This window comes from Heterodontus francisci, chromosome 35 (assembly GCF_036365525.1).
Source record: "Heterodontus francisci isolate sHetFra1 chromosome 35, sHetFra1.hap1, whole genome shotgun sequence".
NCBI classification, from domain to species: domain Eukaryota; kingdom Metazoa; phylum Chordata; class Chondrichthyes; order Heterodontiformes; family Heterodontidae; genus Heterodontus; species Heterodontus francisci.
Window position 1 is genome coordinate 39,162,497 of NC_090405.1, and position 72,089 is coordinate 39,234,585.

Here is a 72,089-nt window from a genome sequence, read left to right on the forward strand (position 1 = left end):
CAGAAAAAATCGATAATATTTCAGACACAATTTGTCCTTTACAAATCCACGCTGGTTGTCTATAATTAATCTGCTCCTTCTAACTGAGCATTTGTACATTCTGGAGTTAAGTAGCAAACCCATTGGTGTTAGGCTGATAATGTAAACCAGTAAACAGTCTTTCCTGATTTTTAGTTTGCATTGGCTTCAATATCCCCCATTGTTGCAGTGGGTCTATCTGCAGGATGCACTGCACCAATTCACCAATGTTACCTTGACTTTCTCTCTCCAAAGGAAAAGACCTAACAGTAATATCAGAGAAATATCGTCACGTCCCTCCTCCTCGCTGCGTCAATACCATCAGCTCAATATCTGCGAAGGCTGTAGGAGAGGGACCACAGTTGAGGGCTAGTCCGGAAATATTGTCTAGTTTTCACCCACTACACACTGAGTAAGAAAATGTTATCTAGGTTACTCATTACTTACACACTCGCTGAGAATAGATAACGTGTCCACTTATCGAAACCCAGACACTGGAGTCGCCGTGGATTCTGTTCAGTCTGAAAGGGTTTTGCAGTTTAGATGCGCAATGGCTGTGATCGCCGCCTTTCTATTCCTGTTGCTGAGCTGCATTTCAGCCAAATCGTCACCCCGACTCAAACTGGATTTGAGAGGTAAGTGGAGCTCCAGTCTCGGAGGGTGGGGAGGGTCCTGAGTCCCAGTCTCGGGGATGGGGAGGGTCCTGAGCCCCAGTCTCCGGGAGGTGAGGAGGGTCCTGAGCCCCAGTCTCCAGGCTGTGGGGTTTAAGAGGTACGTATGTAGCTCTGAGCTGTCAATGAACAGGCGAGCAATGTTTAAATTACAAACACAGCTTTGCTGCAGCTTCTCCGATGTTTCTTTAATATTTTATCCGTATAATTTGTGGAGCGAAGGGGCAGGGAGTTGGGAGAGGGGGGGGGGGGTGTGGAATTGGGGGAGGGGGGGTCCAGGTTACAATTCAAACCATCAATCCACACTCTGTCAATCTCTATCTCTATTGATCTATATTTCTGTATTTATATTGTCATCTGTAGATCTACTGATGCATATCTCTCTCTCGGTGGTCGTGAAAGGCGCTGTATAAATCCTAGCCTACTTTTAGCTCTATATATTGATTTCTCTATCTCCTATCTGTCTCTATCTCTCAAGATCTTTATTCCTTTCTATCTCTCTGCCTCTATATATTAATTTATCTCTGTTCTTATTGATTTATCTGTCAATCTATCATTCTCTATCTGCATCTCTATCGATCTGTCTAAGAATCAATATCTTTATCATCTATATTTATCTCTGTATTGATTCATATCTCTCTATATATCTATTATCTATCAATCTATTGATCTATTTCTTTATCTATCTTAGTGTGGTCATTAATATCTTGGTAGCAAGTGATGTGCATACCGCAATATCCAACGAACAGCAATGAGATGAGCTGATTTTGGTAGTTCTTGAACTACCAGGACACTGGGATCGGAATAACATCATGGGATCTTTCACACAGTTAATGACTCTTGCTCAAATTGTTTTACGTAAAACAAATGCTTTCAATAAAGCATACCTGCCATTGACAAGCACATCCTGGGTACACTTGTTATATGAGCCGACAATTACATTTTGTACTTCTGTGTGTTGAAACACACAGACGTTTATCGTAAATTTCTATCTTGAGCTTTCACAACAGTTCCCAATCTCATTGCAACACAGCCTTACTATCATGTTATAACTATCAAGAAGCAGACTGGACTCTTTTCTCTGGAAAAGGGGCAACTGGTAGAGGTCTTTAAAATTATAAAGTGGTTTCATAGGGTAGACATAAAGAAAATGTTTCCACTTGTGGGGGAGATCAAAACTAATAAAAGTATTAAATTGCATTACAATAATAATGTATGTGCAAAATATTTAAGTGAACCTGGAAATGGCAAGGTGAGGGAAGGGTTGGGTCAGTGATCTAATGTGATACTAAGGTAACTGTCATTGTACCTGTTGGGCAACTCATAGCACTGACCTTAGATCACATTTTTATTGCTTCATGATTCAGTCATCTGGAGAAGCTGGGTCTGTTCTCCTTGGAGAAGAGAAGATTAAGAGATTGACAGAGGTGTTCAAAATCATGAGGGGTCTGGACAGAGTAGATAGAGAGAAACTGTTCCTATTGTTCGAAGGATCCAGAACCAGAGGACGCAGATTTAAGGTGATGGACAAAAGAAGCAACAGCGATTTGCGGAAAGACTTTTTTACGCAGCGAGTGGTTAGGATTTGGAAGGCACTGCCTGAGAGTGTGGTAGAGGCAAATTCAATTGAGGTGTTCAAAAGAGGACAGAATAATTATTTGAAAAAAAAAATTCATTGCTTAAGGGAATGGCAGGTGTGTGAGACTAGGTGAGTTGCTCTTGCAGAGTGCCGGCATGGATACGATGGACCGAATGGCAGCCTCCTGTGCTATATCCATTCTGTGATTCTATGATCATGGTGAAGGGGATGTTAAGAATAGTGGTATCACCACAATGTGTCAATTAAATCAAGGTGACTCTCTAAGCTCTGTATTCCCCTCAATCATACAAGAAAGTAAAAGTGCATCAACTGGCATGGAGACCATGGGGGTCAGTGGGTTTTTGTACTTGTCTATATGAGGACAATGGCAGTGAAGCTGAGGAGCCATTAAACAAAAAGGTTATAACGATCACAAAAGACTCAACAGGCTGGGACTCTTTTCTCCAGAAAAGAGAAAACTGAGGGCTGACCTGATAGAGGTCTTTAAAATTATGCAGGGATTTGATCGGGTAATTGTAGAGAAAATGTTTCCACTTGTTGGGCGAGTCCAGAACTAGGGATCATAAATATAAGACAGTCACTAATAAATCCAAAGGGAAATTCAGGAGAAATGTCTTTACCCAGAGGATGGTCACAATGTGGAACTCGCTACCGGAGGAAGTAATTGGGGCAAATGGCATTGATGCCTTTCGGGGGAAAGCTAGAATTAACACATGAGAGAGAAAGGGATACAAGAATATGCAGATAGTGTGAGACGACGGAGGGTGGGAAGTGGCTCGTCTGGAGCATAAACACCAGTATGGACCAGTTGGGTTGAATGGCCTGCTTCTGTGCTGTAAATTCTGTGTAGAAAGGACCAATGACAGGGCTGGATGGTCACTGTAAATATTAACAGAGCAGAGTGTTGTACAGGTTGCATATCTGCTTTTGTCAGGTGCGGTCCTATAACTCTTTTTGTGTGTTGTGGTATTGGGCAGAAAAAAACTTTTTAAAAAATCAGAAGATACTGGAATTGAACAGCAGGCCATGTCTGAATCAGCAAAGCAGAATGACAATGTAACATTTCAGATACACATCATCAGACCTGAAAGTTAAAAGCAAAAACGTGGAGTGAAAAAGGGAATGGAAGGGAAATGGATAATGTAATTTAGGATTGAAATTCATGGGTCAAATGAGCTGCAAACTGCAGAATAGAAAAGTTTTCCTACAAAATTCAGAACATTGTGGATGCTGGAAATCTAAAATAACTTCACCAGAGAAAGATATTGTGTGACCTGGTTACATAATGCCGAGATGGTGCAATGCAGCATCTGCAACTGGATTGAGATTCATTTTCAATGTCTAGACAAATACATCCAACCAGTTTTGCTGTCTCTATTTTTATCCAAATGCCCTTGAGTGCTCAGATTCTAAAATAATATCTTCACAACTTTATTAACCCACATAAATCAGAGTCATCAATTATTGTCTCAGATTGTATTTTCATTGATTTTAGTGCTAACGTGCAGTAAAATGATGTCAAGCCCTTTACCAGAATGAAATCAGGGATGAGGGCTTCAGTAATGGAGAGAGACTGGAGAAGCTGAGATTGTTGTGCTTAGAGCAGAGAAAGTTAGGAGATTTAATAGGGGTGTTCAAAATTATGAGAGATTTTGATAGAGCAAATGAGGAGAAACCGTTTCAGTTGGCAAAAGGGTCAGCAACCAGAAGGGATAACTTTGAACTTCGGTAAAAGAACCAGAGGGGAAACGAGGAGAAATGTTTTTACACAGTAAGTTATGATCTGGAATGCACTGCCTGGAAGGAAGTTGGAAGCAGATTCAACCGGAACTGTTAAAAGGGAATTCAATATATGCTTGCAAAGGAAAAGGTTTGTATCTGAGGGGGCCCAAGTCATAGTGAAAGAGGTTGGAGATAGTTGAGAATGGATGGGCTAAAAATTGATAAAGAGGTATTAAAAAAAGCTGGCTGTATTTAAAGTTGATAAATCACCAGAACTGCATCCGAGGAGACTGAGGGAAGTGAGGGTGGAAATTGTGGAGGCATTGGCCATAATCTTCCAATCCTCCTTAGATATGTCGGTAGTGCTAGAGGACTGGAGAATTGCAGATAGGACACCCTTGTTGAAAAAAGTGTGTATGGATAAGCCCAGTAACTCTTGGCTAATCAGTTTAACCTCGGTGGTGGGAAAGCTTTTAGAAATTGGACATTTCAGGCAGCTTTCATGGATGAGACACAAAGATGACAGAGATACTTTAGTTCAGGAACATTTATGAAGCATTAACATATCACAATAGTTAACAAACCAGGCAATAGTTTAACTGGTTGCAAGCAATATTTACTTCCCTTGCAGGCCATGGGCCCAGTCAAAGAACAAAGAACAGTACAGCACAGGAACAGGCCATTCGGCCCTCCAAGCCTGCGCCGATCTTGATGCCTGTCTAACCTAAAACCTTCTGCACTTCCGGGGACCGTATTCCCCTATTCCCATCCTATTCATGTATTTGTCAAGATGCCTCCTAAACGTTGCTATCGTAGCTGCTTCCACCACCTCCCCCGGCAGCAAGTTCCAGGCACTCACCACCCTCTGTGTAAAGAACTTGCCTTGCATATCCCCTCTAAACTTTGCCCCTCGCACCTTAAACCTATGTCCCCTAGTAACTGACTCTTCCACCCTGGGAAAAAGCTTCTGACTATCTACTCTGTCCATGCCACTCATAACTTTGTAAACCTCTATCATGTCGCCCCTCCACCTCCGTCGTTCCAGTGAAAACAATCCGAGTTTATCTAACCTCTCGTCATAGCTAATGCCCTCCAGACCAGGCAACATCCTGGTAAACCTCTTCTGTACCCTCTCCAAAGCCTCCATGTCCTGGTAGTGTGGCTACCAGAATTGCACGTAATATTCTAAGTGTGGCCTAACTAAAGTTCTGTACAGCTGCAGCATGACTTGCCAATTTTTATGCTCTGTGCCCCGACTGATGAAGGCAAGCATGCTGTATGCCTTCTTGACTACCTTATCCACCTGCGTTGCCACTTTCGGTGACCTGTGGACCTGTACGCCCAGATCTCTCTGCCTGTCAATACTCCTAAGGGTTCTGCCATTTACTGTATACTTCCCACCTGTATTAGATCTTCGAAAATGCATTACCTTATATTTGTCCGGATTAAACTCCATCTGCCATTTCTCCGCCCAAGTTTCCAACTAATCTATATCCTGCTGTATCCTCTGACAATCCTCATCACTATCCGAAACTCCACCAACCTTTGTGTCGTCCGCAAACTTACTAATCAGACCAGCTACATTTTCCTCCAAATCATTTATATATACTACAAACAGCAAAGGTCCCAGCACTGATCCCTGCGGAACACCACTAGTCACATCCCTCCATTCAGAAAAGCACTTTTCCACTGCTACCCTCTGTCTTCTATGACCGAGCCAGTTCTGTATCCCTCTTGGCAGCTGACCTCTGATCCTGTGTGACTTCACCTTTTGTACCAGTCTGCCATGAGGGACCTTGTCAAAGGCTTTACTGAAGTCCATATAGACACCATCCACTGCCCTTCCTTCATCAATCATCTTCGTCACTTCCTCAAAAAACTCAATCAAGTTAGTCAACTTCCTGTTCTTCCTCTTGCTTTGGTGTGGATCCTTCTCTTCTCTTCTCTGCTCTGCTGTGCCGGAGTCTTTCAAACCCTTTCCTTTTATCCACTTTCTGTGTCCTGTTTATATGGTCTCTTCATTAATTTAACCTGTTTTCCTGCGTCAGTAGTCCTGGGTATCCAAAGATAACATTTCAAGCAGAGTCCACATAGCTTCTTCATAATGCAATTAAGATCAGGAGTTAATAATGTTTGCAATCATACTTTGGCAATTTAGTCCAAACCAATGAGTTGTCCCTGAGTTCATTATACAGGCACGAAGAGTTTAAAACAGATAAAACTAATGGTCTCAGTAGTTACAAAATGGAATGTTAACATGGTTAAATGCTAATTATAATCGAACATAATCCCTTTAAATGTTAACACAATTAGTACAATTGAATACCAAGTATAATTCCCTTACAAAATGATAATGCAGGACAAAATTAACAGTCACTTGAACAAACATGGATTAATTAAGGAATGACAGTACAGATTTGTTAAGGGCAAATCGTGTTTAACTAACTTGATTGAGAAGGAGCAGAAAGTGCCATACACTGTTTCAGACTATATTTAGAAAAAATTCCTTCTCTTTACCTATTTAGGAAACAGTATGATGACAAAAAGGTTTCCATCTAACAGCAAGAGTTTCACACCCAAGGTCCATGTTCCCGGAAATAATAAAATGCTGAGTCAATAGTTTCAATGTTGTCACATTGTCTGTTAATGTCGGAGGTTCAGCAGCTTCAACACATGCCAGGGATTGATTCTATAACCTTGCATTGGCAATTTAAGCACTGGATAAATTACCTGAGCTATCCAGACAATCATAGTCTATGTTTAAGTGTAAGTGAATATTTGCAACTTGTTTTATTTGTAGGAGTGCATAACCAAGTTGAGGACAGTCCAGTAAATATTGGAATTGAATATTCCCAACAAATCATTGCTGTGCACCGCCTTGCCTTGTGGAAGTATTTCAATCAGGGCTTCTCAAGAAATAGTGAGCTGGTCTGCATTAGTCAGCAGTCGTTGACCCATCACCTGCTATGCCAGTAGAGAAATTATAATGGCCACACTCATGCAGAGAATAATCTTATCCTGTGCTTGCATATTGTGTTTACATAGTATCAGTCATGAGAAATTGGGCCATTTCAGTGGATCCAAGTCCTTGAGTTCCAATCACCGTGATTGGCATTTCTTTCAAATTACATTTTGTTCCTTTCCCTGACTTTGTGTTTATCATTAATCAGTAAAGCTATGCTCCTTTATATCTTTACAGGTGAAATTAAAGATCGAATCAAATTTGGCTCGAATGAGGACTACACAGTCACACTTCGTGAAGGAAGTACTGTTTATGTTGGTGGAAATGCAATTCTTTATCGCATAAAGTTTGGAGAACCTCGCCCAATAGAAAAGGTATAGAATCAGCCTGTTCCTGATATGTTAATAAGATGTAATATCTTGACTAGTGCCCATTATTTGTAAAATTACAGACAGACCATAAACAATCTGTGGAGGATCGTGCATTTTCCAGCCCTGTTTTGTCATGTTGAGTGTGGTAATTACCTAAGGACATTTGTTTTGTGATACACTGTTCTTGCTTACACATATTAGGGTCTGTTTTTAGGATAGTATTGCATGCCCAAGAATCTCAAGCAATGTGGGAAGGGAGTTCAAACGATGGATATTGATTTGGCCAGATTTATTTCAGAAACTCACAAATTAAGTGCTCTTGCATAGAGCTGTCATGGACGTGATGGGCTGATAGGCCTTCTTTTGTGCTGTAACCATCTATGATTCTGACAAAAATGATCTGCCCTTCCAGTGGCTCAGTGGGAGATGTACGGCAAGGGGTGATAGTGAACCTCGCCAGTCAGTTTTTTAGTTTAGTTTAGTTTTAGTTTAGATACAGCACTGAAACAGGCCCTTCGGCCCACCAAGTCTGTGCCGACCATCAACCACCCATTTATACTAATCCTCCACTGATCCCATATTCCTACCACATCCCCACCTGTCCCTGATATTTCCCCTACCACCTACCTATACTAGTGGCAATTTATAATGGCCAATTTACCTACCAACCTGCAAGTCTTTTGGCTTGTGGGAGGAAACCGGAGCACCCGGAGAAAACCCACGCAGACACAGGGAGAACTAGCAAACTCCACACAGGCAGTACCCAGAATTGAACCCAGGTCGCTGGAGCTGTGAGGCTGCAGTGCTAACCACTGCGCCACTGTTGCTAAACAGTTACACAATTTTAGGAGAGCTGACCTTAAGCAATGAAGGAAGTTTACGCAAATCAGTAGGGAATGAGAACTTGAGAAACTTCAGTTGACGGTAAATGGAATATATTTGAGGAGACAGTACTGATGGCAGCACCATTAGTACATAGCAAGGACCAACAGGCACAAATTCAAGAAACGTTCCCCATAGAGAAACAAACTCTGCACGCATGTAGAGAGAGAGGTGAGAGAATCCAGTGGGAAGAGTGCAGGAACTTGCAGATGTACATGCTGTAGGGAGGAACAATTAGGCTGATCCCTAGCATTAGAGGACTGAGGTCTGAGAAGTGGTTAGGAAAACTTGGATTCTCAAGCCTTGAAAGGAGGTGATTGAGAATGGGCCTATTGAGGTACATTAGCTACTAATGTGGCACAGTGGTTAGCACCGCAGCCTCACAGCTCTAGCGACCCGGGTTCAATTCTGGGTACTGCCTGTGTGGAGTTTGCAAGTTCTCCCTGCGTCTGCGTGGGTTTCCTCCGGGTGCTCCGGTTTCCTCCCACATGCCAAAAACTTGCAGGTTGATAGGTAAATTGGCCATTATAAATTGCCCCTAGTATAGGTAGGTGGTAGGGGAATATAGAGACAGGTGGGGATGTGGTAGGAATATGGAATTAGTGTAGGATTAGTATAAATGGGTGGTTGATGGTCGGCACAGACTCGGTGGGCCGAAGGGCCTGTTTCAGTGCTGTATCTCTAAACTAAACTAAACTAAGTAGAAGAGAGGAGGTTAATCCTAAGCACTATTTCAAGTTAAGGCATGACTGCAGGATAATTGGGGATTGCTATCAGAAAATTATGCCCACTCCAGGACTTGAGTGCAAAATGCAGGCTGACATTCTAGTGCCGTACTGAGAGAGTGCTGCACTTTTGGAGGTGCTGTGTCTTTTGGATGAGACGTTGAACCGAGGCCCTGACTGCCTTCTCAGATGGACTTTTTGGGGAAAATTTGAATATTAATCACATTTAGTCTCAGTGCTTTTGTTTTTAAACTTGTGCAAATACATTTTTCCTCAAGCCACAAACATTAATGGGAACTTTTCAAAAAAATTCTAACAAAGATGGTCAGAAAATCCCCAAAAATTACATCTGCCATCACCTCAAACTATTTTAAAGAAGAGCAGGGGAGTCATTCCTGGAATCCCAGTCAGTATTTATTGCTCAATCAACATTGCAAAGATCAAATTATCTGGTCATTACCAGATTGCTCTTTACGGGAGTTTGTTGTGTGCAAATTGGCTGCCGTCATTCCTAATTACAACTATGACTACACTTCAAAAAATATTCCATTGTCTGTAAAGTGCTTTCGGACATCTAGTGGCCAAGAAAGGTGCAAGTCTTTTGTTTTTATCATCTTCTATCTGGAAATAAAATATGTAACCAGTATATTCAATTGTCTGTATCGTTGATCAATCTGTTTTGCTTTGTTTGAGGTGATGGCAGATGTAATTGTTGGGGATTTTCTAACCATTTTTTAAAGAATTTTTTTGAAAAGTTCCTATTAATGTTTGTGGCTTGAGGAAAAATGTATTTACACCAGTTTAAAAACAAAAGCACTGAGACTAAATGTGATTAATATTCAAATTTTCCCCAAAACCTTTCAACAATAAACAATTCCTTAGCTAACAAAGTCTGTTGTGTTGGGAAGTCTCTGATCCTTAGCCAAGGTGGCCTTTGCAAAATTGGGTTCTGGCTGTAAACACAGTGAGATAAAAGGATACACCGTGTCATTGGCAATCACATTTTTAAAATGGAAAGCCATGTTTTGGCCTGATGTTTAGCTTGCGGTGAAGTTAAGTCAAAAGACCCACTGATGTTGGGAAGTATAGCATGTTCATAATTTTGCATTATTACGTGAGGACAATTGTACCGATTGAATTAAGTGAGCAGGAGCATAACCGTTGCTCTGTATGTTCATTTGCTGTGAAATGAAGCGGCTTAACGATTCTGTCAAATTTTGTTTGATAATGCTCCTGTGAAGCACCTTGGGACACTTTATTATGCTAAAGGTGCTATATAAATGCAAATTTTGGTTGTTTCTGGCCTCGATTTGACATGTTTTTTCAACAGAAATAACAATATATAGAATTTCTGAGTCTTTGCCTGTGGGTGAGGCACCATGTATGCCACAGGAACAATTCACCCGATGAGTTTGTGTTTAACCATAATCCACATCAGAATGGATGGTATTTTTAAACTAAACTATGCGTGTGTCACTCTGCACATGCATCCCCAATTTTATATCACTCTGCCACTGATTTTTTTTTTCCAAAATATACTTTATTCATAAAAATATGTGAAAAATACATCGCTAAACAGTTTCAAACAGCACCAGTTCAAAAATACAAACCGTGCAAAGGCGGTCCATTTCCTTCTGTACAATCATGAGTTGCCTCACAACCCTTTCATTTCATTTGTCATGCCATATACATTTTTACATTTTACAGCAAATGAAAATTTTTCCGATACAGTTCGAGGGATTTCCCATGGATCCAGCTCCTCCGTTCAGCTTGGTGGGGGGGACCTTACACAGTGGTCTTTCCCCATTGAGCCTTTGCTGCGGCTGCCCCAAGCTTTAGTGCGTCCCTCAGTACATAGTCCTGGACCTTGGAATGTGTCAGTCTGCAACATTCGGTCGTGGACAACTCTGCGCTGGAAGACCAGCAAGTTTCGGGCAGACCAAAGGACGTCTTTCACTGAGTTGATAGTCCTGCAGCAGCTGTTGATGTTTGTCTCGGTGTGTGTCCCTGGGAACAGTCCGTAGAGCACAGACTCCTGTGTTACAGAGCTGCTTGGGATGAACCTCGACAAAAACCACTGCATCTCTTTCCACACCTGTTTTGCAAAGACACATTCCAGGAGGGGGCGGGCAACCGTCTCTTTCCCACCACAGCCACCGCGGGGGCATTGCGCGGAAGGGGCGAGACTTCGGGCGTGCAGGAAGGATCTGACGGGGAGGGCTCTTCTCACCACCAGCCAATTGATAGGCATGTCTTTAGCTGCTAAGGTCCTAAGCTCTGGGATTCCCTGTCTAAACCTCTCCGCATCTCTACTTCTCTCTCCTTCTTTACGATGCTCCTTAAAACCTCCCTCTTTGACCTGTCCTGCTAATTTTTATATAAAAGCAAAATACTGCGGATGCTGGAAATCTGAAATAAAAACAAGAAATGCTGGAACCGCTCAGCAGGTCTGGCAGCATCTGTGAAAAGAGAAGCAGAGTTAACATTTCGGGTCACTTTTCACAGATGCTGCCAGACCTGCTGAGTGGTTCCAGCATTTCTTCTTTTTTACTGCTAATTTTTATTGTGGTTTCATGTCACATTTTATTTGATAATCATTCCTGTGCAGTCCCTTGGGAAGTTCTACTACATTAAAGGTGATATGCAAATACAAGTTGAAGTTGCACTGCAGCTCACTTCAGAGCATCCATCTGCTGGCTGCTGTTTGCATGCTTCAACTATTCACTAAGCCTGATGACAAACAGGGCAGATAGAGGGCCATTTCCTTCTCATCACTGAACAGCTGAGGTACAAGGGTATCACCAACTTTGCTTACAAACTAAACCAGCTCGTATTTGAAGATCAGCCCCATTAGAATGAGATAGCAGGGAGTAATGAGAAGCAGATACAATTGTCTCTTTGTTCACTATGTTGCATATTTTAATTATATTGCTTTGGAAGAGGCTGAGTCGAGCCCATCAGTCCTTCATCCACCCTCTAACCCCCTCCAGTGGAGTAAAGGTGGGAATATTGGAGATAGAGAGAGAGAGGGAGAGAGGGAAAGATCTGCAGCCACATTTGTAGTTAGCAGATAAAAGCAGCAGATTGCTTGTTCCTCAATCAAATTTGCTGTCGAAAGTGTGTTATCTGAGGAAGAGAAAAAGCTGAGAAAACTAGGGGACAAAATACCTACAAGCAGAAATAAGCATCCTCAGAAATCATGAGTGAAAAAGAAAGAACTTGCATTTATATATTGACTTTCATATCCTCAGGACCTCAGAACGTGCTTCACAGCCAAGGTAATTTTTTTGCACAAATGTGTTCAAAGTTGAAATCTGGAAATGAGTGGAATTTTCGAACTCCCAACATCATGGTGTATAATGTTAGGTTACAAGCTAGTTTGGAGAACCTAGAAACTGGAGAAAGGGAGCACGGGGTTCATTAGACATAGGGAGGACCAGTCAGGGTGTTTCACTGCAACAGAGAAAAAGACAAGAGGAAGCTGCTATCATTGTAGTAGGGAATGGGTGGGTGGTAATGAAGGGTGTCAGATCGGATAACACTGGAATGTAATCCATTGCAAGAACAGGCTGTTATAAAGGAGAAACCAGAAATGGAATTTAAATTAGCGGGAGTGTGGGATGAATGGAATGAAGGAATGTCTCCTATTTTGAGAGAATAGGTGTGTGAATCCTCAAAGCCATGTTTCACTTAAATTCAGGCTGTCTCAATTCTCCAAATGTTAGCTGTTGCTTATACAAAGGGATTAATGTTTTCAGCAATATTATATCCATGGGACATTGTTCATTTTATAGAAAATGTGAGCAAGATCTGGGAACAATGTAGTTCAGGCAAAGGGACTTAAAACTATACAGAATTATTTGGGGGTAGGAGGGGATGGGTTGTTATTTTATAGACTTCGATGAGCATTTAGAATTTGAACATTTTAATAGGAAAGTAAAGGAGAGAAGACCAGAATAGGACAACTGCAATACCTATAACTAACAGAGAATACAGATATTCAGGTTAGCCTTGGTGCATTGCTGCAGTGCATCTTGTAGATGGTCCACACTGCTACCACTGAGCGTCAGTGGTGGAGGGAGTGAATGTTTGTAGATGGGGTGCCAGTCAAGCGGGCTGCTTTGTCCTGGATGGTGTCGAGCTTCTTGAGTGCTGTTGGAGCTGCACACATGCAGGCAAGTGGAGAGTATTCCATCACACTCCTGACTTGTGCCTTGTAGGTGGTGGACAGGCTTAGGGGAATCAGGAAGCGAGTTACGCACCGTAGGATTCCGAGCCTCTGACCTGCTCTTATAGCCATGGTATTTATATGGCTACTCCAGTTCAGTTTCTGTTCAATAGTAACCCCCAGGATGTTGGTAGTGGGGGATTCAGCGATCGTAATGCCTTTGAATGTCAAGGGGAGATGGTTAGATTCTCTCTTGTTGGAGATAGTTATTGCCAGGCACTTGTGTGGCGCAAATGTAACTTGCCACTTATCAGTCCAAGCCTGGATATTGTCCAGGGCTTGCTGCATTTCTACACAGACTGCTTCAGTATCTGACGGACCACAACGGGTGTTGAACATTGTGTCATCATCAGCAAATGTCCCCACTTCTGACCTTGTGATTGAAGGAGGGTCATTGATGAAGTAGCTGGAGATAGTTGGGCCTAGGGCACTACCCAGAGGAACTCCTGCAGTGATGTCCTGGAGCTCAGATGATTGACCTTCAACAACCACAGCCATTTTCCTTTGCGCTAGGTATGACTCCAACCACAGTTTTCCCCCTGATTCCCATTGACTTCAGTTTTTCTCGCACTCCTTGATGCCATACTCAAGTCAAATGCTGCCTTCATGTCAAGGGCAGTCACTCTCACCTCACCTCTTGAGTTCAGCTCTTTTGCCCATGTTTGAACTAAGGCTGTAATGAGGTCAGGAGCTGAATGGCCCTGGCGGAACCCAAACTGAGTGTCACTGAGCAGGTTATTGCTAAGCAAGTGTCGCTTGATAGCACCGTCAATGACACCTTGCATCACTTTACTGATGATTGAGACGATGGAGTGGTAATTGGCGGGGTTGGATTTGCCCTGCTTTTTGTGTACAGGACATACCTAGGCAATTTTCCACATTGCTGGGTAGATGCCAGTGCTTTAGCTGTACTGGAACAGCTTGGCTAAGGGCACGACAAGTTCTGAAGCACAGGTTTTCAGTACAATTGCCGGAATGTTGTCAGGGCCCATAGCCTTTGCAGTATCCAGTGCCTTCAGTCATTTCTTGATATCACACGGAGTGAATCGGATTGGCTGAAGACTGGTATCTGTGATGCTGGGGACTTCAGGAGGAGGCAGAGATGGATCATCCACTTGGCACTTCTGGCTGAAGATTGTTGCAAATGCTTTAGCCTTATCTTTTGCACTGATGTGCTGGGCTCCCACATCAATGAGGATGGGGATATTTGTGGAGCCACCTCCTCCTGTTGTTTAATTATCCACCACCATTCACAACTGGTCATGGCAGGACTGCAGAGCTTAGATCTGATCCATTGATTGTGAGATCGCTTAGCTGTGTCTACCACATGCTGCTTACGCTGTTTGGCATGCAAGTGGTTCTGGGTTCTAGCTTCACCAGATTGATATTGATGCCTACTCAGAACAAAAGCAACGTCCTTCCTTCTGGGAACTGCTCTTCAGAACATATAATAGTACTTTATGTCAATCAACATTCATTGTATAAAGTACAAAGACATTCTAATCACTGGTGCATGTAATTAGAAGTCATACAATGTTCATTCAGTCATCACTTTTCACTTTCTATATTTATGGTATGTGGAACCTTTCTGTTTTGTTCTCCTTATCATTTCTTTGGTTCCTACATGAATTTAAGAAAGCTGATCAATCAGGATATACTGAAACAAAAACAAGAAATGCTGGATTCACTCAGCAGGTCTGGCAGCATCTGTGGAAAGAGACGCAGAGTTAACGTTTCGGGTCAGTGACCCTTCTTCGGAACTGACAAATATTAGAAAAGTCACAGATTATAAACAAGTGAGGTGGGGGTTGGGCAAGAGATAACAAAGGAGAAGGTGCAGATTGGACCAGGCCACATAGCTGACCAAAAGGTCACGGAGCAAAGGCAAACAATATGTTAATGGTGTGTTGAAAGACAAAGCATTAGTACAGATTAGGTGTGAATATACTGAATATTGAACAGCAGCAAGTGCAAACCTGAAGAAAAACAACCTGAAAAAAACAGTGGGTAAGCAAACTGAACAAACTAAGATGAAATGAAATAAATGCAAAAAAAGATTGTAAAAAATGTAAAAAGGAATGTAAAAAAAAAGGAAGAAAAAATAACTAAAAATGACTAAAAATGAAAGTAAAGTGGGGGGCTGTCATGCTCTGAAATTATTGAACTCAATGTTCAGTCCGGCAGGCTGTAGTGTGCCTAATCGGTAGATGAGATGCTGTTCCTCGAGCTTGCGTTGATGATCACTGGAACACTGCAGCAATCCCAGGACAGAGATGTGAGCATGAGAGCAGGGGGAAGTGTTGAAATGGCAAGCAACCGGAAGCTCAGGGTCCTGCTTGCGGACTGAGCGGAGATGTTCCGCAAAGCGGTCACCCAGTCTGCGCTTGGTCTCCCCAATGTAGAGGAGACCACACTGTGAGCAGCGAATACAGTATACTACATTGAAAGAAGTACAAGTAAATCGCTGCTTCACCTGAAAGGAGTGTTTGGGGCCTGGGATAGTGAGGAGAGAGGATGTAAATGGGCAGGTATTACACCTCCTGCGATTGCAAGGGAAGGTGCCCTGGGACGGGGACGAGGTGGTGGGGGTAATGGAGGAGTGGACCAGGGTGTTGCGGAGGGAACGATCCCTTCGGAATGCTGACAGGGGAAGGGAGGGGAAGATGCGACTGGTAGTGGCATCACGCTGGAGGTAGCGAAAATGGCGGAGGATGATCCTTTGGATATGGAGGCTGGTGGGATGAAAAGTGAGGACAAGGGGAACCCTGTCACGGTTCTGGGAGGGAGGGGAAGGGGTGAGGGTAGAGGTGCGGGGAATGGGTCGGACACGGTTGAGGGCCCTGTCAACCACAGTGGGGGGAAATCCTCGGTTGAGGAAAAAGGAGGTCATATCAGAAGCACCGTCATGGAAGGTAGCATCATCAGAGCAGATGCGTCGGAGACGGAGAAACTGGGAGAATGGAATGGAGTCCTTACAGGAGGTAGGGTGTGAAGAAGTGTAGTCGAGGTAGCTGTGGGAGTCAGTGGGCTTATAATGGATATTGGTAGACAACCTATCCCCAGAGATGGAGACAGAGAAGTCGAGGAAGGGAAGGGAAGTGTCAGAGATGGACCATGTAAAGGTGAGAGAAGGGTGGAAATTCTGAATATACTGAAGTGTTTTGCCAGGAAGTATTTTGAGTTATGGATCACTGCTCTGTTTCACTGATTGGTTGAAATTGTTGGAATTTCATACTGCTGGCTTGGTACCAATCGTATACTAAGAGTCCAAAGTAAACTAAACATAACAAATGGTATAATAAGAGCAAAATACTGCAGATGCTGGATCTCTCTCCACAGATGCCAGATCTGCTGAGTATTTCTGACACCATCTGTTCTCATGACAAATGGTATCATGATTGTGCTTAAATATTGGCTGGTGTTCAGCTGCAATTATGACCAATAGCAGATCTAATCTCTCCTGTAAATTTATGTTGTGTTACACTTTACTAAATCCCAACCTTAATTACCACCAAGAAAATTGTAAAAAAAAAATTAGGGATTGGCCTCCTTGGAGCAAAGAAGTTTCAAGGGACCTTGAAAGGTCATCGGCCCGAAATGTTAACCCTGTTTCTGTCTCCACAGATGCTGCCTGAGCTGCTGAGTATTTCCAGCATTTTCTGTTCTTATTTCATATTCCAGCATCCTCAGTCCTTTGATTTTGTATTAAGGCTAAGGGGAGATTTAATAGAGGTGTTCACATCATGATGGTTTTGATTGGGTGGATGGGGAGATACTGTTTCCACTTGCAGGAGGGTCAGTAATCAGAAGAGACAGATTTGAGATAATTGACAAAAAAAATCCTATGGGGAGATGAGAATTTTTTTTACACAGTGAGTTATTGTGGAAGCAGATTAATAGAAACTTTAAAAAAGTTTCAAACGATGAAAAAGTTGTGAGTACTGGTTACTGACAAGTGTCTCTGCTATGGAGAGAATACTAATGGAATATGCTCAATAATGGCTTCAACTAACTAGTGTTTGGTGATGGTGAAACAGAAATATATAGATTTTTTGAAAAAACTACAGTAGCAAAAATCAAGTATTTTTATAAATCTGATGGATTAATCGGGACGAATAAATGATTATGTCTGTTTCTCTAACACAGCGTCCATCCTCACTCTGACACAGTGAGACCACGCTGATGGTCTACAGTAAAGCCAGTGATGCAATACATTGGGATTCAACTGTGTGCAGTATCTCTGTAGTTTTCTTGTGGCCAATTTGCCCTCTCAGTTAGATGCAAAAGATACCTTGACATTATTTGAAGACGAGGAAGAGATTTCTCCCTGGTGTGCTGGTTAATATTTACCCCTCAACCAACACCTTAAAGCAGACAATCTGTGGGAGTGTAAACTGGCTGCCAGCTTTCCAACATTACAACAGTGACTACAATTCAAATGTAGTGCATTGGCTGCTAAGGGAACATGCTGAGGTTGTGAAAGACACTATATAAATACAAGTCCCTCTTCATTACAACCCACTGTAAGATTCTTTTGGGCCTCCTTATCTCGAGAGACAATGGATACGCGCCTGGAGGTGGTCAGTGGTTTGTGAAGCAGCGCCTGGAGTGGCTATAAAGGCCAATTCTGGAGTGACAGGCTCTTCCACAGGTGCTGCAGAGAAATTTGTTTGTTGGGGCTGTTGCACAGTTGGCTCTCCCCTTGCGCCTCTGTCTTTTTTCCTGCCAACTACTAAGTCTCTTCGACTCGCCACAATTTAGCCCTGTCTTTATGGCTGCCCGCCAGCTCTGGCGAATGCTGGCAACTGACTCCCACGACTTGTGATCAATGTCACACGATTTCATGTCGCGTTTGCAGACGTCTTTATAACGGAGACATGGACGGCCGGTGGGTCTGATACCAGTGGCGAGCTCACTGTACAATGTGTCTTTGGGGATCCTGCCATCTTCCATGCGGCTCACATGGCATACTACAACATTATTAAAGTGTTGAATTGCCTTATTATTGGGGAAGGATTGTGCAGAGCTTCACAATAGTGAAATAAAGGAGTAAAATTAGCTGTGTTACTTTTCATATTAAAGCCCATCATCAGTCACTACCCTTCTCTCTTCACCTTCCAGATCTCAGTGCCAGCTGATGACAAATCCACTGAAAAATGCACAAAAGCGACATTGGTGAGTTCTGATCTGGAAACTCTTTCAGTTCACTTCGCTTTGTTGAAACTCTACAATTGAATGGAATTTCACAGTAGAAGGATCTCTAATAGTCTTATAATCGAGTATTTGTACAACTCTCTCCCAGCTCAAGTGTTTATGTGCTGCTATTATGTGGAAATATTTTCCGATGTGACAAAATAGCTTTCCAATCAGAGCTGCCATTTTTGCACCGTTCCTGAAATATGACTTGGCTTCCAGCAATCTCACCACCAGCTTCACAATGTCAAGTAGGAATGGGCAATAAATACTGGCCTAGCCAGTGACGCCCATATCTCACGAACGAATAATTTAAAAAAATTCCTCTTCCTAATGATCCAAAATTGCCAGGCCACGTCAGAAGGCAGTTAGTAATGGGAAGTTTTCATTATAAGCATGGATGTGGGAATGAATAATTTGTAAGGTCACACGTAAGGCCTTCAAAATTACATGAGCTGCGATCTTGGCACATGACGGAATCTTACCTGCCAGAGATCTCCAGCATTGGCCCCTTCGGATGATGTGGGATTGGTGGAGGGCACCTCATTTGCATGGGGCTAGTGGGTACCTGTGATACTAAGGATTTATCTTGGATACTGCTTATCCGAGGAGGCTGCAGGGATGTTGCATTCTGAATGATATCTCTTTTAATGGGCCTCTGTGGTATTGTTCTGTCTCATTTCCTTAACCTTGTTTAAACATTCATGACCTTTATTTAACTCCAGGGTTATTGTGAGAATGTTATCATGGTCTTGCAAAGATTCAACGCAACTCACATTCTTCTGTGTGGAACCAATGCCCAGGATCCACGATGTTGGCTACTTGTAAGTACGTTTTGGATAAATTCTAACATTTATTCCTCCTAACTGTGTCTTTCACCTTAAAATTTTGATCGAAGTACAGACAGCATGGAGATCGTTCGAACTCACTGGGGGCCATTTTGATTTTGCCCAATAGTATATATGGGCGAGATTGGATCATCTTCCCATTCTGCACCTCCCCCAATTGGGGGATTATATATTGGGTGGCAATGCCAATATTTCCCCAAAGTCTATGTCACCTCTCAGTGTGTCATAGGATGGTGTGCTTTAGGCCTGAGCCATTGACTGACCAATTTGGCAATTTCTCTTCTATGTCATGATATGAGAGGCCAGATGCTTCTAACCAATAAGGGCTGGAGACTGTTGTCCTGTTTGTATACCTCGTTATCACCCAGTCACAGGGCAGCGTAGACAGAGCTAGAAGCAGGAAAACTGGACTCTTCTGTTGGTAAGAGTAGATTATCCACTTCTGGGGAGATTGAGAAATCAGTAATGAGCGAAATTAATTATTTTAAATATTTTCCTGTCATCTTATTCATTTGCAAACCTACAATGCATAATGTAAACCCCATTGATAGGTGTTACCTGGCTGGGACATTAATGTGATGACAGTGCTGTTCCTCCTTAAATGAAACAAATTTCAAAGTGATTACTGACAACGCAGCTGGCAGATTACGTCATCCGACTGCGCCGATCTGCGCACATGTGCAGATTGGTTCCTATCCTCTGCGTATGCGCTGCATTCCGCAGTGCCAGGACTGGTTGACGCATGCGCAGATGATGTCATCGCGTAACACGGGCCCATGGGGTTGGTGCATGCGCAGATGACGTCATCGTAACGCATGCAGATGGTGGGGGGATCTGGGCCGGAGAGAGCAGGGGTGCCGGGAGAGCGCGGCTGAAGACCTTGCTGGTGGCGGGTGCGCTCTCCTTCCCACTGCTGCCCGCCCGCTCGCTCACAGCCCCACCCCACGACCGCTCGCACACTGCCCACTTACCACACCCCCGACCGCTGGCTCACCTGCTCGCACCCTCCCTCTCTCCCTCCCCTCCCCGGCCCACTCGCTTCCTCCCTTCCCCAGCCCGCTCTCTCCCTCCCTCCCTCCCGGCCCGCTCGCTCCCTCCCTCCCTCCCCGGCCCGCTCGCTCCCTCCTCTCCCCGGCCCGCTCGCTCCCTCCTCTCCCCGGCCCGCTCGCTCCCTCCCCTCCCCGGCCCGCTCGCTCCCTCCCCTCCTCTCCGCTCCGGCCATTGTGTGCTGCCATGTGTTTAGGTTGCCATCGTGTGATTATTTGAGCAGCGCCATCTTTCATCCTGGCAGCTGCCTGATGTCGCAGACTGTGACGTTTTAGTGGCACAGGCTGCATTTGTGCATGTGCCATTGCAGTGCCACCTGGTGGTGGCGTTGTCAGCAAACGCAGCCAACAAACTTACCAAACCCGTTTTCATGGCTGTGCAGCTAAAATGCCTTTCATTATCTCAAAGAAAGGAGTCAAACTCTAAGAAACGTATCACATATCTCACCTACTTTGGTAACTGCACTGTCTCTAAGCACACTTATTTCTGATAAAATATTTTCAGAGACAAGAAGCCAGATTCCAAGGAATCCTGGAACAACAACATAGGAATTGCTAGAGGGAAAAAGACCAAGGTTCATCTACATCACCTTCTACCGTCCTGGTAGTCACATGATATGACGATAATGGTGTTATTTCCATACACGTTTTCTTTTTATTTAAGTAATAATCCCTCACGGACTACTGTTTATCTGTTCCATGAGATCAACCCGCTAAGTTGAGAAAATAAAAATATTAACCAATCAATTTATTTTTAGTTTGACAATGCGATTCAAGTAATTATCAATGGACATGGACGTCCTTTAGGAAAAGGTGTCTGTTCTTTCACTCGAAAGCAGGGTGTCACCTCATTGGTTGAAGGTAGGTCCCCTTGCAATTCAAGTTTGAATCCTTTGTAGACCAAGGACCAGTTCATTCAGGGTGTGTATTTTGACTTCTAATTACAGGAGGAAGACTCTATTCAGCAGCACCTTTATATAATGGGGATCGTGTGCGCCTTCGGGGGTATAAAAAAGAAAATGACACATTGTGGTTACATTCTGTTGACAAGTGGTTGGATGGTAAGTGTGATCCTAAATGCTTTTCCGATTCTTTTTAAATGCTTTAATCTGCCTATGTCTCCTTCTCATCATCACTGCTGCGGGATTGTCATTTTTTTTTGCACCTTTAATTTTCTTCTGTGACCCCCCCTCCTTATCATAAAAGCACGGGACCAATTGCATGAATGCTGCCTGAGATTCACTAATAAGCACCAGACACGTGGGAAGCTATAGGCCCGGGAATTGCTGGAGTTTCCTTTCCAGGGATACTGAGGCTATTAGAATACCTTACCTCCCCGTAATCAGCCCATCACCACATTGATTCAGATCAGGTCCCTCAGCATAGACTGGGAATTGACCCTTGAGTGACTCAGTGTCATATCTAATACTTCGGTTAATCACTGAGTCATGGGGTTCATGTTCATTTTGAACTTTTTCTTGCATTTTAACTGTTCTATTCACTTGATATTTGTTTACTTCCTCCTTTTCACTGGTAACTATGGACCGAAGGCAGCACTCCACACTCATGGGAATTGAACTTGAACCTCATTATACTCATTTTACAGGCATAAAATGGATGCAGTGAGGCCCAAATTTGGGGGCCCAACATCTTGCCCCTTAAGACAAGTACTCAAACTGAAATTGGATCAGGCCATTTTTCAGGCATACTTGATGGCTACCTAAAATAGGCCGCAGGGTCCCTACACATGCAAATGAGGGACCGAAGGCTTGTTTACGGTCCTCTCACTGGAATGAAGCTGGGCAGGGTCAGGATTCTTCAGCAGCTGATTTCTTCAGTTTGGCTTCCAAACGAAAGTAAGTCCTGTGGAACCAAGAGAAGCAGGAGAGCTTCTCCGACTCAGCAATTACCGTGGTCACACCTTACCCATGGCCTGCTTCAACTGGTTGTAGCCCCCTCAATACCTTGAAACTTCAACCAGCGAATTCAGCACAGACCAAACCAGTCAACTTGACATTTTTTAGGCCTGTATGACTCACTGAGTCATTGGCTACATTTGACTACAGTGAGCTATTCTGGAGGCCATGTGGGTTTACTCAACTTGTGACATCAAAAGGATCCTGGGGCAGTTCAGCAGAACATACCTTCCCTTTTAGAAGAGGGAAGTGACCACAAAAGAATTGATGATCTATATTCTAATATTCTACCAGAGATCCTGGTTTCCATTTTTTAAATATTTGTCTGCGATTTGTTGCTTCAGATTTCCTCTCTTTGCAGCGATGGATGCAAATTGGGTTCCTAAAAAACCCCATATCCAAGTCACATATTAATGCAGTAGAAACAAGAAATGAAGCAATACTGTCTAAAGTGAGAGATTCACTGACAGGGAACAGCTGAACTTCAGTTCCTCCCAAATAGCAGAAGTTCCTGAGCCATTATTTACCATAAATATATATTCGTTAAGTGAAGTTGCTGTCTTGCAAATAAAAGCAAAATACTGCGGATGCTGGAAATCTGAAATAGAAACAAGAAATGCTGGAAATACTCAGCAGGTCTGGCAGCATCTGTGGAGAGAGAAGTAGAGTTGAAACGTTAACTCTGCTTCTCTCTCCACAGATGCTGCCAGACCTGCTGAGTATTTCCAGCATTTCTTGCTTTTATTCCTGTGTTGCAAAGCCTGACCCAATTGGTTAGCAGGGCTCTGTGATGTCCTTGGGACTGCAGCGAGGTTTAGCTGAGTTTAGTATGAGATCTGGGAGACAGAGACTGCAGGCTGTTAAACATAATGAAGTCTTCTTTAGTTTTACTTTCACTTGCCCTTTGCCAGCATGTGTGTTCTGCAGCAGGCCCTAGTGTACAGAATGCACAATGCAATTGCAATTTCAAAACACTGCAAGCTCCACAGTTCAAAGCTTCGATTGATTTGATGCTACATCAATATCTTCAGAGGAACCCGTGGGATGGGGAGATATATCTGTAAGACTGGGAGTTTCACATGGGGACACTAGACGTTTTGTAATCTCAGTAGAACTCTTTTGTTTTGATGTGGCCCAAAGATACACAGAGAACTTAGCACTTGCCGTGGTGGCGTGACTGAGCACTGACTCACAAGGGGAGAAAGATTGAAGACTTTCCCAGGCATTCGGGAGGTTTTTTTTTATTTCCAAAATATATTTTATTCATAAAAATCTGTAAAAATTACATTCCCAAACAGTTTAAAACAGCATCAAGTCAAAAAATACGAACAATGCAAAGATGATCACTTTCCTTCAATACAATCATGAGTTGCCTCACAACCCTTCCATTTCATTGTCATGCCATATACATTTTTACATTTACAGCACACAACATTTTCCCGATACAGTTCGAGGGGTTTCCCATGAATCCAGCCCCTCAGTTCAGCTTGGTGGGGGGGACCTTACACTGTGGTCTTTCCCCATTGAGCCTTTGCTGTGGCTGCCCCAAGCTTTAGTGCGTCTCTCAGCACGTAGTCCTGGACCTTGGAATGTGCCAGTCTGCAACATTCGGTCGTGGACAACTCTTTGCGCTGGAAGACCAGCAAGTTTCGGGCAGACCAAAGGGCGTCTTTCACCGAATTGATAGTCCTCCAGCAGCAGTTGATGTTTGTCTCGGTGTGTGTCCCTGGGACAGCCCGTAGAGCACAGACTCCTGTGTTACAGAGTTGCTTGGGATGAACCTCGACAAAAACCACTGCATCTCTTTCCACATCTGCTTTGCAAAGACACATTCCAGGAGGAGATGGGCAACTGTCTCTTCCCCACCACAGCCACCGCGGGGGCATTGTGCAGAGGGGGCGAGACTTCGGGCGTGCATGAAGGATCTGACGGGGAGGCCCCTTCTCACCACCAGCCGAGCTACATCTTGGTGCTTGTTTGAAAGTTCTCGTGATGAGGCATTCCGCCAAATCACTTTGGCGGTCTGCTCGGGGAACCATCCGACAGGATCCCCCGTCTCCTTTTCTCATAGGTCCTTGAGGACATTCCATGCAGACCACTGCCTGATGGACCGGTGGTCAAAGGTGTTTTCCCGCAGAAACTACTCTACGAAGGATAGGTGGTCCGGCATGGTCCAACTGCATGGGGCGTTCCGCGGCAATGTGACCAGGCCCATCCTTCGCAACACCGGGGACAGATAGAACCTCAGCACGAAGTGACACTTGGAGTTTGCGTACTGGAGGTCTACACACAGCTTGATGCAGCCGCACACGAAGGTGGTCATCAGGATGAGGGCCAAGTTGGGTACATATTTCCCACCCTTGTCCAGAGATTTGAACATCGTGTCCCTCCGGACCCGGTCCATTTTAGATCCCCAGATGAAGCGGAAAATGGCTCGGGTGACTGCCACAGTGCAGGAGTGGGGTATGGGCCATACCTGCGCCACATACAGCAACAACGTGAGCGCCTCGCACCTGATGACCAGGTTCTTACCCACAATGGAGAGAGATCGCTGCCCCCACATGCCCAACTTTTGTCGTACCTTGGCAACTCGCTCCTCCCAGGTTTTGGTGCACGCCCCGGCCCTTCCGAACCATATCCCCAGCACCTTCAGGTAATGTGACCTGACGGTGAAGGGGACAAAGGATCGGTCAGCCCAGTTCCCAAAGAACATGGCCTTGCTCTTGCCGTGGTTAACTTTGGCTCCCGAGGCCAGTTCGAACTGGTCGCAGATGCTCATCAGTCTGCGCACGGACAGCGGATCCGAGCAGAAGACGGCGACGTCATCCATGTACAGGGAGGTTTTAACCTGAGTGCCTCCGCTGCCTGGGATTGTCACCCCTCTTATGCTCGCATCCTTCCTAATAGACTCAGCAAAGGGTTCAATACAGCAAACAAACAAGACCGGGGAGAGAGGACAGCCCTATCTGACTCCAGATTTGATCAGGAAACTTTCCGATTCCCACCCGTTGATTGAGACTGCGCTACTGATGTTTGTGTAGAGCAGTTGGATCCAATTGCAGATTCCCTCCCTAAACCCCATTTTGGAAAGCACATCCATCATGTAGGTGTGCGATATCCTGTCAAAAGCCTTCTCCTGGTCCAGGCTGATGAGGCAGGTGTCCACCCTCCTGTCCCGTACATAGGCGATCGTATCCCTGAATAGCGCGAGACTATCGGAGATCTTCCTGCCGGGTACAGTGCAGGTCTGATCGGGGTGAATCACCAACTCCAGAGCAGATTTGACTCGACTGGCTATGACTTTGGACAGAATTTTGTAGTCAACATTAAGCAGTGAGATGGGCCGCCAATTTCTGATTTCTGCCCTCTCCCCCTTCTGCTTGTAAATGAGGGTGATGATGCCTTTCCTCATGGATTCTGACATGCTGCCGGCCAGGAGCATACTTTCGTATACTTCCAGCAGGTACGGGCCGACCCAGTCCCACAGGACCGAGTACAACTCGACCGGTAAGCCGTCGCTTCTGGGAGTTTTACTCGTCTCGAAGGACTCGACGGCCTTTGTCAGCTCGTCCAGAGTTAACGGCTTGTCCAGTCTCTCCCTCCTGCTGTCATCTAAGACCTCTGTGATAGATGACAGGAAGGACTGGGAGGCTCTGCTGTCTGTGGGCTTCGCGTCATACAGCCCAGCATAAAAGGATTTGCTGATCCTTAGTATGTCGGACTGCGAAGACGTTTCCGAGCCATCTTCTTCCTTCAGGCTGCTGATAACAGAGCTCTCTCTCTGTACCTTTTGGAAGAAGTAGCGCGAGCACGTCTCATTCTGCTCGATGGAGCGGACTCTGGACCGGAAGATGATCTTGGAGGCCTCCTTGGCAAAGAGCGAGGCCTGCTGGCTCTTCACCTCTTGGAGGTCCTCCTTGACCTTGACCACCATCGACTGCAGCCGGAGCAGATTTTGCATACTTTTCTGGAGTCGGGACATTTCCCTCTGTCTCTCTCTCGCCTTCTGAACACCTTTGTGGATGAAGAACCTCTTGATGTTCTCCTTAATCGCTTCCCACCAGTAAACTGGAGACTCAAAGAGGGGTTTCACGGTCCTCCAACCTTTGTAATCCCTTTTGAGTTCCTCAACGTTCTCTGGGGTCAGCAGTGTAGCATTGAGCTTCTAAGTCCCTCTGCCAACCCGCTGGTCGTCCTGTAAGTGACAGTCGGCCAGTAAGAGGCAGTGGTCGGAGAAGAACACCGGCTTGATGTCGGTGGATCCGACCGTGACAGCACGGGACACAAACAGGAGTCAATCCTGGAACGGGCAGACCCGTCCGATCTTGACCATGTGTATCTGCGCTGCGCTCCGTCTGCAGGTTTTCTGAAGACGTCGTGCAGTTTGGCATCTTTAACTGTTTCTATTAGGAATCTGGACGTAGCGTCCAGTTTGCTGGCATCACTGCCGGATCGTCCAGCCGCATCGATGATGCAGTTGAAATCACGCCTAGGATGACCGGCCGGGATGTCGCCAGCAGCAGTGGGAGCTGCTGGAAGACGGTCAGCCGCTCGCTGCGTTGTACCGGGGCGTACACGTTGATCAACCGGAGCAGAGCGTTGTTGTACATCATGTCTGCTACGAGGAGGTGACCGCCCACCACCTCCTTATCTTCGGAGATGGTGAAGTTACCTCCCCGCAGCAGAATACCCAGGCCGGAGGAACGGCAATCATTAGCCCCCGACCAGATCGATGGCCCGTGGGACCACCATCGCGACCACTGCCTGTAGGTGCTGAGGTGTGGTATTCCACACTCCTGCAGAAACAGTAGGTCGGCTTTGACCTTGGCAAGGTAATCCAAGGTTGAAACACATCGCGTAGTAGATTTAATGCTACGCATATTAATGGAAGCAATTCTTACACCCATTTTTTAAAGTTAGTTGTTGCTTCCCATACCATTTGTCCTTGCTAGTCCCAGTCCTTCGGGATGTTCCTGCATACCCATCGTGTGCGCAAGCAGTTTCACGTTGGTTGGGCTCAGAAACCCCTCCTGGTTTTTCATGCAGTATTTGTTCCGCTGGGGTGACATCGGGGGGGTCTTGTCGGCAGAGAGGATTGGGTTGTCCTCAGCTGCTTCCATCTGTTCCTCCTCGAAAACATCACTGCTCCCGGCTTCCCGGAGCTGAGGTGCGCCAGACGTGTCTTTGCTCCTGGTGTCCCGGAGCTGAGATGCGTTGGCCATGTCGTTACGTGTGGCGCTTTGGGATTGGGGCACGCCGGGCCCATCACAGCTTCCAGTGCCCGGGGGCTGGGATGCTTTATTTTCCATCTCCTTGGAGTTCTGCCGCCTCTTTTGAAGGGGCTGTCGTTCCAGCATTCCCCCGTCCAGTGAAGAGGAGTTGTTGCATTCTGATTCAGAAGATAGCCTCCTCTTGCCACTGGTTTGGGTGGTGGCCTGTTCCGCTTTGGGATGTTTTTTCTTTGTGGTTTTCCTCTGGACCACTTGCCACTTGTTTGTCCATCTGCTGCCTCCTCCTCCATTGATTCTGTCTGTTGAGGAGGGGTTTCCGAGCGCAGGGTAGGTGCTGGGTCACTGGTTTCAGCTGCCTCCCCTTCCTTCTCCTTCTCAGGTTGAAGTTCCTCACTGCGGAGAAGGTTGCTGGTCTCCTTTTGAACACCAGACGCCTTCGTTGAACCTCCTCCCGGCCTTTCCTTGGACCTTGCCGCCTGGGCATAACTGAGGCAGCGTTTGGGGCAGGTTTTGTAGAGATGGCCTGCCGCATTGCACAAGTTGCAACACTTAGTCTGCTTATGGTCCTTGGTCTGATGGCCTTCCTCCTTGCAGTTCTTGCAAACAACCATGCTGCAGTTGGCTGCCACATGACCAGATTTGCCACAGGTGCGGCAAACTCTGGGCTGCCCAGCGTAGACCAAGAAGCCTCGACTTCCCCCGATAGCGAAGCTGGAGGGAGGGTGGATGATGGCTCCACTGGGATCGACCTTCAAGGTCACCTTGATCTGCCGCTTGCTGGTCCAAATCCCAAAGGGGTCCTTGACATCAGTGCTGCTGCCGGCCACCTCGACGTACCTGGCGAGAAAGGTGAGTACATCCACCACCGGAACATGGGGGTTGTAGAGGTGAACCGTCACCACCCGGTCCCGTTGTGACAAAAGCGTGAAGAGCGGCTCCACTGTGAGGATCGACAGTGGCGCCCAGTCCCCTTTCTCCTTGAACGCCTTCAGGAACTTGATGCATCCCGCCACGTTCCGGAACGTCACGTCGAAGTATCCACTGCTGGGGAAATCCTGCACAGAATCCCTTAAGTCATTATAGTCGACCCGAGCTGACCATCCCTTTACTTACCTTCCAACTGGGAAGCTCCATGGAGCTGCAGTGCATGAGTGCATGAGTCCACTTGCTCATTACGCAGACTCAGTTTCGTCTCGGACTCCCAGCTCAGCTAAGTTTTTTATTTTTAATACTTACCGGCAGAGCACTTACCGTGTTTGTCCGGCCCAACCTGACCAGAGCACGACCCGGACTCGGCTCGACCCGACCTGAGCCCGAAAGCCAGACCTGGCTGAGGGGCCCGACCCGACCCAAACCCGACACATGTTGGGTAGGGTAACAGCCCTTCAATTAGGATCCCTTAAGTCATATTATATGGGTTCAGTGACTTGAGCACACAATCTAGGCTGACACTCCAAGGAGTATTGAGTTCAGAGGTGCCATCTTTTGGCTGTCCTCTCAGACCCATGTAAAAGACCCAATGGCACTATTTTTCCCTGGTGTCCAGGCCAATATTTATCTCTCCATCAACATAACTAAAACATGATCTGATTGTTTTATCCAACTGCCATTTGTGGGAGCTTGTTGTGCGCAAATTGGCTGCCACGTTTCCTACATTGCAACATTAACTACACTTCAGAAATTGGCTGTGACGTGCTTTGGGAAGTCCTGAGGTACTGAAAGGTGCTATATAAATGCAAGTCTATCTTTCCGAACCTCTTGTTAGAGACATCCAGCCATCATTTATTTTCCGTGTCTCTAGTTTCCAATTTAACATATAGTGCCCTGATCTTCCCCACACTCTCCTCACTGAGTCTTCATGTTATATTATTGATCTATATTCCTGCTTTCTTCCATTTAGATCCTAAGTTTGTAGGAATATCACCACTGGCTGACCAGGTTTACATGTTCTTCAGGGAAAAGAATTCAGCAGAAAACGCAGACATTGACCCCTGGATATCACGGATTGGCCGTTTGTGTAAGGTGAGTGAATCCGACATTTCATGGTGTGACTTGCCACCATTTTTAGCTGGATGTTGAGTACCTCAGTGTGAAACTTCACTGTAATCTGCGGTCACATTTTCCTGAGAGATGGGCATCTCTATTGCTGTCTGTTCTCAATATTCTACAGACCACCTTTAGCAGCTTGTTGAATATTCCTATCCCAACATGGTGTTCAACTTACTGACTGGGTGGACAACTGATGTTGCAGATTAGACACTTGCTATAGAAACTGCCCAAGTTTCATTTCCTTTGCTAGCGAGTGGCCGATCTACTTTATTTATAAAAACATTGAGCGTATCTAAACCTCTGACACTGACCTGTCATGATCTCCCTCCTGTTGGGGCACTGAAACTGTTTCAGCTGAATCCCAGGAGCAGTTGTCTGCTTTTGAAAGGCAGAACCTGGAACAACAAAATGATAAAGTTGAGCTCGGTTATGTCCTCAGCCGACCTCCTGCCTTCTAGTCTGAGACATTGTCTAATTGAGAGCAGGAACTCTGGCCAATATTCCCCTCTTTAACCTACAGGTGACAAGACATTTGTAGCAACCCCATCATCCCAGCTATGTCCAACTAACTCAGCACAGATCACAGACTGAACCTGAGATTTTCCAGGTCAAATGACCCAGCTGCTCATTGTCTAAACCTGATGAGCCATTGGATGGCCAGATAGCTATTTCAACTTGCCCCATCAAGAGACTCCCTATCTCCGTAACCTCCTCCATCCCTACCACCCTCCAAGATCACCCTTAATATTCTTATCCTTGTTTTCAAATTCATCCATGGCCTCGCCTGTCCCTATCTCTGTGATCTCCTCAAGCCCGACAACCCTCCAAGATTTCTGTGTTTCTCCAATTCCGGCCTCTTGCCTCTCCCATAGTTACATTGATGGTTGTATCTTCAGCTGCCTGGGCCCTGAACTCTGGAACTAATTCCTTAAACTTCCTTACATTTCTGGGTTACTAGTCCAGTGACATTACCACTCCACCACTGCCTCCCCATCTACTCCAATGTTTCCTTACGTGACTCAGTGGTCACTATTGTTTGATAATCGCTCCTGTGAAGGATGTTTTACTCTGTTAGAGGTGCTAGATAAATGCAAGTTGGTGGGCTGGATTTTATGGAGACCTCGATGTTGGGATCCATGGCGGGGAGAGTTGAGTGGGGGGGGGTTCCTGATGATGGACCCGGATGAGGCCCGTCACAGGCCTCGACTCCGCAGGGTCTAGCCCGATATTACCAGTTGCGGCCCCCCTGCCGCCGCTCTGCGACAGGACCACAATTTAAATATTTAAAATACCTTAATTAATTAATATCACGTTGCCTCCTGATGTCCTGCCGTGATCTTCACCCCAGTGGCCGGCCTTGCAAGCCTTTGGATGCCCGTCCTGGGAAACGGGGCTGAACACTGGTCGGGGCGGGGTGGGGGGGGGGGGAGGGGGTAGGTGGGTGGGAGGAAGGCAAGTTTATCAGTGCGGGGGGAGGGGGGAAACAGAGTCAAATTAGCATCATGGTGTAGGGGATGGTCAGAAGGGTTGCAGGTAAAAGTTTGTGCAGTTTGGGGTGGGTAAGCTCAGATCGTGAAGGTAAGTGTTTTGGGAGGAAAAGGGCAAATAATTAATTTAATTGTTATTGGTGGGGGCAGGAGAGGGGCAAAAGTGATTTTTTAAAATTCCATTTAACTTTAAATATTTAAATTTCCCAGTAGGGCTGACACCCTTTAAAAAGGGCATCAGCACCTACGCACAGGCAGCTGATGCCATTGCCGGGGACGGACAACCCACTCCCTCCACGTGATTGGCGTTGGGTGGGGGGGTGGTGTGGTGGCCCGCCCCAGCTACTAAAATAAGCCGCCGCGCTTGGAATTGCGGCGGTTGTTTGGCTTGCGGCCTGCCATTTTTTTCGCCCACCGTCAATTTTCCTGGCGGGGCTTATTAAATTCAGCCCGTTGTTGTTGATTTGTGAATCAATTCAGTACAACATGTTGTTGAATCAAATGATCACTATCTACCAAAATAAATATCTATAACAAGTGCCACCGTGCAACAAGAGACAGTGCAGCAAGGGCAGTCTGTATTCACACATTGCTGTGTAATTGCAGATCTCATTGTAAAACCTTTACTTTGTACACAAACAATCCAGTGCTCACTGACGCCACAGCAAAAAGGTTAAGGAAGCTACAAGTGCTCGGTCATTGGGACTGTATGATCTGGGCACCTCATAGCAGACAAGGTCCCATTCTTTTCCTCTTAATAGGTTCACTGTACATGTGATGGAATATAACAGGCTGTGATCTCTTTACCTGTAGGATGACAGAGGTGGTTCTAGACAGCTCTTGCATAACAAATGGGCGACCTTTCTGAAAGCACGACTGCTGTGTAATATTCCCTTCGACAACGTGCATTTCAACAGGATTAAAGATGTTTTCATCGCTAGATCATTCAATGAGAGTGAAGACAGAGTTTATGGAATTTTCAACAGTAACTGGTGAGCCCACAAGAATTGCAAAATAGGTCGAACATATAAACATAAGGAAAAATAAAAATCTGGTCCATTAAAGCCTGACCCATTCTGACATGGTGCAATCTGTTCATGCTTTTTACCCCATTCCCAACACCTCCCGTCTCCCACAGTCACGCCTTCATTCCACCTACACATTGGGAATCACTTTGCCCAAGCATTGAGATTAATAACCCATTAACAAATGTCACAAAAATAGCATGAGCTCTCTCATGGACAGAATGTCTGTATAATCCAATTGACCAAGAGATATTCGACATGAAATATGTGTAAGCGATGCGGTGGTAAGCAGGTAGAGGCAAGAGAGGTTTCTCATCTGATAACACTTATTGCAGGAAGTGCACTGTAGGCCTCTCATCACACGGTTAAAGGACACTTTCTCCCTAATATAAATGTGAAACGAACAATTGGGAATGGGGCAGAGGCTGTTAAAGTCTCACCATTTAATATGTAATGTCTGGATTAATGCTGCAGTGTTGCCATATAGAGAGGGTAGGATTGGGTTTGGTTGTGATACCCAGTGTGTAGAATCATACACAGAGATAAGCTGCCTGAGTGACATCTCATGAGGGTCCCACTGCCGATGGAGCTGTATTTAATATCCATCCGATTCCCATCCTGCACTGGAATACCCATCAGATTCCCATCCTGCACTGGAATATCCATCCGATACCCGCTCTGCACCCCAATACTCATCAGATTCCCGTCCTGCACTTGAATATCTATCCAATTCCCGCCCTGCACTGGAATACCGATCAGATTCCTGTCCCGCACTTGTATACCCATCAGATTCCTATCTCTCACTCAAATATCCATCAGATTCCTGTCCCTAACTCAAATACCCCATCAGATTCCAGTCCATCATTCGAATACCCATCAGATTCCAGTCCCTTACTCAAATATCGATCAGATTCCCGTCCCTCACTCGAATACCCATCAGATTTCTGTCCCTCACTCGAATACCCATCAGATTCCCATCCCTCACTCGAATATCCATCAGATTCCCGTCCCTCACTCGAATACCCATCAGATTCCCATCCCTCACTCGAATATCCATCAGATTCCCATCCCTTACTCAAATACCCAGCAGATTTCTGTCCCTCACTCAAATACCAATCAGATTCCTGTCCATCACTTGAATAACTATCAGATTTAGCTTCCGTGATGAAAGTTGAAAGTTAAGAAATAGTTTTTTAAATTGTTCCAATAGTTTGGGGAATGTTTTCTCTAAAACCAGCCGTGAAAAACAAGGTTTGGGACTTTGATTTTACTATCTTGCAAGGGACTCAATACAATTTGTTTTATTTCTCTTTATTAACCTGAACATTTGATGAAATATCTTGTGTTTTTCAGGAATGGAACAGCAATATGTGTCTACTCCATGAAGGATATTAATGATGTGTTTCGAACTTCCGCTTTTAAAGGTTTCACTGAAGCTATTCCTAATCCCAGACCCGGCACGGTAAGAAGCTACTAATGGTTCATCGATTGGACATTTTAAGTTCTTGTGATCCAGAATCAGTCATATTTAATTAATTAATTATTCTGTGAGTAATGAAGACCCAGGCTATCTATATCTTTATTACACTAGTCACTCTCTCATGGTGTTGCACATATTGAGTGGAGACAAAATGTAGTCTTTCAGGTGAAGCAAGGTGAGTAAGAGAGATAATTGGACCAGGGCATGTGGATATAGTTCAGTGCCCACTTTAAAGTCATACATTCTGCCCTTATGTTTCTGTGATGCTTTGATTTAATTTTAATACATGTGATTAAGTAGCAAAACCTGCAGCAATTTGAATAGCAAGAGATGTAGAATTGGTCAGACCAAGGAGCTTCTCTGTGTTACAAGCTGAGTAGCTGGGAGAGGTGGGAGGGTGTAATTACAATATGACATGTTTACATGGGTAGTTCCCATTATTAAGTTCACAAAGGAATTTATAACAGAAAAAGTGACAGAGAAATGTGAAAAAACTTGACATGAGGATATAAGGTTTAGTGGCATCTACTTGCCCAGTTGACTGAACAGTATCTTGAAAATCCATTTGATGTGGAGTTAAGTCAAAATTTCTCCTTGAAGAATATAGCCTATTATACATTTCTGGCATTGTAGAAATACAATCTGTATAAAAGATTGATCTGTTACTGTTACGATCTTCACTTACCTGAAGTCAGGGGCAGCGGCAGGCAGTGGCGGACCTGGAAGGAACTGGGACTGGAGAAGAGCTGTAAAATAAAGAGCGAGGCTCGAGGCCTTTCACTAATCTGCAGTCCAGGGCAGCGGCAAGCTCTCTGACTGTGTCAGCACGCGCTCTGTTTTGATAAGTGGAAAAAAAACTAATAGTGACATCACTGAAATTCTGTGGGCTGATTGGTCGGTGGGCAGCAGCTGTTATTGCCTGTGGATAGCTGAGAGAGACCAGAGTAAACAAAAAAGATTCTTTTTAAAGTAAAACTGTAGGATAACTACCCGTAATTTATTAGTAATTACTAGCTGTGCTAGTGCTGTTTGCACAGAATGTGGGTTGAGTGTGGGTTTTCGCTGGCTGGTGGCGGGGTGGGGGGGGGATGTTCGCAGTGGAAGGTGCTCTTTGGTCTCTTTTTTGCCTTCTCAGCTTCAATGGTGCAGAGGATAAAGCTGATTGTAAATAGCTGGTAAGTTATTACAATCACAAATTTTCATTGTAAAGTTAAGTAATGGCAGGGCAGCTCAGCCAAGTGGATTGTGCCTCCACTGCAATGTGGGAAGTCGTGGTCTTGCCATGTGACCTTGGCGAACATGTCTGCAGAAAGTGTCTCCAGTTGCAGAAGCTTGAGCTTCAGGTTTCGGAGCTCGAACGACAGCTGGAGTCACTGTGGCGCATCCGTGAGGTGGAGGACTACGTCGATGGCACGTTTCAGGAGGTCGTCAACCTGGTGCCTAGGCGAGCACAGTTGGGGGCGGGATGGGGGTGGGGGGAGACTGGGTGGCTGCAGGTTGGACAAAGAGGTCAGGGCAGGTAATGCAAGAGATCCCAGAGGACATCCCACTTTCTAACCAGTATTCAGTTCTGAGTACCGATGGGAAAAAGGGTTCCTCCGGAGAGTGCCCCGAGAGTCATGACCGGAACATCATGGTTGACACAGCTGTACTGGAATGAAGAAAAAGGCACAAGAGGGCAATAGTGGTAGGGGATTCTATGGTTAGAGGAACAGACAGGCGTTTTTGTGGTTGTAGACGTGATTCCAGGATGGTATGTTGCCTCCCTGGTCCAAAGGTCATGGATATCACCAAGCGACTACAAAGTATTCTGGAGGGTGAGGGTGCACAGCTGGAGGTTGTGATCCGCATTGGTACCAATGACATAGGTAAAAAGAGGGATGAGGTCCTGCAACAAGAATTTAGGGAGCTAGGTAGCAGATTAAAAAGCAGGAACTCAAAGGTTGTAATCTCTAGATTAATCCTGGTGTCATGTGCTAGTGAGCAGATGAATGCATGGCTAAAGAGATGGTGCAGGAGGGAGGGCTTCAGATTCCTGGATCACTGGGTCTGTTTCTGGCAAAGGTGGGATCTGGACAGGTTGCACCTGAACTGGAACAGGACCAACATCCTTGCTGGGAAGTTTGCTTGTGTTATTGGGGGGAGGGAGGTGATGGTGGCGATGCACAATCAAATATAGAAGAGAAACTAAGTCAGTCTGGAAGGCAGAGCAAATATAGACCTGAGAATAATGCAATGCTGGATTGCATCTATTTTAATGTGAGGAGTCTTACTAGTCAAAGACCTGCAGGTTGATAGGTAAATTGGCCATTGTAAATTGCCCCTCGTGTAGGTAGGTGATAGGAGAATGGTGGGGATGTGGTAGAGAATATGGGGTTAATGTAGGATTAGTACAAATGGGTGGTTGTTGGTTGGCACAGACACGGTGGGCCAAAGGGCCTGTTTCAGTGCTGTATCTCTAAATAAATAAATAAAAATAAATAAATAAATAAAATAGTAAGGCAGATGAATTGAGGGCGTTGATTAACACATGGAAATATGACATTATTGCTATCACTAAGACAAGGTTGAGGGAAGGGAAGGACTCGCAGCTCAGTATCCCAGGGTATAGAATCTTCAGGCGTGATGGTTGGGGGGGAGGGTGTAAAAGAGGAGGTGGCATTGCACTGTTGATCAAGGAGTCAATTACTGCAGTAAGGAAGGATGATATCTCAGAAGGTTCCTCAAATGAGACCATATGGGAAGAACTTAAAAACAAAAAGGGGGCAATCACTTGGTTGGGAGTGTATTACAGGCCTCCAAATAGTCAAGAAGAGATAGAGGAGCAGATATGTCGGCAAATCTCAGAGAAGTGTAAAAATAACAGTAATAATAGTAGGGGATTTCAACTTCCCCAATATTAACTGGGATAGTATTAGTGCAAAAGGCTTAAAGGGGGCGGAATTCTTAAAGTGCATTCAGGACAGCTTTTTGAGCCATCACGTAGAAAGTCCTACAAGAGGAGGGGCGGTACTGGACCTAATCCCAGAGAATGCAGCCGGACAAGTGGTAGAAGTGGCAGTGGGGGAGCATTTCGGGGATAGTGATCATACCTCTGTAAGATTTAAGGCAGTTATGGAAAAGGACAAAGAGGGACCGGAAATAAAAGTACTGAATCGGGGGAAGGCATATTTCAATATGATAAAACAGGATTTGGCCAAAATGGACTGGGAACAGCTTCTTGGAGGAAAGTCTATATCAGACCAGTGGGAGTCATTCAGAAAGGAAATAGTGAGAGTTCAGGTCCAACATGTTCCCATAAAGAGTGAAGAGTAGGATCAACAAGTCCAGGGAACCCTGGATGTCAAGGGATATAGAGGATTGGATAAGTGTGAAGTGATTCATTTTGGAAGGTCGGATTTGAATGCAGCATACAGGCTTAAAGACAGGATTCTTGGTACTGTGGAGGAACAGAGGGATCTTGGGGTCCATGTCCATAGATCGCTCAAAGTTGCCACCCAATTTGATAGGGTTGTTAAGAAGGCGTATGGTGTATTGGCTTTCATTAACAGGGGGATTGAGTTTGAGCCGCGAGGTTATGCTGCAGCTCTATAAAGTCCTGGTTAGACCACACTTGGAATATTGTGTTCAGTACTGGTCGCCTCATTATAGGAAGGATGTGGAAGCTTTAGAGAGGGTGCAGAGGAGATTTACCAGGATGCTGCCTGGACTGGAAGGCATGTCTCACGAAGAAAGGTTGAGGGAGCTAGGGCTTTTCTCATTGGAGCAAAGAAGGATGAAAGGTGACTTGATAGAGGGGTACAAGATGATGAGAGGCATAGATAGAGTGGATAGCCAGAGACTTTTTCCCAGGGCGGAAAGGGCTATCACCAGGAGGCATAATTTTAAGGTGATTGGAGGAAGGTTTCGGGGAGATGTCAGAGGTAGGTTCTTTACACAGAGAGTGTTGGGTGCGTGGAATGCCCTGCCAGCGGTGGTAGTAGAAGCAGATATATTAGGGCCATTTAAGCGACTCTTGGATAGGTACATGGATGATAGTAGAATGAAGGGTATGTAGGTAGTTTGATATTAGAATAGGTTAAAGGTTCGGCACAACATCATGGGCCGAAGGGCCTGTACTGTGCTGTACTGTTCTATGTTCTATGAAAGAAAAGGAGGCTTATGGCAGATTCAGAGCGCTGAAAACAGCAGAGGCCCGAGAGGAGTATAGAAAGTGTAGGGGGGTACTTAAAAAAGTAATTAGGAGAGCAAAGAGAGGGCATGAGAAAACACTAGCCGACAAGATAAAGGAAAATTCCAAGACATTTTATAAGTAAGTATATTAAGGGCAAGAGGGCCCATTAGGGACCAAAGTGCCAATCTGTGTGTGGAGCCAGAGGACATAGGTGAGGTTTTAAATGATTACTTTTAATCTGTGTTCACTATGGAGAAGGGCGATGTAGGTATAGAAATGTGACATACTTCAACAAATTAGCATTGAAAGGGAGCAAGTATTAGCTATTTTAGTGGGCTTAAAGGTGGATATATCCCCAGGCCCAGATGAGATGTATCCCAGGCTGCTATGTGAGGCAAGGGAGGAGATAGCAGGGGCTCTGACACAAATTTTAAAATCCTGTCTGGCCACAGGAGAGGTACGAGACGACTGGAGGACAGCGAATGTGGTACCATTATTCAAGAAGGATAGCAGAGATAAACTAGGTGATAGAGAGTCTAACATCAGTGGTAGGGAAACTATTGGAAAAAATTCTGAGAGGCGGGATTAATCTCCGCTTGGAGAGGCAGGGATTAATCAAGGATAGTCAGAATGGCTTTGTCGGGGGGAGATCGTGTCGAACAAACTTGACTGAATTTTTCGAGGAGGTGTCTAGATGTGTAGATGAGGGTAAAGCAGTTGATATGGACTTCAATAAGGCTTTTGATAAGATCCCGCATGGGAGATTGGTTAAGAAGGTAACTGCTCATGGGATCCAGGTCAATTTGGCAAATTGGATCCAAAATTGGCTTAGTGGAAGGAGGCAGAGGGTGATGGTCAAGGGTTGTTTTTGCGAATGGAGGCCAGTGACCAGTGGTGTACCGCAGGGATCGGTGCTGGGACCCTTGCTGTTTGTAGTGTACATTCATGATTTAGACGTGAATATAGGAGGTATCATCAGTAAGTTCGCAGATGACACTAAATTGGCGGTGTCGTAAATAGTGAGGAGGAAATCCTTAGATTACAGGATGATATAGTTGGGCTGGTAAAATGGGCAGAATAGTGGCAGATGGAATTTAATCCTGAGAAGTGTGAGGCAATGCACTTTGGGAGGACTAACAAGGCAAGGGTATATACAATGAATGGTAGGACCCTAGGAAGTACAGAGGGACCTTGGTGTACTTGTCCGTAGATCACTGAAGGCAGCAGCCCAGGTAGATAAGGTGGTTAGCAAGGCATATGGGATACTTGCCTTTATTAGCTGAGACAGAGAATATAAGAGCAGGGAGGTTATGATGGAGCTGTATAAAACTCTAGTTAGGCCACAGCTGTGTACAGTTCTGGTCAACACATTATAGGAAGGATGTGATTGCACTGAAGAGGGTGCAGAGGAGATTCACCAGGATGTTGCCTGGACTGGAGCATTTCAGCTATGAAGAGAGATTGGATAGGCTAGGGTTGGTTTCCTTGGAGCAGAGAAGGCTGAGGCGGACCTGATTGAGGTATACAAAATTATGAAGAGCATTGATAGGATAGATAGGAAGAAACCTTTTCCCTTAGCGGAGGGGTCAATAACCAGGGGGCATAGATTTAACCAGGGGGCATAGATTTAAGGTAAGGAGCAGGAGGTTTAGAGAGGATTTGAGGAAAAATATTTTCATCCAGAGGGTGGTTGGAATCTGGAACACACTGCCTGAAGGTGTGATAGAGGCAGGAACCCTTACAACATTTAAGAAGTATTTAGATGAGCACTTGAAACGCCATAGCATGCAAGGCTGTGGGCCAAGTCCGGGAAATGGAATTACATTGGATGGGTGCTTGATGGTCGGCGAGGCACGATGGGCCGAAGGGCCTGTTTCTATGCTGTATAACTCTGAGTCTATGACCAATGCGGGAGGCGTGCATTGTCTTTTCTTGTTCCACTTCTCCACAGGTCACAACTTATATTTTTTAAATGTTTACCCAGTTACTGTTGCGGTCAGTCATGGACTCTACTCTTTATCCCAGCATAAAATACACCAACAAGGTTTCTTTAACAAACAACAAAATGATCAGTTTATTATGAACAAGACTTAACCAGTAATAAAGCAAAGCATTAACTCACAGATTGAAATATGAAAGTTCCCTTTTTAAACTCCTCACATGCAAACTCTCACACACACACACACACACACAAACACATACACACACACACAGGGAAAAAAAATTCTCTCTGCAGAGGTCTGTTACAAAAAAAAGACAAAAAAGAATACTTTGGCCAAATTCTTGCTAATTCTTGAAGAAAAAAGAGAAGATATGGGAAGATTTCAGTTGTCCTTTTGGTCTGGCGTCCCAAATACACATAGATGGCTGTCACTGGGATCTTTCTAGAGCGGTTCTTTTCAGGCAACGTTGAGGATCAGTTTGGCAGGCTTTCCAGGAGAAATGCGGCATCAGGGGTTTCTGGTAGGCTTTTCAAGAGAAATACAGCATCAGTTTGTCTATTTCTTACACTTGATTCTCAGGAAGTTCTCAAAGAGATGGAAGAGGGTGAGATAATGGTGGCTGCTCTCTTGGCTGGTTTAACTCCAACTGTCGTAAAAACAGTTCACATACAAACACACAGTCCAAAGCAAAAGCAATATCTCAAGAGTTAAGCTTCCTGACCCCTATAAGTCTTGACCTGTTACTTCTCTGTAAACATCTTCCCCAGGTCACCAAGGTTTCTGTTGTTTATTGCTTAAAACACATGACTTCCAGCAAGGTTGTTTTTAAACAACATCTCAATGTCCTTTCAATCAAATGTCAACAACAAAGCAAAGTCCAGCTTCCACGAAATCTTCAGCCTTCCAATGAATCCATTTCCACAATTTAGATATAAGTCCTCAAAAACATATACTTAACAAAAAATATAGAAGCGCTTTTGTAACAAAACAGAATCTATATCAAAGACTGATCTGTTATACAAAAAGCACAAATACTCACACTGATAAGCAGCATTCAATTTGATCTGATAACCCAGAATTTGCTGATAAAACAGGCCCTTCGATAGTGATCTTTAAATACTGGCCTAGATTGCATGTTTAAATATTATGGGCTCGATGTTTGATCAGTCCAAACTGGATTCCATCCCAGACACCAGAGGTTTAAGAACAGTGTGAATTACTGCACCATCCAATCTCCACATTATTAGATAGTTCAAATCTAATCAAGTACAATCTTTTGTGATAACATTTCTTCTCATCTTTGTTTGAGTCTGTGCTGTCTGTCAATGTTCTTCTTCCTTGTCACTTTTCTAATTGGTTAGATTGGTTATTTTCTACTTTCATCATTCACCAATCATATTAAAACTTTTACTCCCTAAGTTTTATTCTTTCCCCTACCATTTTTACATTTCATATTCTACCAGAACAAACCTATGCAATTATTCTCAAGCAAAAAAAAACACAGCTTAGAGAGTGAGGAGCTCACCGACCTTTCACCTTGGGTAGGGTACCATATGGTATAGAGAGATTCTAAAGTGCATCCCGTTAGTAAATAACTTACAAGCTTTTATTCTTCCTCCATTATTGCAGTGCGTCAGAGACTCTCAAAGGCTACCAGATAAAGTGTTGAGCGTTGTGGAGAATTATCCTGAAATGGAGACTCAGATCCACCCCATCGAACAAATCCCACTTCTCATTAAGAATGAGGATTCCTTCACGAAAATAGTAGTGGATTCTGTTCTTGGCATCGATGGAACTGTGTCCCGTGTCCTCTACCTGGCTACGGGTAGGTCCTGCCAGCTAATAGTTTGTATAAGAAGATACCTGATTTTGCCATTTTAGGTTACTAGATGCCCAACATATCAATTGACAACTATACCAATATAAATGGATGTGTGGCACATTATAGAATCATAGAATGATGCAGCACAGAAGAAGGCCATTCAGTCCATTGTGTCTGTGTTGTCTCTTTAGTAAAGCAATCCAATGAACCCACTCTCCTGCTCTTTCCCCATAGCCCTGCAATTCATTTTTCCCTTCAAGTATTTATGCAATTCTCTTTTGAATGTTATTATTGAATCTGCTTCCACCACCCATTCAAATGGATGTTTGTGATAGTGGAATAATGCTTCAGGTCCTTCTTTGAGTGAAACTGTGAGGAGGTGGGTGGGGTCTCATCATTTTAGATCATTTCCTGAGGTGGGATTGGGGAATATAGTGTTTGTTTGTAGTGCCAGTGTCCTCATTTTTTTTTCTATTTTGTTTTTCTACTCCTGGAATTTGGCTCCCTACAAATTATGTGGATAAACTTCATGCTGGAAAGTTTGGGATTGATTAACATACAAGCTCTTTGTCGAAAAAGGAGTATTAGTACTAAGGATATATATTGGCTGTCTTTGTGGTATCTTGTCTATATTACCAATAGAACTAACTAATATAGACAGGACAGCGGATTTTCCAGTAATCAGCAAGGTGTAGTAAAGGAAGAAATGACTTAAATTTATATAGTACCTTTCACATCCTCAGGATGTCCCAAAGCATTTTACAACCAAGTAATTACTTTTGAAGTAAAGTCATGGTTAATTAGGGAACTTTTGAAGCCAATTTGCACACAGCAAGTTCTCTCAAATAGCAATGATATAAATGACCAGATAATCATTTTCACTTGTTGGTTGAGGAAGTTGTCCAGGACACCAGGAGAAACCTCCTGCTCTTCTTGAAATCGTGCCAGAGGATTTTACTTTACATCCACTTGACAGGAACTTAGTTTATTCTCTCACTCAAAAGACAGAACTTCTGACAGTGCAGCACTGAGCAGGACTTGCACCCACAACCTTCTGATTCAGGGATACCCACTGAGCCACAACTGACACCTGAGATATTCTAGTCTCATCACATAACTGAAGTCCTTCATCACTGGTATCACTCTGGCAAATCTTCTCTTCACCTCACCCTCTCTGAGAATAATTTAAAAAAAGGTTTACCAGCAGTTGTTTAAGAGCTCTTGATAACGAGTAACTCCTCATTCATTTCCCCCAATCCCAATGTCCTCCCAGTACATCATGCTGTCCATTGTTGCTGTACATCCGATTTGATGAAAATGAACTGACCTTATGCTATATTGTGAGTCTCTTTCTTTCAATACAGGTTTCCTTCTCCTTAGCCACAAGAGCTAAATTGCTGGAGTTAAATCATGAGATAAAAGGGTGAATTATAACTGTCAGGGGTAGTGGTAAACTGATGATATTGGCTGCCCAATATAAATTCTACTCATTTTCTGTCTACTGACTTCAGTCAGGCTGTGTATATAACCGAGGGTCAACCTGCTACCACCAGTTCACTATCAGCTCAAGAAAGTTCAATTCACCCCTAAAATAAACTTGGATTCCTTTCTCTTGAACAAATAATTCTTAACAATGCATGGGAACACCATGCCTCCAAGTTCCCCTCCCAAGTCACAGACCATGCTGACTTGGAAATATAATCACGGTACCTTCATGGTCGCTGTGTTAAATCCTGGAACTCCTTCCCTAACAGCTCTGTGGGTGTACCTACACCACATGGACTATAACGGTTAAAGAAGAAGACTCACCATCGCCTTCTCAAAGGGAATTAGAGATGGGCAATAAATGCTGGCCTTGCCAGCAATGCCCACATCCCATGGACTAATTAAACAAAAGTGTGGGAGCTATTCTTCAAAGGAGCGTTTTTGGTGCCTTGGGAATTTTCGATGCTATGGTGTCATGGGCCAGTGACACGGTGATAGTTTTGCAATACGATGGTGCATTTGCATACGAATTGAGTGATGGTTAAACGCTGAGGCAATTTACAACATAAACATAGTTTGATACCCCTGCGAAAGAATTATGATTTGAAGCTTACGCCAGGAGCTCATCGGGATTAGGTAGTAATTTACCTTCTGGCCTTGCATAAATTATGATCATAAAATTGTGAGGAAGGAATTCTATTCTGATACAGATTAGCCATGCTCTAATTAAATGGTAGGACAAGCTCGAGAAACCGAATGGGCTCCTTCTGCTTCTGTGTTCCTAAATGGAAAACTTGATTCAACTGGTATACCGAGCGTAATCTTTATCTTATCTAGTATTGGACATGCTGACTTTTGAATGAGGTGTTAAACTGAGGCCCCATCAGCCTTCTCAGAGGGAAGTTAAAGATTCCATAACAATGTTTTGAAGAATAGGGGAGTTCTCCTGGTGGCTTACCCAACTTTTATCCCTCAACTAAGTGAATCCAAGTTAATGATTACCATTATATAAGTCAGATAATGCGATTCATTTGTTGCAATTAAATGATATTTTAAGAATATTGAAGGCCTAGTTTGTCATGTTGGGATCCTTGTCCCTTCTAGAGATTTCAGCCCTAGGATGTCATGCCATGAGGAATGTGAATTCATATTATTTTTACATTTTTGAAAACTTGGGCCTCTTTTTTTTCCCCACAGGAGATGATAAAATCCAGAAGGTTCTTGAGGCTAATCATTCAACTTTCACCATTTCAGAACTTGAGGTTTTGAAGGAGCCAGGACCCATCTTATCAATGTCTCTTGACTCTGAAACCGTAAGTGCAAAGGTCAATGGTCAGCGTCCTGACCTGGAAATGATAGTCAGCAGTAACATCGATAAGAAATAATTTTTCTCTGAAGAACAGGACATTGAAAATAGTTTTTATTTTCTTTCTAGAAACTTCTGTACATTACTACTGCCAAAGAGCTGGTTCGGTTCCCACTGGCGCAATGTGAAAAATATAATAAAAGCTGTGAAAGCTGTGTTATGGCCAGAGACCCTTACTGTGCATGGAATGCAGCAAAAAAAGAATGTGTCCCCATCTCATCTGATTTTAGGTAGGTCTTGAGAACAGTTTTTATATTTTATATATTTTAAATCCCTTATGCTACTTTTTTCAAACCCTCTTCTTCCTCATCTCATAAAGGAACCTAATCTCGGCTGAAACCCCTGTGGAATACTGAGGGTGTGCTGCTGTGTTGGAAATGCTATCTTTTTGATGAGACATTAAACTGAAGCCCTGTCTGCCCTCTCAGGTGGATATAAAAGATCCCATGTCACTACTTCTATGAAGGGCAGGGAGGGTCAGGGAGGCCCAGTGTCAGGCCCAAAATCTTTTCCCTCAACCAACATCACTAAACACAGATTATCTGGTCATTATCACTTTGCTATTTGTGGGAGCTTGCTGTGCAAAACTTGGCTTCCTCATTTTCCACATTACAACAGTGACTACACTGCAAAAGTACTTCATTGTATGTAAAATGCTTTGGGTCATGCTGAGGTTACCTAGAAATACAAGTTTTTCTAAGCCATCATCATGTGGATTTCACGATGAACTCATCGTGCATCACTGTAGAGGTCGTTCTACAGTGGCAACTGCAGGAGAGGTTTCCAAGCCAGAGTGCTTGTTCCGGCCAGCACTGTGTCCACTACAGTGTCCAGTACAATGCCCACTATAATTACACAGTACAGTGCCCATTATTTAGTACAGACCAGGGATTGAACTTGATGTTGCTGAACTGGGAGCCAGTGTAGGCCAGCAAGCACTGGAGTGATGGGTAATCGGGACTCAATGTGAGTTAGGACACAGGCCGCAGAGCTATCCTCCCACCAAAATATTTTGCAAAACAAGACTTCTGAAAGCAGAGAATCTGGAAAACAGTAATTAAAAGGAAAGTTATTTTTAAATGGAAGTCTAACACTGCCCTGTCAGTCTCTCCCTTGTGACCCGTGTAATGAGGTTAATTAAATGAGTGCTGTTTAGGGCTGTGAAAGTAATATTGTACTCGCAACTAACCACACAGAGGGGTAGACTGCAGACTGTGCACACTCACCAACCCCAGCACACAGACTAAACTTGATATCATATTTCTTTTTGCAGATATCTTATCCAAAATCTTGAAGATGGTGATTTCACGAAATGTTCTCCTGGAAAAGGTAAGGTTGCTTTGAGAAATGATCCAGTGATTTGCACTGTCATTGCTCTGGTCACAGTTTCAGGTCTCCATTCACTTCAAAGTTATTACTCACAGGCACAGAGATTATGACTATCACTTGATTCAGTGAGTGGATAATTTCTTGGTGAGCAAATCAAGTACAATGGTGCAAAATAATCAGAAACATTTCTAGCTAAATTACATACACTTTGGTGAGATATTGTTAAGCTAATCATTTCTGCTTTTAAAATTCAAAACATTTCCATTTTTGTTTTTGTTATGAAACGACACCCACATTTTTTATCCTTTTTAAATACTTGGAGTTCACCCTCCCCGCTGCCTCCCCCCTGCCCCCCCCCCCAATTTTCATTTGCCCAAAGCTGGCCTTTTTTCACCTGCTGGCTGGCAGGATGCAAATAGGGCACGTGGGTGAAAATAACCTGGACCTCAAACTGATGACAGCTGTTCTGCCCCTTCACCGAAAATGCCCTCCCAAGTGGGGAAATTTTAACATATTTCTCTGGTGGGAAACCTATGAGATTGGTTGGAAGGACAGTTTGACACCTCACCCGAATTTTACTCCCCCTTGAAGTCAGTGGAGTGCATAATTGGGTCAGTATAAAGCCAGTGTACCACCCGATCCCAAGGGGTTCTTCCTTCTCCTGTGAGCTAGGTTAAAATTGTCACCACCACCACCCCCCCCCCCCCCCCCCCGGCCCGGCCCCAGGAACAAAAACATATCATTTGCAGATCACGATTAGTGCAGAGTTGTAAAAAGACAGTGTCTGAGGCAAAGATCATTGCACAGTAGTTTGAATCTGAGGAAAATTCAGAGCCCTGGGGAGATTTCAAAGCAGTGGGATTAGTTTGGATTGCTCTTGCAAAGAGATTGTATGGATATGATGGGGCAAATGGCCCCCTATTGTGTTGCAAATGTTGTGGTTCTTTGAGTTGGAATGAACTAATTGTAAAAACAGTTTAAGACAGAAATATGTAGAACCTCAACAGTTCAGAAGGCTCAGTTTGTTGACGACAGTTTTAACAAGACAGCAAACCAATTATTTCTGTTTTCTTCCTCCTAGTTGAACGTTTGCATTCCTCACAGAGAGGCAGTGAGGATACGGCCCCCTTTTTCCCCCTGGAGGGACATGGCCCTGTGTACCTCCCATGTCCAAAGCAATCATATCATGCAGATTACTCATGGACGGTGAATGACAAGGTGCTGCGTTGTTCTTTGAATGAAGATGATTGCCTGCTCTTCGTTAATGACCTTTCTGAAGCTATTGCTGGTGATTACAAATGTACTTCAAATGAAGAAGGACATGAACTGCTTCATGCTTCTTATCGGATTCACAATACTGGATCTTCAGTTTATTTATCCAGATACAGTGTTGCTTTGTATTCTGTTCTGATAACAGTTGCAGCTCTCCTTTTGCACTGAATTTGAGTAATGATTCACTGTCATGTCCTCTGACAAGAGAGATGTTCAAGTTTCCTGTTTTGATTGTTGCTGGAAAGTAACGTGTATTGTTCTACTCTGAATTCTCCAACTTCCATGGTCAAGTGACCTGCCAACACCCCAGGGTCTGAATTTCAAATGAATGACCTTGGTGAGATCTGCTGGTACCTGTGGAACACAAGTCCTCAACTTTAATACAGGAAGGCAGAAAGTTTGAGGACAAGCACACTCCATTATTATCTGTTTGAGAATTATGATTTAGCCCTTGAAACCTCCATTCCCCCAAAAAATTAGCAAAACAATGTTCCTTCTCTTATCTGATGGTTAAGTGAATGGAGGTTTCAAAGATTAAATCTGAAACCATTCACACATTTACATCTCAGCTCTTTATTCCCATGGAGAGGGCAAATTTTTCCTAAGTGTTCACTCCTTCAGTACAAATCAGGCTGGTGATTGTCTTGGCTTTTAGAGATAAGCCAGGGAACTACAGACTATAGACTGAAGGAGGGAATCTATCTCCACTTGGAGAGGCAAAATTTGATTCGGAATAGTCAGCATGGCTTTGTCAGAGGGAGGTCATGCCTAACAAATTTGATTGAATTTTATGAGCATGTTACCGGGTGTGTAGATGAGGATAGTGCAGTTGATGTAGTTTACCATGGATTTCAGCAAAGCCTTTGACAAGGTCCCACATGGGAGACTTATCAAGAAAGCAAATGCACACAGTATACAAGGTAACTTGATAAGGTGGATTCAAAATTGGCTTAGCTGTAGGAGACAGAGAGTGATGACAGACGGCTGTTTTAGTGACTGGAAGCCAGTGTCCAGTGGCATACCACAAGGATCTGTGCTGGGTCCCCTATTGTTTGTCATTTATATAAATGACATAGATGACTATGTGGGGGGTAGGATCAGTAAGTTCGCAGATGACACAAAGATTGGCCGAGTGGTTAATAGTGAGGTGGAGTGTCTTAGGCTACAGGAAGATATAGACGGGATGGTCAAATGGGCAGAAAAGTGGCAGATGGAATTTAATGCTGAAAAGTGTGAGGTGGAAGGAGTAATGTGACACGGAAGTATTCAATGAATGGCCTGACACTGGGAAGTTCCGAGGAACAAAGGGACCTTGGCCTGTTTGTCCATAGATCTCTGAAGGCAAAAGCGCAGGTTAATAGGGTGGTGAAAAAGGCATATGGGACACTTGCCTTTATCAATCGAGGCATAGATTACAAAAGCAGGGAGGTCATGTTGAAGTTGTACAGAACTTTGGTAAGGCCACAGCTGGAGTACCGTGTGCAATTCTGGTCGCCACATTGTAGGAAGGATGTGATTGCATTGGAGGGGGTGCAGAGACAATTCACCAGGATGTTGCCTGGGATGGAACATTTAAGCTATGAAGAGAGGTTGGATAGATTTGGGTTGTTTTCGCTGGAGCAGAGAAGACTGAGGGGTGACCTGATCGAGGTGTACAAGATTATGAGGGGCATGGACAGGGTGGATAGGGAGCAGCTGTTCCCCTTAGTTGAAGGGTCAATTACAAGGAGTCACAAGTTTAAGGTGAGGGGCGGGATGTTTTAGGGGGATTTGAGGAAGAACTTTTTTACCCAGAGGGTGGTGATGGTCTGGAATGCCCTGCCTGGGAGGGTGGTAGAAGCGGGTTGCCTCACATCCTTTAAAAAGTACCTGGACGAGCACTTGGCACATCATAACATTCAAGGCAATGGGCCAAGTGCTGGCAAATGGGATTAGGTAGACAGGTCAGGAATCTTTAATGCATCGGTGCAGACTGGATGGGCCAAAGGGCCTCTTCTGCACTGTATTATTCTGTGATTCTTCTGACTGCTGTTTTAACAGAGGTATTAACCTAAGATTTAGGAACAGAGGAACATCTTCTCGAACCTGTTCCGCAGTGCAGTTTGACCATGGCTAATCTGTGTCTTAACTTAATTTACCTGCCTTGGTTCCGTAACCCTTAATACCCTAGCCTAAATAAAATCTGTCAATCTCAGTTTTGAAATTTTCAATTGACCTAGCCAACCTCAACAGCTTTTAGATGGATACAGTTCCAACTTTCCACCTCCTTTTGTGTGAAGAAGGTCTTCCTGACATCACCTCTGAATGGCCTAGCTTTAATTTTAAGGTTCTGCTGCCCTTATTCTGGACTTGCTCATCAGAAGAAATAGATTCTCTCTACCTACCCTATCAAATCCTTTAATCATCTTGAACACCTCAATTAGATCACTTCTTAATCTTCTATATTTAAGGGACTACAAGTCTACTTTAAGTAACCTATCCGAAAAATTTCACTTTAAGTACCCTACAGAAAAAATTTTGAAGTGGCTTGGATAAGAAAAAGCTATTTCTACTGTTTGGGGAGTGGGGAAACAGAGGGCAAAATTTCAAACCAACACCAAGACAATTAGAGGAGAAGTTAGGACAATTAGTTTTTTTATGCAGAGGTTTGTTAGCACTTGGAATGCCCTTCTAGAACCAGTATACTGGACACAAAATAATAATAGTCTGTAAAAGGGAAGTGGATAAAAAATTGAATAAGAAAATTTAAATAGGGCAATGGGGAGAGGACAAAATGGACAGATTACCAGTACAGGTGATGGTGTGCAGAATACACTATACGATTCTATGATTCTGATTTTACATTCTTCTTTTAACTAACCTGACCATCATGCTGAACTCTCCAGAGGAAATTCCCTCCCCGCTCACCCTCAGTTAAAACTGCCCCATGCTTCTAATTTTGCATATCTCTTTTAAATGAGCAAAAGGGAGGGGGTGTGAAATCCCAGAAACATGTTGACCATTCTCCCGGTATGATCACCAATATTAATTTCTAAACAAGATCTTTCCTCCTGTTGAACTTCCCTGTGTAAAACTAGGCAGTTCCTGGGTGTCAAGTGTATAATCTAGTCGGCAATTCATCTGATTTTCTTGATGAGAAATCCACCAGCAATCAAATATGGAAATTGCGAAGTTGAAAATAGTCTGGAATATTTGTGGAGAGGAACCAGGGATCTATGTAAATCTGAATATTTTCAGTTTTCTATTGTAAGGATAACAAACATGCAAATGGTGTAAAGAGCTGAAATAACTTGAGGTCGGGCAATCGCCTTTCATTTGTGTTTATCTACTCACATTGTCTTCACTGAGAGAGCAGTGAGAAAGTGAAATAGACTTCGTAGCGGTTAGGTACAACTGAGTGGCTTGCTAGGCCATTTCAGAGGGCATGTAAGAGTTAACCACATTGCTGTGGGTCTGGAGTCACATGTAGGCCAGACCAGGTAAGGACAGCAGATTTCCTTCCCTAAAGGACATTAGTGAACCAGATGGGTTTTTACAACAATCGACAATAGTTTCATGGCACAATCGACAATGGTTTCATGGCCATCATTAGACCAGTTTTTTTTAAATTCCAGATTTTTTATTAAGTTCAAATTCCACCTTCTGCTGTTTAGTTTAGTTTAGAGTTACAGCACTGAAACAGGCCCTTCGGCCCACCGAGTCTGTGCCGACCATCAACCACCCATTTATACTAATCCTACACTAATCCCATATTCCTACCACATCCCCACCTGTCCCTATATTTCCCTACCACCTACCTATACTAGGGGCAATTTATAATGGCCAATTTACCTACCAACCTGCAAGTCTTTTGGCTTGTGGGAGGAAACCGGAGCACCCGGAGAAAACCCACGCAGACACAGGGAGAACTTGCAAACTCCACACAGGCAGTACCCAGAATTGAACCTGGGTTGCTGGAGCTGTGAGGCTGCGGTGCTAACCACTGCGCCACTGTGCACGAACCCATGTCCCCAGATGAATACCCTGGGTCTCTGGGTTACTAGTCCAGTGATAATACCACTATGCCACCGCCTACCCTAGGTAGTTGTGGTTGAGGCTATTACCATAGATGCACTTAAGTAGAAGCTGAATCAACAAATTAGGGAAGAAGATGTGTTGATAGGATGAGATAAAGAAGGGTGGGAAGAAGCTTGTGTGGAGCATAAACGCCAGCCTAGATCTATTGGGCCAAATGGCCTGTTTCTGTGCTGTGACGATAGTGTTGAGAGTGTTCTGCTCTAAGGTTGCAGCTCTGGGTGTCTTACATTGCCTGCAGGTGTTAAACATGCTCCACTGATGGCCCATTGAGTAAATGTATCTCAGACTATGCTTCTGAGATGCCCAGACTGGAGGATCCCAGGTTTCATCCATGATTTCACTTCAGCTAAGTTGGGGGCCTGGATTACGAACGAAGGATTCAGCAGTTCAGGGCCAGGAATGGGACAATCAGTCAGGACTGCTGTCCAGTGACTTTTGGTAGACAGAGTGAAGGATGGGTGAGGACAGGCTCCGCTATGATGCACGCACAGTTAAATAGTCACTGCGCAGACTCGCAGCTAAAGAAAGATTATCAGTGCATGGTACCAGAGAGATATCTGCCCCTTGTGAAACCGGGCACTGGGTGTTTTCAGGAGAGAAAATTGGGAACATTGAGTGCATTATAACCGAAACTGTGTAACAAAGCTAACATGTAAGTGGGATCCTCTGGACTAGATCTTTTCGACGCATCTTGGTAATCCATCTCTGTTTAATGCTAGATCATATGGTTTGGGAAGCACATCATTCTCAAAAGAGCCCAATTTCAAGCCCCAATTTGGTACAGTGTAAATCGTCATTTCAGCTCAAAAAATGAACTCATTTAGAAAACTAGATGGGTGGTGGCTAGGGTTATTCTGGATGGCTGATCTAAAATGGGCTAAATGGCCTTCCTTCTCTGTAAGCATCTTGTGAGCAAAAATTCTCGGTAGTTTGGGAATGTTTGCACTTCCGCAGTCAGTGTGAAAATGTTATTGTAGATTGATTATTGTGACAGGAGAACTGCATGACTGCAAATGAAACCACATGTGACTTTGAGACACCTGGTTAGACCGTGCAGTGTGAGCTGCTTCTGGGTTTGTGACTGGCCTTGTGAAATCTAAGCAGAGCACAAGCCTATGGGCAGTCTGATGCTGTGTACATTCCAGCGTTAGTCATGGCATAGAGTCCTCAAGTGTTTTTAAAGATGGATTATGACCTTTAGGTTGCACGGAACCTTCTAAATCTGAGTGGCAAGAGCTGGCTGTTTGTTTCCAATGATGACAGCGATGGAAATAATCAGACGGTGTTGCTGAATTGCAGGCATTAGGCAAATAGCATCATCTTCTTCAATGACCATTTCATCTTCAAGCTGGTAGCTTTATTATATTTAGCTTGGTGATGTTTGATGAGTCACTGCAGATATCGCTTAGTACTTTAATGCATGTGCCTTTCTGCAAAGACAGGCCATTCTTGCCCAAACTACAAGTACAAGTAAGAATCGCGTAATAGCTACAGAGCTCAAGCATAAGCATTTTAACTGCAGCGTACAGTTGAGCAACATCCTCCATTGTCATTGAACTAATCAACTTTATTGACCCAACTTCATTGAACCAGCAGCAGTGCTGATGTCCGCAGCCTTGTTTCGAAGGAAAAGATTTTCTCAGGGCTGCTTTCATTATATAGCAACAACAACTTGCATTTATATCGCACCTTCAACATAGTAAAACATCCCGAGGCATTTCACAGGAGCGCTATCAAGCAAGATTGGACACCAGACACAGGCCAAGTTCATACAAGTTCTTATTCTCAAACTGGCTCCTCACCACTCTAAATAAGTTTATATTTTCTCAAGCATTTTATCACAGTCACTTTTGCTTAAAAAGGATCATATAAAATTATTGTTTGCAGATAATCTCTTTTAAAATACAGAAAGATGTGCTTAAAATGCATTTCGGAAATGGTGACCACTTATGGCTATTTATAACTTTTTGTGAATAAATTGAAACATCTTAATATTTCCAACTCTGAATTCTATTTCCTGCACTTTAACAGATTGATTGTATGTTCTTCTACCTGCTCAGGGCTCTATTCCTTGACGTCCAAATACTGGCGACACTTTCGATGCTTTTGAAGAGCTGATGGACTGTCAGCTTTTTGCTGTCATTAACCGTCTGAAACACACAAATTTGAAAAACTTTGTTTTAAGCACTTTTTCTGCTGCACTACTCCTACTGTAATATCTTGCTGGCCAGAGCCTTGAGTGTGGGGATGTGTGATCGGGTTGGCAGTGGGGAATGAAGACCATCTCCTGCTCCTTTGCAGAATTCCATCTGGCTGACTTCGCTCTGATCTCTGCCCTCCAGTCTGTGTGGAGGTGTAGCTAATCTGTGCAGCGTAACTGGGTGTTACAATAAGAGTTGGAATCACAGACCAGAGATTGTGGCCTCTAATGAACCCGTTAGATTAAAAAATTGCACGTCACTCCACTATTTAAGAAAGGTGAGACAGGGAAACCAGGGGATTATAAACTAGTTGCCCTAATATCTGTTGTCAGGAAATTACTACAGTCTCTAATTAGGGAAAGAGTGATCGAACACCTTGAAACTTTTCAGATGATCAGGATTTCTAAAGGGTCGGTCACATCTGACTGAAATTTAATTGAAGTTTTTGAAGAGGTGACTAAAGTAGTGGACAGGGGAATGCCAATGGATGTTATATGGATTTCCAAAGGCATTTGATAAATCTTTCTTAAGGGATTGCTAGCTGAAGCTGAAGCTCATAGAATTAAAAGCAAATTATTGATCTGGTTAATAAATTGGTTGAGTGGCAGGAGACAGACAGTAGGCATAATGGGCAGGTATTCTAATTGGCAGGATGCACCATGTCACATTCCACAAGGATCTGTGTTGGGGCCTCAACTTTTAAGTTTGAGATTGATGTTTTCTATTAAGCAGAAGTATGAAGGGATTGCAGCAAAGGCGGGTATCTGGAGTTAGATTACAGATCAGCATGATCTCACTGAGTGGCGGAACATGCTCAAGGGATTAAATTACTTTTGGCCTGGTTTACTAGTTTTTGTCAAGCTTGAGTGTAATACAACTTCATTGTTCACTGAAATTTTAATCAAGGTTTGTGATTTGCGCTTTGAACAACTTGCCAATAAAGCAAGCATTTGCCTTGTAACTAAATATGTTTCTTATTGTTCATACATCCCAAATGCTGAGAAACTGTCACAGCACAAAATGAAAACTCACAGACAAGCGATCAAACTTCAACCACTATGATTTCCAGCATTTGTGTCATTTAAAGTGTGACATGTTATCAGGCTGGGTGTTATCTTATATTTTACACTCTCTACCCTAAGTGTTGCCCTGTACCTAACATGCTATCACGCATTTAATGCTCCAGCCTGTGCATTATCCTGTATACAACCCATTCCAGCCTAGTTTGCAGTAACATATGCAACATCATGACCCCTTTAACATAGCAAACTACATCCTGTTTGTTATCTGATTGTCCTTAATGAAACTGCTGTAAAAAAAGAAATACGGAACTGAAAGTAAATTCACAACAAAGTCCAGTTTCATTTTAAAGTTAACTGTTTGTGATGAGCTGTTTTGTTCCAGCGATATATTCTACAATAAGACAGATTGTTGTACAGCAGGTTAAAGCAAGGAGGGAATCTAGGACTCTTCTTAATCACGATATTGACTGTCAGACAAGCAAGAAGACAGTGCTACAGGTGGTTCTGGTGAAGGACAAGTGACCTGAAGGCAGGAGAACACTTGAGGAAATGGTTTTTCTTTTTATTCATTCAAGGGAGATAGGGGTTTCATGGCAGGGCCAGCATTTATTGTCCATCTCTAACTGTCCTTGGTTGTGGTGAGCTGCTATCTTGCATAGAACTGAGTGGATTGCTAGGCCATTTCAGAAGGAAGCTAAGAGTCAACCACATTGCTCTAGGTCTGGAGTCACATTTAGGCCAGACTGGGTAAGGACAGCAGATTTCCTTCCCTAAAGGGCATTAGTGAATCAGATGGGTTTTTACAACAATCCAGTAGTTTCATGGTCACCATTACTGATGCCAGCATTTTATTTCAGATCTTGTTTAATTAATTGAACTTAAATTCCCCATCTTCTCTGGGGATTTAATTTCATGCCCTGAAATCATTAGCACCAATCTTTGAATTACTAGTTCAGCAACATAACCACTATGCTATCACACCCCCAATAGTGACCACCTAATAAGATTCAAGCTGAAAATGGATATAGATGGGTCATTCTCAAACAGCTGCTCAGTATCCAACTAAAGCATTAAAGAGAGAACCCTGTGGCTCTGTTCATTTGCCTTGTAGTGTGGCCTGGATGTCTGGGAGGGAAAAACCTCACTGCTTAATGTATTCTGAAGAAAAATGTTCTTGTATTCAATATATCAGATAGTGAAGTCTCGTACAAGTAAATCTTATTCTGTGCAGCTCTGTATATTCAGGTTCTGCAGGCAGCTCCTGTTGATGCTTGTCTGAGGCACGTGGTATCATAGAATTTTGCAGCACTGAAGGAGGCCATTCAGCCCATCGTTCCAATGCCAGCTCTTTAAAAGAGCCATCTAGTTAATCCTACTCCCCTGCTCTTTCCCAGAACCCAGCAATTTTCTCCCCTTCAGGTATTTAGCCGATCCCCTTTTGAAAGTTACTATTGAATCTGCTTCCAATACCTCTTCTGGCAGTGCATTCTAGTTCACAATAATTTGTTGTGTCTCTGTTTGGCCAATTATCTTAAAATCTGTGACCTCTGGTTACCAATCCTTCTGCCAGTGGAAACAGTTCCTCCTTACTTCACTCTTCATAATTTTGAACACCTACATTAAATCTCCCTTTAGCTTTCTCTGCTTGAAGTGGAACAGACCCAGCTTCTCCAGACTCTCCATATAACTGAGGTCCCTCATCCCTGGTGAATTCTGGTGAATCTGTTGTGCATCTTCTCTAAGGCTCAGCTTAAATTGTGTGGTACACTTGTGAGATGTTTCACCAGTGCTATTCTCATTAAAACACAGCCTGGTTCAGTTATGGAGGTCTTCCGCCAGCTAACAAATTTTTCTATATAGCATGTCATAGGGAGTAACAAACAAAGGAGGTGGGTGCGTTCAGGGTAGTGATGGCTGTGTTGGAGCACCAACAGATGTTCATAACGTACCCAAAACACACTTTGTGTGGTCCAATATATTCTGAGCTGTTCTTTTGCTAATTTGTAAGATATGCTAAGTTATTTTCCTTTATACCTGTGCATACTGTAGCTCCTTGCCCATTGCTTTGAAGCATGCTCCATACATATTGCATTGCACTTTTAAGAAATGCATTGTGAAGGTCTGGGTTAATCTAAATAAAAATCTTCTTGTGAGGTTTGATGTTGGATGTAGCATATGGGCAACAAGTGCAGAAATACAACAGTGCCTTTAATGTAGTCAAACCAAGATGCTCCACAGGAGCGTAACCAAACAGGATTTGACACTGAGTCAGGCCAGGAGATGTTTGTTCTGGTGTCTAAAAGATTGGTTAAAGCGGTAGGTTTTAAGGAACTTCTTAAAGGAGCAAAGAGAGGCAGAGAGGTTTAGGGAGGGAATTCCAGATCTTGGGGCTCAGGCGGCTGAAGGCACGGCTGCTAATGGTGGAGCAATGAAAATTGTGGATGCTCAAAATGTCAGAAATGAAGGAGTGCAGACTTCTTGAAGGATTCTAGGTCTGCAAGAGATTATGGAGATTACAGGAGGGGAGATGCCATGGAGGGATTTGAAAACAAGGATAAACATTTTAAAATTGAAGTGTTGGACTGAGAACCAATTGAACACAGGGGTGAAGGGTTAAAAACAAGAACTGCTGTAAATAAACAGCAAGTCTCTAACATTATCCGCATTTCGGATCTGGAGCAGTGGTTGGGGACACTGTGGAGCATCCGTGAGGCTGAGATCACCGTGGATTGCATGTACAGGGAGGAGGTTACACCGCAGGTAAAGACTGCTCAGGCAGAAAGAGAATGGGTGACCACCAGGCAGAGTAGAAGAACTAGGCAGGTAATGCAGGAATCCCCTGGGTCCATCTCCCTCTCTAACAGATTTTCCGCTTTGGATACTGTTGGGGGAGATAACTTCTCAGGGGAATGCAGCAAGAGCCAGGTCTGTGGCACCACGGGTGGCTCAGCTGCACAGGAGGGGAGGAAAAAGAGTGAGAGAGCTAAAGTGATAGAGGATTCTATCATAAGGGGTACAGATAGGCATTTCTGTGGCCGCAAACATGACTCCAGGATGGTATGTTGCCTCCCTGGTGCAAGGGATAAGGATGTCACGCAGTGGCTGTAAGACATTCTGAAGAGGGAGGGTGAACAGTCAGAGGTCATGGTTCACATTGATACCAACAACATAAGTAGAAAGAGAGATGAGGTCCAGCAACAAGAATTTAGGGAGCTAGGTAGCAGATTAAAAAGCAAGACCTCAAAGGTTGTAATCTCTGGATTACTCCTGGTGCCAAGTGCTAGTGAGTATAGGAATAGGAGAATAGAACAGATGGCTGAAGACATGGTGCAGGAGGGAGGGCTTTAGTTTCCTGGATCACAGGGTCTGTTTCTGGCAAAAGTGGGACCTGTACAAGTTGGACGGGTTCCACCTGAACCTGAACGGGACCAACATCCTTGCTGGGAGGTTTGCTAGTGCTGTTGGTGGGGTTGGGGGGGGGGGGGGTGATGTTCAAACTAATTTGGCAGGGGGGTGGGATATAGAGTGGAGGGGGTGATGCACAGCCAAGTATCGAAGAAAAACTAAGGCAGAACAAATATAGACCTGTTAAGGCACAAGTGAATAATGCAAGGCTGGATTGCATCTATTTTAATACAAGGAGTCTGACAAGTAAGGCAGTTGAACTGAGGGCGTTGATTAACACTCCTTTATTTCTGACTTTTTGAGCATCCACAATTTTCATTGCTCCACCATTAACATGGGAATATGGTATTATTGCTATCACAGAGACATGGTTGAGGTAAGGGCAGGACTGACAGCATAATATTCCAGGGTATAGAATCTTCAGGCATGACGAGGGGTTGTAAAAGAGAAGGTGGCATTGCACTGTTGATCAAGGAGTCAATTACTGCGGTAAGGAGGGATGATATCTTAGAAGGTTCCTCAAATGAGGCCATATGTGTAGAACTTAAAAACAAAAAGTGGGCAATCACTTTGCTGGGAGTGTACTACAGGCCTCCAAACAGTCACGGAGAGATAGAGGAGCAGATATGTAGGCAAATCTCAGAGAGGTGTAAAAATAACAGTAATAATAGTAGGGGATTTCAACTTCCCCAATATTAACTGGGATAGTCTTAGTGCAAACGGCTTAAAGGGGGTGGAATTCTTAAAGTGCATCCAGGAGAGCTTTTTGAGTCAATACGTAGAAAGTCCTACAAGAGAAGGGGCGGTACTGGACCTAATCCGAGGGAATGAAGCCGGACAAGTGGTAGAAGTGTCGGGGGGAGCATTTTGGGGATAGAGACCATAACTCTGTAAGATTTAAGATAGTTATGGAAAAGGACAAAGAGGGACCGGAAATAAAGGTACTGAATTGGGGGAAGGCCTATTTCAATATGATAAAACAGGATCTGGCCAAAGTGGACTGGGAGCTGCTACTTGTAGGAAAGTCTACAATAGACCACTGGGAGTCATTCAAAAAGGAAATAGTGAGAGTTCAGGGCCAACATGTTCCCGTGAAGGTGGAGGGTAGGACCAATAAGTCCAGGGAACCCTGGATGTAAAGGGATATAGAGGATTGGATAAGGAAAAAAAAGGAGGCTGATGGCAGATTCAGAGGGCTGAAAACAGCAGAGGCCCTAGAAGATTACAGAAAGTGTACAAAGAACAAAGAACAGTACAGCACAGGATTTAAAAAAAAAAAATACGGAACTGAAGGGTCACTGACCCGAAACGTTAACTCTGCTTCTCTTTCCACAGATGCTGCCAGACCTGCTGAGTGGTTCCAGCATTTCTTGTTTTTATTACAGTACAGCACAGGAACAGGCCATTCGGCCCTCTAAGCCTGCGCCGATCCTGATGCCTGCCGAAACTAACACCTTCTGCACTTCCGGGCCCCATATCCTCTATTCCCTTCCTATTCATATATTTGTCAAGATGTCTCTTAAACGTCGCTATCATATCTGCTTCCACCACCTCCCCTGGCAGCAAGTTCCAGGAACTCACCTCCCTCTGTGTAAAAAACTTGCTTCGCACATCCCCTCTAAACTTTGCCCCTCTCACCTTAAACCTATGTCCCCTAGTAACTGACTCTTCCACCCTGGGAAAAAGCTTCTGACTATCTACTCTGTCCATGCCACTCATAACTTTGTAAACCTCTATCATGTCGCCCCTCCACCTCCGTGTTCCAGTGAAAACAATCCGAGTTTTTCCAACCTCTCCTCATAGCTAATGCCCTCCAGACCAGGCAACATCCTGGTAAACCTCCTCTGTATCCTCTCCAAAGCCTCCACGTCCTTCTGGTAGTGTGGCGACCAGAATTGCACGCAATATTCTAAGTGTGGCCTAACTAAGGTTCTGTGCAGCTGCAACATGACTTTCCAATTTTTATACTCTATGCCCCGACCGATGAAGGCAAGCATGCCGAATGCCTTCTTGACTACCTTATCCACCTGCGTTGCCACTTTCAGTGACCTGTGGACCTGTACGCCAAGATCTCTCTGCCTGTCAATACTCCTAAGGGTTCTGCCATTTACTGTATACCTCCCACCTGCATTAGACCTTCCAAAATGCATTACCTCACATTTGTCCGGATTAAACTCCATCTGCCATTTCTCCGCCCAAGTCTCCAACCGATCTATATCCTGCTGTATGTTCTGACAATCCTCATCATTATCCGCAACTCCACCAACCTTTGTGTCGTCCGCAAACTTATTAATCAGTCCAGCTACATTTTCCTCCAAACCATTTATATATACTACAAAGAGCAAAGGTCCCAGCACTGATCCCTGCGGAACACCACTAGTAACATCCCTCCATTCAGAAAAACACCCTTCCACTGTTACCCTCTGTCTTCTGTGACCGAGCCAGTTCTGTATCCATCTTGCTAGCTCACCTCTGATCCCGTGTGACTTCACCTTTTGCACCAGTCTGCCATGCGGGACCTTGTCAAAGGCTTTACTAAAGTCCATATAGACAACATCCACCGCCCTTCCTTCATCAATCATCTTCGTCACTTCCTCAAAAAACTCAATCAAATTAGTAAGACACGACCTCCCCTTCACAAAACCATGCTGTCTCTTGCTAATAAGTTTGTTTGTTTCCAAATGGGAGTAAATCCTGTCCCGAAGAATCCTCTCTAATAGCTTCCCTACCACTGACGTAAGGCTCACCGGCCTATAATTTCCTGGATTATCCTTGCCACCCTTCTTAAACAAAGGAACAACATTGGCTATTCTCCAGTCCTCTGGGACCTCGCCTGTAGCCAATGAGGATGCAAAGATTTCTGTCAAGGCCCCAGCAATTTCTTCCCTTGCCTCCCTCAGTATTCTGGGGTAGATCCCATCAGGCCCTGGGGACTTATCTACCTTAATGCTTTACAAGACACCCAACACCTCCTCCTTTTTGATAATGAGATGACTGACACTATCTGCACTCCCTTCCCTAGGCTCATCATCCACCAAGTCCTTCTCCTTGGTGAATACTGATGCAAAGTCCTCATTTAGCACCTCGCCCATTTCCTCTGGCTCCACGCTTAGATTCCCATCTCTGTCCTTGAGTGGGCCAACCCTTTCCCTGGTTACCCTCTTGCTCTTTATATATGTATAAAAAGCCTTGGGATTTTCCTTAATCCTGTTTGCCAATGACTTTTCATGACCCCTTTTAGCCCTCCTAACTCCTTGCTTAAGTTCTTTTCTACTGTCTTTATATTCCTCAAGTGCTTCATCTGTTCCTAGCCTTCCAGCCTTTACGAATGCTTACTTTTTCTTTTTGACTTTCTTTCTTTCTTTTTTTCTTTTGGGCCTCCTTATCTCGAGAGACAATGGATACGCGCCTGGAGGTGGTCAGTGGTTTGTGAAGCAGCGCCTGGAGTGGCTATAAAGGCCAATTCTGGAGTGACAGGCTCTTCCACAGGTGCTGCAGAGAAATTTGTTTGTTGGGGCTGTTGCACAGTTGGCTTTCCCCTTTCGCCTCTGTCTTTTTTCCTGCCAACTACTAAGTCTCTTCGACTCGCCACAATTTAGCCCTGTCTTTATGGCTGCCCGCCAGCTCTGGCGAATGCTGGCAACTGACTCCCACGACTTGTGATCAATGTCACACGATTTCATGTCGCGTTTGCAGACGTCTTTATAACGGAGACATGGACGGCCGGTGGGTCTGATACCAGTGGCGAGCTCGCTGTACAATGTGTCTTTGGGGATCCTGCCATCTTCCATGCGGCTCACATGGCCAAGCCATCTCAAGCGCCGCTGACTCAGTAGTGTGTATAAGCTGGGGGTGTTGGCCGCTTCAAGGACTTCTGTGTTGGAGATATAGTCCTGCCACCTGATGCCAAGTATTCTCCGAAGGCAGCGAAGATGGAATGAATTGAGACGTCGCTCTTGGCTGGCATACGTTGTCCAGGCCTCGCTGCCGTAGAGCAAGGTACTGAGGACACAGGCCTGATACACTCGGACTTTTGTGTTCCGTGTCAGTGCGCCATTTTCCCACACTCTCTTGGCCAGTCTGGACATAGCAGTGGAAGCCTTACCCATGCGCTTGTTGATTTCTGCATCTAGAGACAGGTTACTGGTGATAGTTGAGCCTAGGTAGGTGAACTCTTGAACCACTTCCAGAGCGTGGTCGCCAATATTGATGGATGGAGCATTTCTGACATCCTGCCCCATGATGTTCGTTTTCTTGAGGCTGATGGTTAGGCCAAATTCATTGCAGGCAGACGCAAACCTGTCGATGAGACTCTGCAGGCATTCTTCAGTGTGAGATGTTAAAGCAGCATCGTCAGCAAAGAGGAGTTCTCTGATGAGGACTTTCCGTACTTTGGACTTCGCTCTTAGACGGGCAAGGTTGAACAGCCTGCCCCCTGATCTTGTGTGGAGGAAAATTCCTTCTTCAGAGGATTTGAACGCATGTGAAAGCAGCAGGGAGAAGAAAATCCCAAAAAGTGTGGGTGCGAGAACACAGCCCTGTTTCACACCACTCAGGATAGGAAAGGGCTCTGATGAGGAGCCACCATGTTGAATTGTGCCTTTCATATTGTCATGGAATGAGGTGATGATACTTAGTAGCTTTGGTGGACATCCGATCTTTTCTAGTAGTCTGAAGAGACCACGTCTGCTGACGAGGTCAAAGGCTTTGGTGAGATCAATGAAAGCAATGTAGAGGGGCATCTGTTGTTCACGGCATTTCTCCTGTATCTGACGAAGGGAGAACAGCATGTCAATAGTCGATCTCTCTGCACGAAAGCCACACTGTGCCTCAGGGTAGACGCGCTCGGCCAGCTTCTGGAGCCTGTTCAGAGCGACTCGAGCAAAGACTTTCCCCACTATGCTGAGCAGGGAGATTCCACGGTAGTTGTTGCAGTCACCGCGGTCACCTTCGTTTTTATAGAGGGTGATGATGTTGGCATCGCGCATGTCCTGGGGTACTGCTCCCTCGTCCCAGCACAGGCATAGCAGTTCATGTAGTGCTGAGAGTATAGCAGGCTTGGCACTCTTGATTATTTCAGGGGTAATGCTGTCCTTCCCAGGGGCTTTTCCGCTGGCTAGGGAATCAATGGCATCACTGAGTTCCGATTTGGTTGGCTGTATGTCCAGCTCATCCATGACTGGTAGAGGCTGGGCTGCATTGAGGGCAGTCTCAGTGACAGCATTCTCCCTGGAGTACAGTTCTAGGTAGTGCTCAACCCAGCGGTCCATCTGTTTGCATTGGTCAGTGATTATGTCCCCCGATTTAGATTTGAGGGGGGTGATCTTCTTGATGGTTGGCCCAAGAGCTCTCTTCATGCCATCATACATTCCTCTGATGTTTCCGGTGTCTGAGGCCAGCTGAATATGACTGCATAGGTGTTGCCAGTAGTCGTTTGCGCAACGCCTAGCTGTTCTTTGTGCAGTACTTCTGGCTGCTTTAAGTGCTGCGGATGTTAAATCGCTGGGGGCTTTCTTGTAGTTCAAAAGTGCAATGCGCTTAGCGGCTATGACAGGTTCCAGCTCTTCATTATGAGATTGAAACCAGTCTGCATTTTTCTTCGCACTTTTGCCGTAGGTGGTCAAAGCTGACTCATAGATGGCATCTCTGATGTGGGCCCACTTGGTCTCAGCATCCCCTGTGGGAGTGTTTTGAAGGGCTGTTACAAGTGAATTTAGAAATTTTTGTAACAGCTGTGGGTGAGAAATTCTGCTCGTGTTGATGCGCGGGTGGCCCTTCTGCTTGGAATGATGCAACTTCTTTGGTCTGAGTCTAACCTTGCTGCACACCAGGGAGTGGTCGGTGTCGCAGTCCGCACTGTGGAAGCTGCGTGTGATTTGAACACTGTTTAAGGCGGCTCGCCTTGTGACAATGAGGTCTAGCTGGTGCCAACGACGTGATCTTGGGTGCCTCCATGAAACCTGGTGACAGGGTTTAGTGTGAAAGAACGAGTTGGTGATGCAGAGGTTATGATAGGTACACAACTCAAGCAGTCTCTGCCCGTTCTCATTCATCCTTCCAACGCCATAGCGCCCAAGGCAGGAGGGCCATGAGTCATGGTCGGCCCCAACCCTGGCATTAAAGTCCCCCAGCAGGAATAGGTGTTCGGTGTTGGGGATGCTGCTAATGATGTTATGGAGTTGTTCATAGAACTGGTCTTTAGCTTCAGGTGCGGAACAGAGTGTTGGAGCATAGATGCTGAGTAGGTGTACTGGACCAGAGGTGGTGAGCAGTCGGATGGACAGTATGCGTTCCGAGCCATTTGAGGGAGGCTCTATCATGCTGAGCAAGGAGTTTCTGATGGCGAAGCCCACTCCATGCTGTCTTGGTTCTTCAGGATCCCTGCCCTGCCAGAAGAAGGTGTAGTCTTGCTCTGCTAGAGAGCCACTCGCGGGGAGGCGAGTCTCCTGAAGTGCTGCAATGTCCACATTGAGTCTACTGAGCTCGTTGTTAATGATGGCGGTCTTCCGAGAATCGTTGATTTGTGTAAGGTCTTCCGACAGGCCAGGACACATAGTTCTGACGTTCCAGCTTGCAAAGCGAAGGGCTGGTACCTTCTTTCCTTTTTTCATGTTGTTTGGTGAGGTGTATCAGTCCACCTTTCGGGCAATGACCCTGAGCTCCAAGCACCCATTGAAGCAGGCAGACTGTGGCGGGACAGAACCTTATTGACCGGGGGCTGCCCGGTTTGAGGCGGGCGGTAGCTGTCCAGTGAGGTGCAATGACCTCTCCCACCGACAAAGGCAACCCGTGGCGCCCAGTTTCTACGCCAATTTATCTGGACTTATAACCCGTAACTGCTGCCTTCCGTGTTGTTTCAGTCGCTGTGAGGCAACTATGGAGTGACCTCTCCATGGCGCATGCCTGGGCAAATTTATGGAGGTTGAGAGTTGCCCAGTCGTCAAAACCCCCCTCTCGGCCTTTCTGGTGGGGTCCAAAGGAGTGCAGGACACGACGTTTGGCACCAGTATGGCTGCAGGAACTGCCGGAAACATGCCAAAGGTGACACATGACCGCCTACGGGGTTCCGCTCCGGATTTTCTGTTAGGGTTTACTCCCTTAGCCTTGGTCTCTCCCGAGACGCCCACAAGGCAGTGGGGTTTTCTTTTTGACTAGGCTCACAATATCCCGTGTTATCCAAGCTTCCCGAAACTTGCCAAACGTGTCTTTCTTCCTCACAGGAACATGCTGGTCCTGGATTCTAATCAGCTGACGTTTGAAAGACTCCCACATGTCAGATGTTGATTTACCCTCAAACAGGGGGGTACTTAGTTTAGTTTTTAGTTTAGAGATACAGCACTGAAACAGGCCCTTCGGCCCACCAAGTCTGTGCCGACCATCAACCACCCATTTATACTAATCCTACACTAATCCCATATTCCTACCACATCCCCACCTGTCCCTATATATTTCCCTACCACCTACCTATACTAGGGGCAATTTATAATGGCCAATTTACCTACCAACCTGCAAGTCTTTTGGCTTGTGGGAGGAAACCGGAGCACCCGGAGAAAACCCACAGACACAGGGAGAACTTGCAAACTCCACACAGGCAGTGCCCAGAATTAAACCCGGGTCGCTGGAGCTGTGAGGCTGCGGTGCTAACCACAAGTAAAAAAGTAATTAGGAGATCGAAGAGGGGCATGAAAAAAAACTGGTGGGCAAGATAAAGGAAAACCCCAAGGCGTTTTATAAGTATATTGAGGGCAAGAAGATGACTAGAGAAAGAGTAGGGCCCATTAGGGACCAAAGTGGCAATCTGTGTTTGGAGCCAGAGGACGTAGGTGAGGTTTTAAATGATTACTTTTCATCTGTGTTTACTATGGAGAAGGACGATGTAGGTGTTGAGATCAGGGAAGAAATTAGCAATGAAAAGGAGGATGTATTAGCGGTTTTAGTGGGCTTAAAAGTGGATATATTCCCCAGGCCCAGATGAAATGTATCCCAGATTGTTATGTGAGGCAAGGGAGAAGATAGCAGGGCTCTGACACAAATTTTCAAATTCTGTCTGGCCACAGGAGAGGTGCCAGAGGACTGAAGGACAACGAATATGGTACCATTATTCAAGAAGGGTAGTCGGGATAAACCAGGTAATTACAGGCCAGTGAGTCTAACATCAGTGGTAGGGAAACGATTGGAAAAGATTCTGAGGGACAGGATTAATCTCCACTTGGAGAGGCATGGATTAATCAAGGATAGTCAGAATGGCTTTGTCGGGGGAGATCATGTCTAAGAAACTTGACTGAATTTTTTGAGGAGGTGACTAGATGTGTAGATGAGGGTAAAGCAGTTGATGTAGTCTACTTGGACTTCAGAAAGGCTTTGATAAGGTCCCGCATGGGCGATTGGTCAAGAAAGTAAGAGCCCATGGGATCCAGGGCAATTTGGCAAATTGGATCTAAAATTGGCTTAATGGCAGGAGGCAGAGGGTGATGGTTGAGGGTTGTTTTTGCGATTGGAAACCTGTGACTAGTGGTGTACTGCAGGGATCGGTGCTGGGACCCTTGCTGTTTGTAGAGTACATTAACGATTTAGATGTGAATATAGGAGGTATGATCAGTAAGTTCGCAGATGACATGAAAATTGGTGGTGCTGTAAATAGTGAGGAGGAAAGCCTTAGATTACAGGATGATATAGATGGGCTGGTAAGATGGGCGGAGCAGTGGCAAATGGAATTTAATCCTGAGAAGTGTGAGGTGATGCATTTTGAGAGGACTAACAAGGCAAGGGTATATACAATGAATGGTTGGACCCTAATGGGTACAGTGGGTCAGAGGGACATTGGTGTAATTGTCCATAGATCACTGAAGGCAGCAGCACAGGTAGATAAGGTGGTTAGGAAGGCATATGGGATACTTGCCTTTATTAGCCGAGGCATAGAATATAAGAGCAGGGAGGTTATGATGGAGCTGTATAAAACTCTAGTTAGGTCACAGCTGGAGTACTGTGTACAGTTCTGGGCACCACACTATAGGAAGGATGTGATTGCACTGGAGAGGGTGCAGAGCAGATTCGCCAGGATGTTGCCTGGGCTGGAGCATTTCAGCTATGAAGAGAGACTGGATAGGCTAGGGTTGTTTTCCTTAGAGCAGAGAAAGCTGGGGGGGATCTGACTGAGGTGTGCAAAATTATGAGGGGCATAGGGTAGATAAGAAGGAACTTTTTCTCTTAGCGGACGTGTCAATAACCAGGGGGCATAGATTTACAGTGAGGGGCAGGAGGTTTAGATGGGATTTGAGGAAAACTTTCTCAACCAGACAATAGTTGGAATCTGGAACACACTGCCTGAAGAGATGGTAGAGGTAGGAACCCTCACAACATTTAAGAAGTATTTAGATGAGCACTTGAAACACCATAGCATACAAGGCTACGGGCCAAGTGCTGGAAAATGCGATTAGAATAGATAGGTGCTTGATGGCCACGGTGGGCTGAAGGGCCTGTTTCTGTGCTGTATGACTCTATGACTATGACAATGACTCTATGACTTAAGGCTAGTTCCTTTATTTATTTTTCTACATGCTGAGTTGTTTTGTACTTCCAGTAGTTCCTATTTTTAATATCACATTTCTCAGAATGTGCATTTTTATTTGCAAATTTTAATATTTAAATAAGGGACTTCCTGAGTTCAAACTAGTTAATGAACCCCCACGCAAGTGTATTTTTCTCTTGTTATTTCTGCATTTTTTTCTCTCTCCCTGCAGATTACATGGCTGCAGTGGGGAAGTGACAGGGTGGGGGAGGGGTAAATGTGGTGGCCTGGGGAATGGAGGCAGAAGTGTGCAGTCATGATGCTCCTGCCATCATGAGTGTGTGGCAAGCTTGATGGACCAACTAGTACTTTCCTTCCTATCCATTTATTATGTGCTTAAGTGGCTGGTGTGATTCGTGCTTCCCAGTTGAAATGCCTGCGGCAGTTTAAAGGATTGATTCTACAGCTATGACCAAAGGGAGAGAAAGTAAGACTGCAAAATGGCAGGCAAGCCAACCAACACTCGTGAGGTCAGCAGGGCAATCTGTAATTTTAGACAGGACAGTGCTCCAGAGCAGGGAGACCTTGATGGCTATCATCAGCTGGCCAGGAGAATAGGAGAGGGTGTGTGAAGCTAAGTAATGGTGGATGTGAATGCAAACTGTGTTGTGATCCTGGTGGCAGCACTGCAAGAAATCTAATGAGCACAGTGCAACTGCAAAGTCAACAGCCTCCACCATAGCCTTACATTCACGCAACGCAAGTGCCAAGCAATGACAATCTCCAACAAGAGAGAATCTAACCATCTCCCCTTGACATTCAATGGCATTACCATCACTGAATCCCCCTGCCATCAACATCCTGGGGGTTACCATTGACAAAAAACTCAACTGGAGCAGTCGTATAAATACTGTGGCTACAAGAGCATCAGAGAATGGCAATTCTACGGCGGGTAACTCACCTGCCGACTCGCCAAAGCCTGTCCACCATCTACAAGGCACAAGTCAGGAGTGTTATGGAATACTCTCTACTTGCCTGGATGAGTGCATCTCCAACAAAATTCAAGAAGCTCAACATCATCCAAGACAACGCAGCCTGCTTGATTGGTACTCTTTCTACCACCTTAAACATTTACTCCCTCCACCACTGTTGCACAGTGGCAGCAGTGTGTACCATCGAGAAGATGCACTGCAGCAACTCACCAATGCTCCTTCAACTGCACCTCCCAAACCCTTACCTCTACCCCCTACATGGACAAGGGCAGTAGACCCATGGGAATACCACCACCTGCAAGTTCCCCTCCAAGTCACACAACATTTTGATTTAGAACTATATTGCCGTTCCTTCACTGTCACTGGGTCAAAATCCTGGAACTCCCTGATAGCACTGTGGGTACACCTATACCACATGGACTGCAGCAGTTCAAGAAGGAGGCTCACCACCTTCTCAAGGGCAATTAGGATGGGCAATAAATGCTGGTCTTGCCAGTGAACTCACATACCAAGAACAAATAATAAAAAATATTAATGGCATGCATAGCATCAAGAGTTCCCACACAGCTTGCCTTGTTAGCTTTGTATGGTGCCCCATTATGCAACAGGCTACATGTATATACATTTACAACTTCTCTACTACTCTCTCTACCCCCAAGTATCAACTTTACAGACTTAGTTTCATCAGAGGTTTGACAACTCTCCCCGTTCTGGTTTTAATCTGTCAAGGATGATCAATAATCTTTGTAGGAAGTCTGGGTTGCTGACTTGGTTTTTCATTTCTACGGGTTGTAGTATTCTGTTTGCTTTGGGTTTGTTTCTTACTGTAGGCGTTTTCTCTTTCCTGAACTTTCTTGTAGTCTTGAGTCTTCAATCCAGGCATTCATTGTTGAGGCAATACTGGAAACTGTGTTCTTAACTTCCTTCCCATTAGTAATTCTGCTGGTGATAATCCGTTCGGCAGTGGCATTGAATGATAAACTAAGCATGAGATAGGAAGATCTTCATTTTTCTTGAGTAAAGATTTTATGGTTCTCACACCTCGTTCTGCCTCACCATTGGCCTATGGATACCTCAGTGAGCTCATAAGATGCTGAAAGCCCATCTTAGAGCAAACTGGGTAAAACATTCATTTGCGAACTGTGGTCCATTGTCTGATAATATTTCATTTGGAATCCGATGTGTTAAAAAGATGTTCGGAAGGATTTAACTACTTCGGAGGTCGCAAAATGTAATCGTCAGACTTCTATCCACCTGTCGATAATGATGATATATGACTTCTCACCAATCATGAATAAATCTATGTCTAGCCTTTGCCAAGGTCTAGTTGGAAATTGGGTAGTCAACAACGGTTCGTGCTGTTCTGGACTCTGTATTGCACATGTCTGACAGGTGTTGATCATGGTCTCGATATTCTTAGATATCCCTGGCCACCGAAGATTGTGCTTTTGCTCTGCACTTGGTTATACCCAAATAGCCTTGGTGTAATCAATCTAAGATATCGGATCTCACTGAAGTAGGAATAACAATTCTGTCATTGTAAACTAATACATCATCAATTATGGTAAAGTATTTCCTATACTTGCCAGAGCTGGCGGGCAGCCATAAAGGTGGGGCTAAAGTGTGGCGAGTCGAAGAGACTTAGCAGTTGGCAGGAAAAAAGACAGAGGCGCAAGGAGAGAGCCAACTGTGTAACAGCCCCGACAAACAAATTTTTCTGCAGCACCTGTGGAAGAGTCTGTCACTCTAGAATTGGCCTTTATAGCTACTCCAGGCACTGCTCCACACACCACTGACCACCTCCAGGCGCTTACCCATTGTCTCTCGAGACAAGGAGGCCAAAGAAGAAGATTTTCTATACTCATGGAATGTCTTCATTGTTCACTCTCCTGCACTTTCTTGTGGCCACCATGTGTGCAATATCGTCTAATGCGAATGCGCACTTTGTCATTCTTCTGTGCTTGTTGTAGTTCTCACAACTTCTGTGTGCTTGTTGGCCAACTTTGTGCTGTGTGTTGTGAGTGTCACTGTATGTCACCTACAAAATTCACGTCTTCCTGTGATGGATCATCTATCGTTGTCCTCGATAACGCATCAGCTGATGATTGGAAGGAATTGTTTACTTTTGTTTACTTGATTTCAGCTACCTTTTCAATCAATTGCAGTTCCAAGCATGCTTTGCTGCTCCGTAAAGAAATTCTTGATTGTGTAAGACGTACAAGGTTGTCTTTCTTTATGCTGAAGAGTTGCTTGGAGTTTGCCTTTTACTTGCAGTGTCCCGTCTGGATCATGCAACTGTACATCTGTCGGTTGCAGGTAATGTCTCTTCACCGAAGGTTCTTGGTCAGACAATACGAGCGCGTGTCAAGCTTAAAGTTTGTGAGGTGTCCATTCAAATAGATTCTGCTGTCCAAAAATATTGATCTGGATTACTGATTGCTCCCAAGAACTCTCCTGTTTTTTTCTCTTGTGACTATTGCTGCATTTGATTCACTGCTGTTTGCGTGAAGGTGTGCATTATATTTTTAAGCGAAGAAATTTTGCTGTGGCACATTTTCCCATAGTGTCCAGTTTTTCCTCAATTAAAACACTCAGCTTTACTTGCTGGGCACTGCTCTCGTCTTCTTGGCTCCACAATGTCTCGTTGATCCCTTGTCGGACAATTACGTTGTCTGCAATCACACCGACTGAATATAGAAGGGTGTTCACTTGTTCCGCTTCAGATTTTGCACGGAGTTGCGAAGCGATTGTAAACTTTAGGAAACTTTTTCTCCATATTAGCCAGTTTGAATCTAATTGGGTCCCTATTGATTCTGGAAGCTCTCAGCCATTCCCAATTTTGGTGTGTATTGCTTTCTTTAATAGACTTTTTAGAGTGTTCCCCTAAACAAACTTTTTAGAGTTTTTCCCTTTCTTTAAGAAATTCTGCCTGTTTGTATTTTTTCAGGCTTGGTTGCTTTAATGGAGGTGTCCCAGCTGCTTTAGTGAGTTCCTTGCTGCTTTAATCGGCTTTTTTGGGGTTTTCCCCTTTCTTTAATAAAATCACTGTGCTTTTCAGGCTTGCTTGCCTTAATGGAGGTATCCTGCTGTTTTCGGGGATTTTCCCATGCTTTTCAGGAGTTTCTGCCATTTCGGGGGTTTCCCGTTCTTTGCCCTTGCGTTCTGCCCGAGTGAAGGATTGGGGTTTTCCCCACTTTTTTTAGCACAATGCATTTAGAAAATACTGTAAGCTTTTCAAAGGGCTTCTAAGTCGATCCAAGACTGTCGGTATGGTGACTTACCCAATTGCTGGATTTTACTTGCTTCAGTGGTGCAGCCTGTATTACTGTGCTTTCACTCACCAGCTGTGGAGCTCTTCACAGCCTCTTCTATAGGTAAATAGTTTTCTTGCTGTACTTCTTCTTCCTTGGCCTCCTTGTCTCGAGAGACAATGGGTAAGCGCCTGGAGGTGGTCAGTGGTTTGTGGAGCAGCGCCTGGAGTGGCTGTAAAGGTCAATTCTAGAGTGACAGACTCTTCCACAGGTGCTGCAGATAACATTGGTTGTCAGGGCTGTTACACAGTTGGCTCTCTCCTTGCGCTTCTGACTTTTTTCCTGCTAACTGCTAAGTCTCTTCGACTCGCTACGCTTTAGCCCCGCCTTTATGGTTGCCCGCCAGCTCTGGTGTTCGCAGGCAACTGACTCCCACGACTTGTGATCAATGTCACAGGACTTCATGTCGCGTTTGCAGACGTCTTTAAAGTGGAGCCATGGACCGCCGGTGGGTCTGATACCAGTGACGAGCTCGCTGTACAATGTGTCCTTGGGGATCCTGCCATCTTCCGTGTGGCTCACATGGCCAAGCCATCTCAGGCGCCGCTGGCTTAGTAGGGTGTATATGCTGGGGATGTTGGCCGCCTCGAGGACTTCTGTGTTGGAGATACGGTCCTGCCACCTGATGCCAAGGATTTTCCCGAGGCAGCGAAGATGGAATGAATTGAGACGCCGCTCTTGGCTGACGTACGTTGTCCAGGCCTCGCTGCCGTACAGCAAGGTATGAG

At 44.6% G+C, this 72,089-nt stretch overlaps 1 protein-coding gene across 1 annotated transcript; it reads left to right on the top strand.

Moving 5' to 3' along the window:
* The first annotated feature begins 333 nt into the window (after positions 1-333).
* Positions 334-50,139, top strand: LOC137350633 (semaphorin-7A-like). Its single transcript, XM_068015398.1, has 14 exons — positions 334-653; positions 7,211-7,347; positions 18,301-18,354; positions 19,098-19,196; positions 21,025-21,127; positions 21,214-21,327; positions 29,314-29,435; positions 31,763-31,941; positions 33,328-33,436; positions 41,201-41,396; positions 44,076-44,191; positions 44,314-44,474; positions 45,518-45,573; positions 46,655-50,139. The coding sequence occupies exons 1-14, from the start codon at positions 569-571 to the stop codon at positions 47,011-47,013; spliced, it is 1,890 nt and encodes a 629-aa protein (XP_067871499.1). The 5' UTR covers positions 334-568; the 3' UTR covers positions 47,014-50,139.
* The last annotated feature ends 21,950 nt before the right edge of the window (positions 50,140-72,089 follow it).

Excerpts from the sequence above, each read along its gene's own strand:
- LOC137350633 (XM_068015398.1), top strand. The coding sequence starts at position 569 with ATGGCTGTGATCGCCGCCTTTCTATTCCTGTTGCTGAGCTGCATTTCA. Across the intron at positions 33,437-41,200 it reads CTAATCCCAGACCCGGCACG|TGCGTCAGAGACTCTCAAAG; the intron begins GTAAGAAGCTAC and ends CCATTATTGCAG. Across the intron at positions 45,574-46,654 it reads GAAATGTTCTCCTGGAAAAG|TTGAACGTTTGCATTCCTCA; the intron begins GTAAGGTTGCTT and ends TCTTCCTCCTAG.